Here is a 59,890-nt window from a genome sequence, read left to right as displayed (position 1 = left end):
GTCCTCGTTTGGATGACAAATTACATGGTAACACTAGAGATTCAGTTAATGTAAGAAGAAGTAATGGAAGATGGATGAAACGGGATGGGTAGGATCTTATAGGTCACTATAATGCCTTTAATTTTTACCCTGAGATGAGGAATCACGGAACAGTTGAGAAGAGAAGTGACATGACTTGCATTTTAACAGGATCTCTCAGGGCCGTTGGGTTGGGAGCAGACTGAAGGAGGGCAAGGGCCAATGCGGGGAGATAATCAGGAGACCGCTGCGATGAGCCAGGTGCCCGTCAACAGTGGTTTAGACCAGGGTGGTAGCTAAAGAGATGGTGAGAAGCGCCTAAAGTCTGGGTACTTTAAAAGGTAAAGCCAAGAGGATGTGCTGAGGGATGGACATGAGGCAGGGTATAGAAGAGATGGAGGGGTCAAGATGATGCCAAGAATTTAGACATAAAGGGAAGGATGGTGTTGGCGCGCACAAGCCTTGTCTTGAAGATGTCTTTGCAGAGAAAGCCCGGGTACACTGTACTTGGCCTGTGTGTTCATTTGGGATGCTCTAGACAGGCTACTATTTATGAAGATTATGGGAGCCACGTGCTGCCCATGTCAACTCAGTACTGCTGCAAAATCTGCTCCCCGAGTCGCCTCCTTCCTCTGAATGTCCAATGAGACCTCTCCTTCCTCTGATGCCCCAAAGGCTTTTTCTCAAGTTGGAAAGAGTTTCCCCTCCCTCGCTGCATTTAGTCACTGCCTTAATACTTTCTACTGAAATGTCTACTCCACATTAGGCATTGCAGGCTTAGCAACAAACACTTTCAGGGAATCTACACTTGAGTGGAAAGTAGGAAGATGATACTACACATGTAAGCTAGACAGTGAGAGATGGTAATAAGTCCCCCATCACCCAGGGAGGACAACTGTGAACATTTGGATGTGCTTCCTTATTTGCACACATCCCACCACCGACTTACCGTGTAATAAAAATAATTGTGTTACACATAACATGAAATTGATCATCTTAACCATTTTTTAAGTGTGCAGTTCAGTAATCTTAAATAATCCCCAATTTTGGGCAACCAATCTCCAGCCTCTTTTCTTCTTGCAAAACTGAACCTCTGTCCCAATTAAACTGCAGCCTGCTCCCCTCTCTAGCCCACCCCCACCATTCTATGTTTCTAGGAGTCTGACTACTCCAGGTACCTCATAAAACTGGAATAATGCATTATTTGTCTTTTTGTGACTGGCTTTTTTCACTGGACACATTTTTCCTCTTTTTCACTTTGACCATACCATTCGAGGTCCCTCTTGGGCCCTACAAAGTGAGGGATGTTGGTGCACAACTGTGTGAGTCTTGAACCCAACTATATGTTTAATCATCAGCAACTTATTTCCTATCTTTCAGCCTGTTTCCTTATCTGAAAATAGGGACAATGACAGTACATATCTCCTAGTGTGGTTGGAAGGATTAAGTGAGATAATCCCATGCAAAACACAGTAAGTGCTCGGTGAGGGAAGGAAGAAAGGATTTTCCAATTCTTGATTCAAGAGCAAGCTCCACAAGTGAAAGAATCAGATGGGATAAGGTGGGGGTGGAGGGCGTGTGTGTGTGTGTGTGTGTGTGTGTGTGTGTGTGTGTGTATAAACCAGTGCCAAACCAAAAAAAAATTTAATATCCTCACCACTCAAGCACAATTCTAACAACTGGTATTTCTTTAGTGTTGCTGATAATTACTGATGAGTCTCCCCAGCTTACTTTTCTTGGTCATATCTATATTACTAAATTTATTTTTTCTTTTCAAAATTGAACTTTAGCCAGATTAGTCTAAATGATAAGACTGATCTGAGCATCTTATGCAGTAGAGGCTTGTCCCTGGACAATGAGTGTGACCATTTTTTAATAACAGAGGACAATCTTAAACTGAGCAAGGCTGGTTGGGGTGATGGTGGAATAGGCTATGAATGCCCTGCCTCCCAGCAGGTACTCTGCAGTCTTTGGGATCTGGGTGTGGTCTGCTGGCCCTTCTCTCACCTGAGTGGGGCTGATATGCATGAAGTGCGTTTTTGAAGTCTAGCAGGTAGAAAGTAAAACACAAAAGGAGCAGACCAGGATTTAGGAATTAGGGCAGATACTCTCCCCCAACATCTTCCCTAGGCCATACAGGAAGGATCATGGTTGAAAATAAGGAGGAAAAGGGCTTTTTCAAATATTCTCTTAAAATGGAGGTAGAGACAAGCATGGGACATTCCCATAAATTACAGGAAGTATGATGAGAAACTCTCTCCCCTGGGAATATAGATCTGCCTATAATATCTACTCGGTTATTTGGGGACGTTTTCCTAATTCTAGTGATTTTAGGGAGGAAGGAGAAACACTACCTGGAAGGTTGAGATGGTGTTTCAGGTTGGCTGGCTCCAGCTACCAGCCAAGCTCAGACATGAGAAAAGGCCCAGGACTGTCAAGGAAGCAGCTCAGAGTGGAAGGAGGGCAAGATTCAGTGTCAGGAGACCCAAGTTCTACTCGACATCCAGGTCAATGGCACCACCTGTGGAAAGCCATACTTAGTACTCCAGAGCAGTTAGTGTCCCTCTGCCCTTATAAGGACCAATGATGCTATCAGTTTAGTAGATTACCTGTAATTCTTCCCCAGTGGATAGTGAACTAGCTTTTTGAGGGCAGGGATGCTTGTCTCATTGGTTTATCTCCTTTAGAGTGAGTATCAGTTAACTTTTGCTGCATAAAAACTCCCACACTTTTGGCTTAAAACCACATTTATTATTTCTCACAATTCTGTGGATCATCTGGGCAATTCATATGAGCTGGGTCAGCCTGGCTGGGGCTGGGTGTAGTCTAGGCGGCTTCCCTTGTGTGTCTTGAAGTGGGCAGGCTGGTTGATCTGAGGGATGGGTTCAACCGGGATGATTCACTTCTGCTCCACGTGGCCTCTCGTCCTCCAGGAGGCTAGCTCAGGCTTCTTCACCTGGTGGTCATGGCTCCTCAGCACAGCGAGAAACGAAAGTCCTGATGCACAAACTATCACCAAACCTCTGCTTGCATCACAGCTGGCCCAAATAAGTCACGAGGGCAAGACCAGATTCAAGGGGCAGAGACACAGGTTTCACCTCTTGCTGATAGGAGATGCAAAGTCATGCTGTCAAGAGGAATTTGTGGCCATTTTTGCAACCCACTCTAAGAACCTTGAACTATGCTTGACAAATGGTAGGCAGAATGCTTGTTGCAAGAATTAAGAGGTAAATAATGTCAGATACTGTAATGGTATTGCCCACTCCCCTCCCCTCTGCCACTGACACATCTACTTCCACATCTATTTACTGTTGGCATCTTTGAACTGGGTCAAAACTTTATCCAGTGGTTTAGAAAGTTTATTGCCCTTGACTTAAATATGATGGCTCCTTTCTGAGAGTTGCAGCTCACACTGGACCTCTTTGCCCTATCTATTTTGTCATAGGAGTTGTATATACCTTGTTGGATTATAGGTTATGTCCCCTAGTCTATGTTCTTTGAATAGATCTGGAAAAGAAGAAACCCTTTGTCTACCAGATCCGAGTCAGCATTAGCCAGCTGCACCTCCTTCTGCCAGTTGCTGTCACTTGGTTTCCCCCTGGTGGCCCCTTCTTGCATAGTACCACTCAAGGTACAAAGTCCACCTTCTGAATTGCCAAGAAGTTGGATGAATCAAAGCCTTCCATGGGAGACTCCCAACTTAAGGGAAAGCTAAAGATGGAAAGAAAAGTAATAAAAACAAATTTGTAAATTATCATCTAGACCCTGTAGCTGGTGAGTCCTTGCTTGCTTCACCGTGACTTGGCCCAGAAAAAAGATAAAGAGGCGAAATAAAGGTAAAGCATACAAAAGATATCCACATCAGTAAAAGTCAGGTGCTGGTCGGTTAGGAGCAGTGCCATTCTCACTGAATAAAAGCGGTGGAGTTGGAAAAGGTGAGGGGGTGTCCCGAGAGGATCAGCTCGTCCAGGGCCTGGTAGGTCCCCGTCACAAAGCCCACGAAGCCCAGGATGCTGATCAGGGCATCCTTGGCGATGGTGAGGGGGCTCATGCCCTCCGAGTAGTAGGTGGTGATCTCCAGGAGGGGCGGGATGATGAGGGCCAGGGCACTGCTGCTCACGGAGCCCACCAGGGAGAGGACCAGGTCCAGGCGGGGGATGAGGATGGCCAAGGCACCTGTGGAAGATGATACGGGACACATGGATCTTCGAGACTTAGTCAAGCTTTCCAAGCTTGGTTTTAGAATCCTTTTCTTAAAACATAAACGAGTTGTTTCTCATTTTTAGTTACATAAGGAAAAACTGTAAGTCCTATAATACTCCAATCACGTTCACTAGAGTATGCATTAAAAATTTGGTGTGTCTCCTAATAATTTCTCCAAAATATGCATTCATATTGTTGGGAAGAGAAATCTTCCCTCTCCCTACTTTTAGGTTCAATGATTGGAGGAGCTGGGACGGGGATTTATTGACAGTAGACAAAATTAACAGGACAAAAGACAGAGTTTACTTAGGGCTAGGGAGGCTTCAGAGGAGTTGGCTCCCAGAACAGCCAAAGATAGGGGTTCACATGCCCATTACATAGGGGGAAAGGTGGAGGCAGAAACAGCATATGTAAGAACAAGTGGAAGCTATGACTGGTTCCGATAGTTTATTTAGGGAATTACTCGGTCTGTGATGATGGTTAATCTCCTTTCTGGCCGAAAACCTTCCAGAGAGGGGGTTTATGGAGGCCGTACTTTGTCAGAAGGTCTTGCTTAATCCAGCAAAGGGAGTTCAGGTAAGGATTTGTTTTTCCCCTCCCTGTAGCTGCTGCTTGTTCAAATGTTTTTAGCTTAAAATAATTTTTATGCCACTGGGCACACTTCAAATCCCCACATTATTCAATAATGATTAAGGGGCACCTGGGGGGCTCAGTCGGTTGAGTGTCCAGCTCTTAGTTTCAGCTCAGGTTGTGGTCTCGGGGTGGTGATATCCAGCCCCATATCGGCCTCCCTGCTCAGCAGGAGTCTGCTTGTCCCTCTCCCTCTGATCTTCCCCCCACTCTCTCTCTCTCAAATAAATAAATAAAATATTTTTCAAAAGACAATGATTAAGCTCTTACTTAATAAATAACATTAAATAACAGTTCTGGGAACTGTCCCATCTGTTTGGGACATATCAACGTACAAAAGATGCAAAACTTTTTAAAAACGCCTTCATAAACACTTTAATGACTAACACAACTACATGCACCTCTTACAAATGATTAGACTGTGAAATTATTTATAGGAGAAAGGGGTCTTCAGTTGGAACAAGATTGCAGGGTCTCATTAAAAGAATGTCTTCTCCAGGTTTTAGTACATGTCAGAGAACAAACAAACACCAGAAGCTAAAGATTTTGAAATTATCTATTTTTTCATAGGTTGTTTTATAGGCCTGGGCTTCCATATTTTTTATTTGACTTGTTGGAAGATTTTCACCAAGAAAGCCTTGGAAGCCTCTCCGAGGCTTCCTGTGGAGGAGGAGTGTGGTATTTCAGAACCAAAACAGGTCTGGGAGGCAGGATTCTGGCTTCCCCTTGTGTGGCCTTGGGTTAGGTCCCTACATCTTCCTCAGCTTGTTTCCTCCTCTGCAAAATGGGCATAAATGCTATAGCTATCCTTTCAGGTGTTATGGTTCACACTGCAAATGGTGTTCAAGTTTTAAACGCACTATAACTCAGAAAAGTTATCTTTATTGTTATTTCAATTTATTTCATTTGTCTGGATTGGGGCAATGCATGCAGAAGCTGTAGGCTTCAGGAATTATTATCTTCATATTTAGGACAAATGCCTCGATCTCTCTGGAGTCTCTAAGGTTCCGAATGGCAGTGTCCCTGCTTCCTGGGGTAAACTGGGAACAAATCATTTCAAAGAAGGAAAACTGATGTCCACTGAGCTGCATGGGTTGATCTAGTCCAGCAAGAAGCAAGAATCTCCCTAAGAGGAGTCTTAGGATCACAATTAGAAGGAGCCTTAGGGAGAGCCGGGGAACACCACGCTCTGTACAGGAATCTCTATCCTCTTTCACCACTGCTATAACACTTGCAGAAGCGGGGCACCCTGGATCATGGGGCCTGGGGCATGAGGAGGACTGTGAGGGGGTGAGGGGGGCCAGCTGAAGCCCAGGGGGCAAGTCTGGCTCACTGCTGCCAGTGGGGAATGTGATCCTAGGCTTGCCAAACCATTTTAATTGCTCCCCCCCAACTGCAAAACATTAGAAATTTGGATTTGTATGTGAGATCTCGAACATTTTAAATGTTGGCGCAAGTTTATACAACACTCTTAGGCTCGGAAACACACCTCTGCTGTCAGATTAGACTCACTGGCCACTGACCTCTGTCTCGGAGGTGAAGGGTGCTGACTCTGGACTCAGATGATGTGGGTTCAAATCCAAGCTCTGGCACTTCCTGGCCAATTACTTATCGCTCCTTGCTTCAGTTTTCTCATTTGTAAAGGGAAGCTTATCATAGTCCTACCTCATAAGAGTTCCTGCAGGGCTGAAGGAAATACTATGAAATTCAGTCTAAAAAGAGCACAGTGGCTGGTACACAGTAGGTATTTGATAAATATCAGGTCTTATCGTTACAATTATTGTTCAACCAGCTGTGTCACTCCCTCAGGCTGGACACCTGTGAATCTGACTAATTAGGTACATGGAAGAATTAGGTTGTCCCCGAGGCTTACATGAATTACTACTTGTAAAGCTTTAGTAGAGTTCTTGGAATACAATTAGTGCTCAATCAGTGCTGGTTATCAGGACTATCCTTCACCATCTGGCGGATTCCTGACAGCCCTCAGCAAAAGAGCAACACTTGGCTCAGCCGTGTACTCACATGTCAGGCAGACCATGGCGAGGCGGATAGACAAGTCCAGAGGCAGTGCCCAGCGCTTTGACACCTGTGAGGTGGCAAAGGGGATGATGATTTCTGCAGGGACATAGAACTGCAGGGCGTAGGTACACAGGATCCCAACGACATACAGGAGCTTGACCGACTGGTACAGCCTGCAGGACAAACCAGAGCAATGCTCGCTAAGGCCATCATGCTCAGGCACCTGGCCTCCTTGGAACATTAACCTTTGACCTCAGGATCGTCCCTTGGTCTCCAGTTTCCTTGTCTGAAAACAATGGGCAGGGATTTCCCAGAGCCAAGAGGGAGTCACTGCAGAGCACGCGGTGAACACAGAGTGAGGTATCATGGATTCGAATGGCAACAGAGGGTCATCTCTAAAGAAAAACGATCTTGAGTGTGGCTACATGTGACACCTTCACAAACTACTTATCACTTGATGGTCAATTTTAGATTTGAGGAACTAGAGGCTCAGGCCAGCTACTTTGCCCAGGGAGACACAAGTGGTAAGTAGTGAAGACCAAAAAACCTGGCTCTAAAACATAGCAGTCCCTTGTGATCTAATGTCAGTCCTTAGCAATTCTCTGGCTTCCCCCAAGGCTCTTGGCACATAACAGGCCTTCAGCACATGCTTCTAGTAGGTTGAGAGAACTACAGAGTCCCGAATCCTTGGGGGAAGAAGCAGTCTACAAATAGGGTTGGGTGGGGGTTGGGAGGTCAAAGGAGAGGCCGGGTTACTTGCAGGCCTTGGACTAGGGGCAGAGACAGCGTGTGATGGGGGGTGTTGAGTTTTACCAATGCCTTTTTTGACTTATGGAGTTAGGACTTTTTCCTTTATTCCATTAATGTGGTAGCTGCATCTCACATGTTTAGTAAACCTGTGTGTATGTGTGTGTATGGGGGCTGGGGAGCCATTCCTTAGAAAGATTAACTTCCACATTTCTGAGTTCCTTGCTCACACTAGTCCTGCTGCCTGAAACACCACTTCACTCCATTTCCATCTTCCCATCTTTTGAGGTGGACTGCATGCTTGATGAATGACATTTACCACCTTGGGAAAGGAGCCCCATTTAGGCAAATTAAGCCTCCAAGTGACCGTTAAAAAGACAGGCATCCTGTAATTAATGACATGCCTCGGTGTGGGAGACAGTGCTGCACAATGCAATACGGGTTCATGTGTCCATTTAAATGTGGTACTGTTGAAGTCTGGGTCAGCTCACTGTTGTGCACTGGAACATAGAGTTTTTACAGTGGTCTTCCCACATTGGTTCTTGCTTTACTACTTTTTCATCCTAGCTACTCTAACTTGGAAGATGTGCACCCTTGGCTGTGGCAAGCAAGGCTTGTAGCACAGGCCTTGGGAAATGTAATCGGAGATGAGTGTTGCCACCCACCAACTCCTCTCTCTGTCTCTTGTTCTCCCTGAGGGCCCCTCCCTTCTCTCCTTAGGTGACCAAGAACTGTCACTTCTCTCTCTTCCTAAGTCACGTCCTTCTTCACACTGAGCTATCAAGGCCTCACTCGATATGGCAGGCTATTGTAGGAGAAGCTCCTTGGACAGAGAAACCAGAGCCCAGGGTTTTAAAGACAGCTCTGCTTCTCACTGTGAAGGCCCTCTAGACCTTAGTTTGCCATCTATGGAAGGGAGGAGGGAGTCACCCACACATCCCCACCCAGCCCTGAGTCCCCACCACATGGGAGCCTGTGAAGTTACCAGCAGTTGGGTAGGTTAAGGGTTATGCTGGCCTTGATGTCATCTCCAAACCGCAGGTAGCCCAGAGACCCAATGCCGATGTATAGGGCAGTGGTGATGGACATTCCCAGAGACAGGATGGCTGGGAAGCGGCGGGCATCCTTCATCTTGTTTTCTAGGGGCAGAACCTACAGAAGGATCATAGCATAAAAGGAGAGAAGGAGAAAGAGGAACATGAACAAAAGAAAGGCATGTCACTTCTGAGTATATCATAAAAGAATTGGAAGTAGGGACTTGAATAGGTATTTGTACAACTATGTTCATAGCAGCATCATTTACAATAGCCAAAAGGCAGAAGCAACCCAAGTGTCCACTGATGGGTAAATGGATACACAAAGATGGTATATACATAAAATAGATATTAATCAGTCTTTAAAAAGAAGGAAATTCTGACACATGCCATAACATGGATGAACACTGAGGTCATTACACTCAGTGAAATAAGCCAGTCACAAAATGACACATACTGCATGATCCCATTTACATGAGGTACCTGAAGTTGTCAAATTCAGAGAGTCAAAAAGTAGCATGGTGGTTTCCAGGGACTCAGGGAGGGGCAAATGAACAGTTATTGTTTAATGGGTACAGAGTTTTGCAGGACCAAAGATGGATGGTGGTGATGGTTGCACAATAATGGGAGTGTACTTAATGTCACCGAACTGTATGCTTAAAAATGGTTGAGATGGTAAATTTTATGTTAGGTATATTTTACCACAATAGATGAGAAAAAAGGGAAGAAAGGAAGGAAGGCCTGGAGTCACAAGATGAGCCCTGGACCATCAGAGCTGGAAGGGCCCTTCTTCAGGTTGTGCAGACCAAGGAGCTCAGCCCCTGGGGCAGCCTGATCTGGCCAGCAGATGCATTTTCTTTGGCCAGCATAGGCTTTTAGACAATTGAAGGTGAATGCCTTTGGGCACACTATTCTTAGCCCATTCACCGGGCCCACCTCTCCCCCTCATACGGACATATACCTGGTTTCTTCACTCACATTGCCTTCTAAAGGCATTTGAGTTTGAGACTTCCAATTCTAGTGCATTCGCTGCTCTCTGCTCAGATGGGAAGGCTGCGACTCAGGTTACACAGCGGACTGTGGCAGAGCTGGGACTGGAGGTTCCTGGTTCCCCAGTAGGACATTTCCCTATACACCATGTTCTCGTGTTCCTTCTTCCCCAGATGTGTACCTGGCTCTGAGAGAATCCAAGTTGAGACAGAGTACCAGGAGCCTGCTGGGCATCCCAAGGTCACTTCTGTTTTTGGAACCAATCTTTTGGCTTCTCATCCCATAAATTCCTCCTTAGGCTTCTATTGGCTGACAGCCCCCCTCCACCTTCTCCTTCTCCTTGATCAGGCCATGGGCTAAAGCACATTTTGCATGCATCATTAGGTTGATCTGTGCCTCAGTTTCTTTATCTGAAAACTTAGCTATTGGAATTCTTTGAGATTTATATGAGCACCATAATGGCATACAGTAAGGGCTTAGTAAATGTCAACCGTTCCTATTTTTTAATACTGTGAAGACTACATCTCTATGAAGATGGTGCTTGTATAATTCTTATTTTACAGACAAGGAAAACAAGACTCTGAAGATGGAATAACTTGCCCCAAGTTACACAGCTTGAAAGTTGCAGAATGAGGCTGCAGACTGGGGCTGTCCTCCGAAGTTCAAGTACTTGCTTATTCCCAATCTCCAGCATTGGATATATTTATTACTCAGTAGGACCTGACCGTCTACTCCCTTGTACTGTTAACTCCTTTTTTGTCCTGTATGCCTGTCAACCCCCATGCAAATGGAAAATACTTGAAGGGAACGCCATGTCAAGGTCATCATTGTGCCTTTCGACTTTCCTCCAGATTAAGGGCAATTTCCTAGTAGCAGTTGGTGCTCAGGAAAACGTCCAGGGGATTATGTGGAGAGTGAAAAATCCAACCTGAGGTTTCCTACCCTGCAATACATTTTCACTGCATAAATTCTCTAGGCTAAAAATTACCTTTTTTACCCAGTAGCTGGCTTTCTCCTTTTCTCCTCCCACAGTCAATCAAATTGATAAATGGCCATTTACAAAAAGTGCTAAGGTCCCTGGACTGGGAGTAAGGAGCACCTGGTTTTAGCCATAGCTGCTGCTGTTCCCAGCTGGTGACCTGGCTCAAGTCCCTTTCCTCCTCAGCGCTTAGGCTCTTCTTCTGTAAAGGTGGGAGACTGGGCTAGAAGATTTCTAGAGCTAATGTGAACTCTGATACTAATCATCATTAGTACATAGCAGGTATTCAATACTTACTGAACAATTACTACCATCATTTAGTTGGGGAATTAGAGTTCAGAGAGTAACTCATGGCCAAAATAAGATTGCAACATATCCTGCTTCCAAAGTCATTTGCTCAACCACTGCACTCTGCTTTTTGCCATGACTATCCAGAATTCTAAATATAAAGAGCTTGCACTTTCATTAAGATGGTGTAGGCACATTCCACCATAGCTCTCTTACTGATTAAAACTAAAAGCCCTGGGAAGAATACATAAAACAACTGGCTATGGACTCTGAAAAGTATATAATAGCATGTGGATTGATCAAAACCAGTAAAAATGACCATTATGGTACCGGGTTTCTTGATTTTTTTTCTTCCTGTATCTCCCAATTTAGACTCAAGAGGACCTCAAATCCTAGAATCCTATGCAGTGGATGGAGACAGAAAAAAGTCCAAGAGAAACCCTCTTTCTGTCCAGAGGACATAGAATAGAGGCCCCTGTGAGAGAGACAGTACGGAGGGGGCCCCTAATTTTTTTGTTTCCTTTCTTACTCTCAAGACCACACTCCCAAGGCAAGTCCCAGTCACAAAGCAGCATCCTGGTATATCAGTGACTGTGGTGGTCACACAGGCACCTAAAAATCTGACACAAATTTTTCTCTTTGAGCAAAAGAACTAGCAAAGGGGGCTTTGGTATTCCAAAGAATGTGGGGCTAAATCAGCTCTGGTACATAATTTTCAGGGTCCAATGCAAAATGAAAATGCAGGGCTTCTCGTTCAAAAATTAAGAATTTCAAGATGATGAAAGCAGAGTATTAAACCTTGTGGGACCCTTCCAAAGGCAGGTCCCTTTGTGACTGCATAGGTTGCATGTCTATGAAGCAGGCCCTGGAAGGAATCGCTGTTCATTCATTCATTCATTTATTTTTATTTTAGTTTTTCCCTCTCTCTTTCCTCTCAGTGCTTAACCCCAGTCAGACTCAGTCACAGGAAGTGCATAGCACTCTAGGGAGGCTATAACTCTGGCTTTCTAGCCAGAAAACCAGAAAACTAGAAGCCCCTGGAAACTGGTGAGTATACAGGAAAACATGGATAGGAGGATGCTGGAGAAAGTGGTCCCCTAAATCTGTGAGTGAAGTCCTGGGCTCTGCCTTAAGTTGTGAATGTGTGGGAGTGATGTGAAGCATCAAAGCATTGTTTAAAACCACATTGAGATACCACCTTACACCAGTTAGAATGGCAAAAATTGACAAGGCAAGAAACAACAAATGTTGGAGGAGGTTGTGGAGAAAGGGGAACCTTCTTGCACTGTTGGTGGGAATGCAAGCTGGTACAGCCACTTTGGAAAAAAGTGTGGAGGTTCCTCAAAAAGTTAAAAAATAGAGCTACCCTATGACCCAGCAATTGCACTACTGGGTATTTACCCCAAAGATACAGATATAGTGAAAACAAGGGCCATATGCACTCCAATGTTTACAGCAGCAATGTCCACAATAGCCAAATTGTGGAAGGAGCCAAGATGCCCTTCAACAGAGGAATGGATAAAGAAGATGTGGTCCATATATACAATGGAATATCACTCAGCCATCAGAAAGGATGATTACACAACATTTGCATCAATGTGGATGGAACTGGAGGAGATTACGCTAAGTGAAATAAGTCAAGCAGAGAGAGACAATTATCATATGGTTTCACTTATTTGTGGAACATAAGGAATAGCAGGGAGATCATTCGGAGAAGGAAGGGGAAAATGAAGGGGGGAATTCAGACGGGGAGATGAACCATGAGAGACTATGGACTTTGGGAAACAAATGAGGGTTTTAGAGGGGAGGGGAGTGGGGGGATGGGCTAGCCCAGTGAAGGGTATTAAGAAGCACATGTACTGTATGCAGCACTGGGTGTTATACACAAGCAATGAATCATGGAACACTACATCAAAAGCTAATGATGTACTGTATGGTGACTAACATATCATAATAATTAAAAAAAATAAAGAAATGAAAGAAGACCCAAATAAATGGAAAGATATCCCATGTTCATGGATTGAAAGGAATACTGTTAAGGTTTTTACAAAGATGCAAAGGCAATTCAACAGAAAATGGACAGTCTCTTCAACAGATGATGCTGGAACAACTGGGCAACCTATTAAAAAAAGAACTACAACATACAAACACCTTTATCAAAAATTAACTCAGAATGGATCATAGATCTAAATGTACAATGAAAACTACAAAATATTTAGAAGAAAACATAGGAGAAAATCTTTGTGAACTTGGGTCAGGCAAAGTGTTTTTAGATAAAACACTAAAAGCAGGAACCATAAAATGAAAATTTTGATATATTGGACTTCATCAAATTTAAAACTTTTGCTCCATGAAAGGCACTGTTAAGAGAACAAAAAGACAAGCTACAGACTACAGAAAATATTTGCAATTATATATCCAATAAAGGACTTGCATTTGTAATATATAAAGAATTCTTAAAACTCAACAGCTCAGTTTTTTAAAAGTGTGCAAAAGATTGGAACAGATACTTCACTAAAGAGGATATACAGATGACAAGCCCACAAAATGATGCTCAAAATCATTGGTCATTAATAAAATGCAAATTAAGATCACAATCAAATACTACTATGAACCTATTAGAATGGCAGAATAAAAAAAATGCTGACAGGACATCAAAGAACTAGCAATGATGCAGAACAACTGGAATGTTCATCCATTCCAGCGGGAAAGCAAAATGGTACAGCCATTACGAAACCCTGTGTGGCAGTTTGTTATAAAGTTGAACAACACACATTAATATGTGACTAGCAAACCCACTCCTAGAGAAATGAAAACATAGGTTCACATAAAATCCTGTACACAAATGCTTGCTTATAAGCATTATTCATAATTGTCAAGAACTAGAAACAACCTAACTGTTCTTCAGCAGGTGAGCTGATAAACAAATCATGGTGTTGCCGGTACAGCGGGCACTCAGCAACAGAAAGCAAGGAGCTACCAATGCATGCAACAACACAGCTGATCTTACACGTAGTCTCAAAAGGTTACATACTGCATGATCCCAGGTATATGACATTCTGGAAAAGACAGAATGATAGAGACAGAACAGAAGGTGGTTCCCAGGGGTTAGTGGGAGGTGAGGAACTGACTACAACGGGACAGCACGAGGGAATTTTTGGTGGTGAGGGAGCTGTTCTGTGTCCTGACTGTGGCACATCTATGACTTTACTCATTTCAAAAACTTACAGAAATGTACACACTCCCCCCCACCAAAGTGAATTGTACTGTATGCAAATTAAAAGTAAACAAAATTACATACACAGCACTATCCTTCCTCAAGTGTGAAACACAAACTATGTAATAATCCATTGTAAATATATCGTACTTCCCAGCTTAAAACTCCTTTTGTCTGTTTCATTAAACCCTGTAAATTGTATACCTCCACTTGTCTTGAGTTTAAAAGATTAGGAAACACATGTTGGTATGAAGATAAATGTTTAATAGATGTTTTGGGACAAGAGGTTACTTTCTCCTGTGTGCACACAGAAACCAAGAAACCCAGAGTTCCCGGCTCCTGTTCAGAAGGCCACCCACAGCACAGGGGAAAGATTACCCAATTCAAACCTTACCACACCAATGCTTTCAAATGAAAAAATGGCTGTTCCGAAGAAGAGAGGGTAGGTCTTCCAACTTGCTATCAGCGGCAACTGGCTGGGGTCTGGAATTTCCTGCAGGAAAGAGAAGTGAAATAAGACCTTAACTCTCAAAGGGTGCTTTGGTTCATTTAAGAGAAGAGTATTCCAAGAGTAGACCTAAATTAAAACAAAACAAAACAAAAGGAATGCCAAGAATTCAGAAAACTTCAAAAGGAAGTAGGCATCAAAGTTGATTTGAACACGTACAACACAGAAGAGCCAGAGGACAGAAACATTGAGGTATTGTCAAAGTACCGAAGGGTCAGTACCTCATGGGGGGTTACCAGAATCCTCCAGAAGAAAACCTTACACACCACAGGTTGGTACCAGCCTGAAGTGCCCACGGACACTTGGATGTACCAGTGGTTATGGGTGACAGAAACTGCTGTGACTGTAGTTAGTGATACTCTTGGGAGTCCAAAGTAATTGGATATGAAAGTCCCCTTTTCTTCAATGAGCTATAAATTGAAGGGAAAGAAAGTGTGTGGAATAAACATGTTATATACCCTGTGACCTGAATGGGATAATAATTACAGAGCCATTTCTTTAACTGGGCAACTTCAGGAATGGTCCAAAAATGAATCGAAGGTAGCTGTTTTATTAGGAAATTCAATTTTGTAGAATTTATCGATGTTGCCTTAAGGAAGGTAAGACCTATTTGTAGTTACCCTAAAATATTTGACTAATTTTTTATTTTTACTAAATTCCATGGACAAGATAACTTTTTTTCTTGTGACTTCTGAAAGATAAAAACATTTGAATGGTATGAGAGATATGCTAAAGGCCTTCCGGGTTTAATTTCTGTGTAGTCTTGTCCAGTAAATAAACATTAGAAAGGATGGAAAAGTGGGAAATTGAGAGAAAATCAAAACCCACAACTCAACCTTGAAGGCGTTGTAATTTGCATTATGATAGATTTGCTTTCCTCTGAGACAATGCCTCTGTGACTAAGTGTTATTATTGCTTTCTCTTGAGTTCCTATGGGTAATTTTGGACACCTGGAATTGTAGCCTAGAGGATGTGAGACTACAGGTAACTTGGTAAGTTTCAGCTTTAGTAGGAGATCCTGCTTTTCATTTGCCTTTTGCTGCTATCCAACCATTACAGGAATGGTCTGTGGTTCACCAATCGAGATGTTTTCCTTGCAAAGCAAAATTTCTTTCAAAGGCCAGAATTTGACAACGGTTGGAGGAGCAACATAAAAGAGGACCTATCCAGAAGAATGAGATTGCACAGAGACATCTTTGTGGAAATAATGGTACGACGGTAGGAGACTGAAGAGTGAGGTACACACCTACCCTCGGGACTGGCCCTAGGGAGGTATCAGGCTATTATTGATAAAAGGCTCTGGCCAGTGGGGGAGTCAGGTGTGTGGTGTGCACTAACCTGGACGATGTACTGGGTGATGATCATCAAGCTGACCAGCATGCTGATGTTGGCCAACATGGAGAAGATGGTCAAGACCCTGAGGTTCCGGATGAGGGCCAGCAGCACCAGGAAGGGCAGGAAGGAGAGCATGTAGAGTCGAGAGTCCATGGTGGGCGTCAGAATCACTGTCTCGTTATAATGGCAGTTGTTGGTGGTCCCATTAACTGCTTCCACTACCTGAGGAAGGAATGGGAAAAGCAAGGGGAACATTCAATACATCTACCGGAGACTTGATTAGCTTAGTGCCTGGTCCATAATCAAACTCCCTCACAAAAAGCTTGTCTCACATGCCATGGCCTCACAGTGAGTTAGTCAGACTTTCTTTTGGTTATAACCAAAAAACCCATCACTTACTGTTTCTTAATTGGACTGATGCTGGCATTTGAGTGGGAGAATTATTCCTTATGAGGACTGGACCATTCAATGAAGAGTATTTAGCATCCCTGGGTCCCCTAGTAAGAGCTATTTGCATCCCCCAATCTTTGTGACAAACAAGAAACACCCCTCTGCACACAGTACAAACACCCCCTGGCAATGTCAGGCGGGATGGGATAGGAGAGGGATGGTACTACCTTTATTTAGAATCAGCCTGACTTAATGGGTACAGTCTTACTGTGCAAGCAATACTGCAGAACACCGCAGAACAATTAGAAACTAGAATTAGGCAAGAAGATGATGTAAAAACAATGATGATCTCAGTACACATTGGTAGCCAGGGTAATGTCCCGAAATATATTCATCTATGCGTTTTCTGTACCACATCACAAATTACATGTATTATACTCATCCTTTTTTTTTTTACACAAGACTGCAACTACAGCATTTGCTCTTATTTTGAAATCTCCTTTTCACTTAAGAACACACCATGATTACTTAAATGAACCATTAAGTCTTATTTCTTTCTGATTCCTTACCTTCTGATTCCTTTCAATAGGAAAAGTACTTGAAACATTAGCCGGCATTCATGGCCCTCCATCATGGGCCCCATTCAACCTTGAAGGCTCTTCCTCTCCCAAAGTCCACACCTTCTTCTACAACCAATTTTATTGCCTCTCCTGAGCCAGGCCTGCACATTCCTACCTCCAGGTGTTCACTTCTCCCTTCCTGGCTGCCACCCCTTCTTCTCCAACCTGTCCTTCAACAACCAGCTTGGACAAACCTCTGCAAGGGAGCCTTCCCTTGCTGCAATGATCTTTCCCAGCGCCCGCACATTTCTGTCACTTAAGTTCACCGTGAAGCGGTCTTGCCTTCAGAGTGTTGTTAGTGGTGTCCTGACCCAGCACCAAAATATATTCAGAGCTAACTCATTTGCTTTAGAACACATCCTACTTAGCCTGCAAACTCATGGAGAGAATGCTTGCCTTGTCTCTAGACAGATGACAACGTTCTGCTGATAGCAGATTGATTTCCAAGCGGCAATCTGGCGACATGTTTTTAGAGCTTTTAAACAATCGCTCTTTGACCCAGTAATTTTACTTTAAGGAATATATGCCAAAGAAATAAAGGGGTGTACAAAGACTTCCACAGATTATAGTAGAAAAACAAAGGGAAACAAATAAAATATCCAACGTTGGAGACTACGTCCTGGCCAGTCTGTGTGATGAAATATTATGAAACTGGTAAAAATTACATTAAAAAATGTAAGGACAAAAAAAATGTAAGGACATTATAAAATGCTAACCAGCTAATTCTAACTTAAAACAATAACCATGAGTGGTTGAATTAATAATAATTTCCTTCCTTCCTTCCTTTTTTTTTTAAGTAGGCTCCGTGCCCAGCATGGAGCCCAACAGGGGCTTGAAGTCGCAACCCTGAGATTGAGACATGAGCTGAGATCAAGAGTCAGATGTTTATCTAACTGAGCCACCCAGGTGCCCCAATTTTGTTTCATTTTGAAAAGTAATATAGCATAGTGTTCAAGAACTTGAGCTCTGATGTCGAAAGGCCTGGATTTTTAACCTTGGCTCTGTGATCCTCTATACATTACAAAGTTTATAGCTTCAGTTTTCTCATCTGCAAAACAGGAATAGCCACAGTGCCTACAGTGATAAGGCCACGGAGAGAAATAAATGGGGGAAAGCATTATGTAATGCTCCCTGTTTCTGACACACAATAGCAGCTAACTCTGAATGCATGCTGTTTTTTCCCTTCTTTCTCATTTCTTTACATTTCTAAATTTCTGGTATTACTATAAGCAAAAAAAAAAAAAAAAAGCCCTAAAGAATAATTTCTTTTTTAAGCTCACTGATTGACTAAGGATGGCCTTTGTTATTACCCACAATATTTTGCTTAAATTGCTACAAGATAACTTCTGGGCTAGATCAAAACAACTTCCTGGAGACAATAACTGTTAAACCAGAGGTTAAACAGCTAAAGGTAGATAAAGATAGTCCAAAGATTAGGTATCATCCCAAAAGAGCCCATATCAGTCTTAGGAGAGTTAAGGATGATTAGGACGCAAGGCAAGACAACTGACAAAATCCAAGGTTTCTTTCAGCTCAGGTTTAGAGACGGGCTTTGAGAACAGGTCCAAGATACTGGGAAAAAGTAACCACTTGTAGAACAGATAAGTGAACTGGGGAAGTCTGGATTCTTTCATAACATCTAGTTTAACTTCCTTTGTTGTACTGATGAGGACTCTAGGAGCCCAAAAGAAGGAGCCAGATTTGCTGAACAACGAACAGAGGACCCTCCTTTTCCACATCCTTTCCCCTTCCACATTCTCTAGAAGACTCTACCTGTTTTAAATTATCAGCCAGAAACACAATGTACACACAGCAGAAGCCCAGCTGGGTGACTATAAGGAAGAAGCTCACGATACTCCTGGAAGAGAGGAGAGAGAAAGAGAACGTGTTATAAAAGAAGTGTTGGTTTGTCATTTCTATTTCTGTCCCCAGGGGTTGGTGGCCCTCTACCAGCATCCTGGCTTCTGCTAACGCAATCAACAATGGGGCAGTAAGAAGCGAGGTAATAATAGTTCTTTAAAAAAAAAAATGTTTCTCAACCACCCTCACACTCCCCTCCCAGCTCAGCAAGTGGTGAAATTCTATGGTTGGGAACTTCCCCCTACACCAGGCTCTGTGGCATTCCTCATAATTGGTACTAATTGATGGAGGGAAGTAGGCACGCCATTTTTATTAGCTATCATTAACATGAAAATTTTTTCTACCATGTGCCAGACACCATATTAGGCTCTGAGGAAACACAAATAACATATAGTCCCCTCCTTGAGTGGTTCATAGATTAGTGACCAAACAAGAATATGGCACTAAGGGCCACGGTGAAAAGGACATTTTATCCTAATTAAAGAACAGATAACCTTCATAGAAAAACCAGTACCTGAGCGGGAGTCCCTTGGGAAGGGGAAGAAACAGAGACATTTTTTTAAAAGACGAGGAGGAGGAGATGGAGAAGAAGGAGTGAGGAAGGCATTTCAGCAGAGGAGGATTCAGCAGATTTCTCTGGCTGTGGGGAATCCATTGAAGGGGCAAGACTCAGGATGGGTAGACCACATAGCAGATTCCTACAATAACAGTGGTGTCCAGCAGCCTGGACAAAGACATGGTCATTAGGAGGACAGAATTAAAGCACTTTAAGAGGTACTAGGAAGCTAGAACTTAACATAACTTGGTGACCACTAACATCTGGGGGAAAGGGAAAGAAATGATCGAAGGTTCCTGATAGGCTTTGGCTCGGACAATAAAATGAACTGGAAGGAAGGAACAGGTTTTAGGGGAAGGGGAAGAACTGACACATTTAGTATCTGAATTGTTGAGCCTGAGGCACCTACAGGAGACAACTATGTATGAGGGTCAGGAACTGTTGGTTTGTCAGTAATGGAGAAAGCCTTGAGAAGGCAGGTCAGTGTTAGGGAGTGTGCAGAGGGAGAAGAAGAGAGGGCCATGTTCCAAACCCTAGAGAACACCAATGTTTAAAGGGCAGACAGGAACAAAGGAGACTGCAATGAAAGCAAAGGGCTGGCCACAAAGGTAGGTGGGAAACCAGGGGTGGGGGAAGGGTTTAATAGGAGCCAAGGGAGGAGAAAACATCAGAAGAAGAGAATAGTCAATTGTACCCACACTGTTGAGAGGTTCTCCAGGGCAAAGAAGGTGCAATAAGGAGGTCTTTTAGGACACTGGTGGAAAGAACTTCAACAGAAGTCTAAGGACAGAAAAGCCAAGTGACCCACGGAAGAGGTATGAACCAGATGAACAGAAGTCAAGTCAGAGGGTGTGCCGTTCTTTCACAGAGTTCAGTGTGAGCTCCAGTCTTGATGGTGCCCATTCTGTTCATCATCATAGAGCCATTGTCACAACCTGTCCTGACACACTGCGGGTGTTCAGTGGCTAGCTGCTGAATAAGCAGCTGTTGAACAGGAGATAGGATGGTGGCTAGAGGACAGTGCAAGGTCCAGGAAATTTTATGAGTTTATTTTACTATTTTCAAGATAGAGATATATGAACACATTTAAATGTTAAGAGGAAGAGCCCATAGATCCCAAAAGAAGTTCAAGTTATAGGAGAGGAGATGATTAGTGGAGCTAGGTCCCTAAAAAGAGCAGGAAAAGCTGCTTTATATGTCGAATAATGGGTAGAAGGATTCGAAGGGTAAGTGACAGGCAAAGCCTCCTCTTGGGTCACACACTGGGAAAATTCTGGTTATTGTCCCAAAGGCTTCCTAGTCTGCTCAGAGGCTGTATTTATTGATTCAGTATGTGAATGGGCTTTGGGCCAAGGGAGGTGTCAGAGCCACAATGCTCTGAAGACTATATTTCGTGAGAGGGCACACAGCAGGGCTGTAATGGTTTAGAGTATCACAATTCAAGAGAGACTTTGACCTAGATGGTACTCAGAAAAAAGTATATAGATGGGGTGGGCCCAGGCCTGAAAACGAAGAGCAGATTTAGTCCCAGGTACCGAGGATGGAGGGGCTTGACTTGTTCTGTGTCAGCCCTGAAAGCAAAAGGCAGGAGTCGTGGGAGGAGGACGTCAGCTCAGCAAAGGGTCCTTAACATCTTGTGTTATTTTTACACTTTTCTTCTTACTATAAACTCTCTCCCTAAGGAACGTCTTCTGCCCCCTGGCTTCATGGCTGATGACTTCAGGTCTGTATGCCCTGCATGAAGACAGGTTCAAACCTATACATATCACTACCCACTTGACATCTCCACTTGAACCTCAAACCCAATTTGTCTAGACTAAAAGTCATCAGAAATCTGAGTCAACCTTGACTTTCCTTTTCCCCACCGTCCTGGGACCCAAAGCATAACCAAATTTGCTTGTCTCCATTCCCACTGCTACCAGTTAGGTCCATGCTGTCATTGCTACCTGCGCGGACGTTGCCAATAGCCCCCACGGGTCTGACTTAATGTACGACTGCTCGCTTACAATGTATTCTCCTAACAGAAGCCAGAGAGATCTTTAAACAATGCAAATATGATCACTTGCCTGATTAAAACCCTCCAGTGGTTTCTTCGTTGTTTTAAAGAAAGAAACAAAAACCTTTAGGAAGGTCTAAAATGTACAGGTTGCATGGACCCCTGGATCCTTCTTCAGCTTCATCTCCTTGACTCTGCCCTCAAGCTCCCTGTCACTCTGTATCTTGAAACTGTCATGCCTTCCGTCTTGCTTCAGACCTTCATTCTCTGCTCTTTCATTTTCCTGGAAGGCTGTCCAGGCTCCTGCCCACTTTCCCCTGGGTCATTCCTTACCCTTAAGAATTCCTTCTCTTAGGGCTCATCTCAACTGTTGTGTCCTAGGAAGCCCACATGAGCCCACACACATTGCCTTGCCTGCTCGATAGCAACTAGTATTTCCTTCCTTCATCACACTCATCCCAGTGGTTATTAAGTGACTGTCTCCTAAACCGTGTAATGCTTGTCTTTCCCACTGGATTATGTGTGCTGTGAGAAAGCCTGTTTGCCTCGCTCCCCACAGTATTTCCAGGGCCTGGTCCATAGTACAACAGGATAAATATAGTTTAATAAGTGAATACTATTAAAGCTGCGTAACAAAGGAATGAGCACGCTGTCACTGGAAGCATACAAGGAGGGGGACTGGATCAGGAAGTTTGCCAGTGAACCCCTTCCATGTGGAAAGCCCAACATTCTGTGCCACCTGAGCCAGCTTTCCAGGGAAGAAGGCATCCCTGCCAGCCGCATTTCCTCCTCCTGTCGCTCACTCCTCTTCGGGCAGAGCAAGAACAAGGTACCTTCCCCAGTGGGCATGGGTCCGCAGCCAGGTGCTGGGGCTGGCTTCCAGTCCGTACATCACCGTGTCGCCATAGTCCATGAAGGGCTTGTTAAGCCTGTAGGAGAAAGTGCATACATATTTACCAAGAGGGGGTTCAACCTCAGGTCCTTTACTAAAAAGTCAGGAGACACACAGCAAGGCAGGACCCAGCTGGAGTAGAAAAAACACTGGGCAGAGACCCAAGTTCTGGGTCAGACTTAGACACCTGGCAGTATTTCCCGGATGGCTTGTTTTCCTTACCTGTCAAGTGGGGTGGTTACTACATAACCAGGGTAATAAAGCACACCTCGCATGCCTACAGTAGTTTTCACATCCATGATCCCGAATGGATTCTCATCACAATTATCTGAGACAAGGTGAGGCATGGATTGTTCGTGGCCGATTTACAGATGAGCCAAGCAGATAATCACAGTGGCCTGATTGAGATCATCTAATGAGTCACGTGGCAGAGCCTCACCTTAGGTCTCTGTCCCAAATGATTTTCTCTTTTTCTTAGCCTTGTTGGAAGAAAGAATTACACTCTTGTTTTATGTAGGATGTTTCTGGGACATCCCTGAGAACCGAGTACCAAAACAATCTACATGAAGATGCTGTTTTCCTCACCTGTGGCAGAAGCGCTGGGCACACCGGACCAGGATGTGCATACAGTGGCAGGAGATGAACCCCATGGCCAACAAACTGAGTGGGCCCATCTGAAGGCAGGGGGAGCCAAGGGAAATGGGAAGAGAGAAGAGAATGGGTTTATGAAGAACACTTCAAGGAGAGATTTGGTAGCACAGATACCATTTAGCACTCAAGGAACTTTCTAGCAAACTGGTTTGCAAGTCCTTTTTGGCAGCAGCAAGTATTCTTTCAAATATAATGTCAAGTAGTACGCCAGTAAAGTACATAAAGCAGTTACAATGGGTATTGTGGTGGGAGTGGAGGACTAGGGACTCTGACCCCTGGTGGCCTCTGAGGTGCCCCTGAGAACTAGTGCTTCATTGGGCACAACTGGAAAACTCGTCATCATCCAATCCCTGCATTCTACAAGGGAGAAAACTGAGCTCCAGGGAAGGGACAAATGACTCACCAGGACCACTCAAAGTCTGTGGCCGAGCCAGAACTCAAACCCTGGCTAGATGTCTAGACTTCAAGTCTGGACCAAGCTGCCTCCCAGAACGACTGCTTCTTGCTAGTCATTATAAACTCTGAGAGCTTCTCCTCCCACTTCCCTGCTACAACCCAGTCATGCTGGCCCCACCTGCAGCAGCCCCTCTTACCAGGATGCCCGCATTCTTCACAGCCAGGGGTAGTCCCAGGATCCCTGTACCCATGTTGCCTTTCACCAGGTGAACCAAGGTCTGGAATGCTCTAAAGGAGAGGAGAGAGAGACATGAGGGTGTAGGTGCGTGAAGGTGAGGAGGTCCAATAGGCAATCCCTCATGGCATGCCAATGATGGGGTTTTGTACCTGGGTTCAGCTGGATAACTGGGCTCCTGGCCATCTCTCAGTCCCCGTAGCCTTAACTGGCACCCAGCACCTCTGGGTCTCCTATAGGGTGACCAACCATCTCAGTCTGCCAAAACTGTCCCAGTTTTAGCAGCTAACACTCGACGTATGCCATGCTCGTATTTACTATATAATAGATACTATGCTAAGTACTTTACTCATATTACCTCATTTAATCCTCTTGTCAAGACTAGGAAGTAGCTTATTGCCTTTATTTTGCTGATGAGAAAACTGAGGCATAGAGATTTTTTTTAATGACTTGTCCAAAGATATACTGGGGAGTCATGATTTGAACTCAGAAATGCCTCACAGTCCCTGTTCTTCACCCCACTTCTATGGGACCACCTCCCAGAAATAGGCCCAGAGAGATACATAAAGAAAAAAAATCCCATTTTGTAACTAAGGAAATGGAAACTCAGAAAGGGGATGGCCCAAGGTCATAAACTAGTAGCTGAGACAGGATTGAACTCAAAGAAAAGGGAAAAGGGCCAGCAGCAAAGAGACTTCATGGTGATTCTGAATTAAAAAGTTCAGATGACTTGGGTCCCCTAATGGGGTCTGTTGAGACAGGGTCATTTGGGGACCCGGCTCCAGAGGAATTTTTTAGCCCTCAGGCCAGGACCTCAAGCTGGGGAAAGGCATGTCTCCTCCCAACAAAAACAAAAATAAAAACTTAGACCCCCTCTTTAAGACAGATGGGAAGGTGGTCAGAAGGACACCTTCAGGGACAAGTTCCAGGGAGGTACCCTCTGTGTTGATGAATCCCAGAACAATCTATTACTATACCTCTTTGTACCTGGACTGAGTTGGAGCAAGGTGAGTGTTGGGTTTACATCCACAACTTTAGACACATCGGAAATTCCCTGGGAGAGCCTTTCAGTGAGGACACTGACTATGAGGGGTACCAGAGGTATTCTGAAAGGAGCCTGGTCTCTGAGGTTGGATGAACCAGGAATTAAATCCCAAGGCCACTACTTAACTAGCTGTGTCATCTTGGGCAACAGGTCTTCTTTTCTGAGCCTCTGTAAATGTTGGGAGGAATGATATTTTGAGGATTGCCCCAACCACCCTTATCTTTATGTTAATACCTAGATCCTCTAGCTTTCTGAGGATCTGCCCATCGATTTGTTATGGGTTAAAGGGAACAATTGAGGGAGAAAGTGGGCGGAGACTCGCAGGCCCTTCTCTCTTCCTGTGGGTGTCAACATCGCTGACTGAGCACTTGTGCCCTACGGCCCTCCAATAATGGGCTTGTTTTGCAACAAGGACAGGGTCAACAGGTCACTTTAGAAATTTCTAACCAAAGGACTTAGGAAATCAGAATTTAACTTTGGGCCATACAGTCAACTTAAAAACTTAGTGTGGTGAGCTGAGCAGAGCACTGGGCTGGGAGGCAGGAGACCCATATTTTAGCCCCAACTCCTTTGGTGACCTTGGGCCTTCAAGGTATTCACAGTGGCCAGCTTTTTTTTTTTTTTTTTTTTTTTTAAGATTTTATTTATTTATTTGACAGAGATAGAGACAGTCAGCGAGAGAGGGAACACAAGCAGGGGGAGTGGGAGAGGAAGAAGCAGGCTCATAGCAGAAGAGCCTGATGTGGGGCTCGATCCCATAATGCCGGGATCACGCCCTGAGCCGAAGGCAGACGCTTAACCGCTGTGCCACCCAGGCGCCCCACAGTGGCCAGCTTTTAAGGGTGCTGTGTTTGGGGGCTTTATGCGCAAATCACCTTTGCGGCCATCCTGGGAGGAGTGAAATATCATTTCACAGAGGAGTAACTGGGGCAGAGAGTTCTGCCACTTGCTTGAGCCGGTTAGCTGCTAAGTGGGCTTCTGAACCCGGGTGAGCTGACCTGAGTTCCATGTTTGCCCAACTTGTTTCTCTTCAGCTCCAAACTGGGAGGGCCCCTCTAGTTCTCTCATGCTTTATGTCTTTGATTCTTCAGTAGTTGAAATTGCCACCAAATCACGTGTCAGTTTAGGACACAAGAGCTAGTTGGTTCCCCCAAGGCCCTTGATTGAGAAATATCCCTGCTCCTTAGTGGATGGCCCCAAGGCCTGGAGAGTTCATTCCCAGTGTCAGGAATTCACAGCCCCCAGGACTAGCCCCCGAGGGCAACTGAACCCTGCTAGGTGTGCTGACAATAGAAAGGGACTTCGCCTGCCCTTGTGGTAACTTCTCCCTCCTTGCTGCACACCCCTCCTGACAGATGTAATTCCCACAGGCGACCTCTTTAAATTTGCACTGCCACCTGTTTCCCCCTGTTTTGCATATGGGGGACACCGATGCTGGGGGAAGGGAAGGTGCAGAATCACTAGTTGAGCGCAGGTGTTCTCTCTACCAGTGCTGTCAACATTTTCTTCTTAAAGCAGCAGCACTCTCCAGCAGGCCACTCACCCACATTTCCTAAGTGAATCGGCCACTCTGCTTAAGCGGTCGAGGTGGAGGTTGCTGAGCCCTGTAGCGTGACTTCTCCACCTAAACTCCTTCTGCAGACCCTTCCTGCTCATGGTTTGCAAGCCTTCCCCACCCCCACACACACCCCAGGGAGGTGGAAGAAAGTCTTCCACATGCTATGCTTTTGATGTCCTCACAACTGAAGTACAGGCCAAAGTAGAGGCCAGAGTAACTGGAGGAAGGAGGCAGAGAGGAGTCAATGCCTGGTTGTCAGTCAGTGAGGTCCAGTTTTAAGCTCAGATCTCACCTGCTTGGAGAAGGCAGGGATTCTGCCAATGATCAGGATTGCCCAGGAACAAAACTGACTTAGGGCCAGCACTGGATTCCAGCGCCCATCCTGCCAATGACCCAGTGCGTGGCCTGGGGTAACTGGGCCTTAGTGTCCCCATCCGCACCTGTTGAGTGCGGGACCATGGGAGCCTAGGGCTTTCTGAGTCACCGCTCCTGCCTCTGTAAGCTCTCACCTTCACTCAGTCTCTGCCTGCACTTTTCTTGACCTTGGTTTTCCCCTCTGCATAATGGGTTGGGGGTCAGAGACAACCACGCCAGGGTTTTTGTCAGTGCAAGCTTGCAGGCTCGGAGGCAGAAATCGGGGTGGCAGAAAAAAGCACTCACGTTATGCCCTTGGTCTTCTCTAAGCCTGGTGACTCGGAAGGGCGTCCATCCCAGAAACTGGAGTCCTTGCTCTGCAGCTTCTTGGCACTTTTGGGAGGGGACCTGAGGTCCAGCTTGAGGTCAACAGTGCCCTGGGGCCCGCTGGCACTCTTTGTCACAGGCATGACTGCTTCCGAGAAAGGGCCCTGGGTGTTGAGGAGGTCTGCTCTGGAAGGAGGCAAGCAGGAAGGTGTCCGTCAGGTGCAAAACCCAGATGAGCAGCCGATGCTGCAGCACGCTCTGGCCCAGCTGGAATGAGGCCCCGCCTACCTCCCCCAGAGTATGCTCCTCCTGCCCAAAGAAGCAGATCAGTGCAAGAGAAGGGGGAGCAGAAGAGGCAGGAAGGGATTTGAGAGGGGAGTCACCCACCTCACCTCATAGCAGTGACTGCCATACCCCTCATTTTCATAACTAACACGTATGAAGCACTTCACTAAGGAACGGACATTCTCCTGAGTGCTTTACCTGTATTTTCTCATTTAATCCTATAAATTAAATAATGAAGGAATCAGATTCTGTACTAAAGGGACCTGCCCAAGGTCACACAACTAGAAAGTGACAGAGTAGGGATTGGTGCCCAACTCGGCAGGCTTTTTAACTAACACCCTATTTCTGTCTCCAAGAGAATACCTCCACACCCCATCTCCTTATTCATCCCAAGTTAGGGGCTCCACTTCCCACTGGCTGACATCTGTTGTAAGGCATCCTTCTGGGAGATCCCCTTCCCTGGGAAAAGTTGGGGGAAAACGGAGCAAGCACTCACTCACCTCCAGCTGCTTCTTAGCTTTTGTGAGGCTCCAGGGAGAAAGCAGTGGGAGTTCTTTGGCAAAAGGGCAGAGATCGTACAACCCCCAGCCACATTTCACTGGGTAGGACACTGACACCAGGAGAGCACGTGATTTGCCTAAGGTCGCACATGACATTCAGGATAGAACTCTGCAGCTAAAGAAGGCCTTGCGGGGGTTTCTCTAGTGTTTCATTCTCTGTCATTATCTCCGCTTCAGTGACGGATGAACGGGCCAAGATTTCCTCCTTCCTCAAAATTATAGCATTTTACTCAAGCCAGACCTCTCTCCGTACCATCATCTCGAGTGCCAAGAGCTTTATTCCAATGATCTCTCAGCTAACTAGCATCCAAGACAGATTTGTCCGGCCCCTCCCTTACATGGGACCTCTTCCAAGGTCCTGTGTGCAATTTTGAATTTGTAATTTTGTATTCCTTTTCTTAGAGGCCCTCTCCACCCCTTACCGGTAACCCCCACCCCCACCCAAGTGGTATAAGCTTCAGGCTCCAAAAAGCCTGTCTACTTCTCTGGGTAGCGTTGTCATTCTGTTTTTACAGATGTGGAAACTGAGGCTTAGGGAGGTATAGAATAGCTTGCCCGAGGTCATCACTCATCTTTGGCAGAGACCCAAATCTACCCTAGTCAGATCTTTCTGTCTCTGAAGTCTGTGGCTGTGACCACCATACTGACCTCTTGGTTTGAATCCTGGCCCCACCCTTCAAGTTTCTTGCCCTGAATTGACTGAGACATTTGTGTGGTTTGAGGAATGTCCTCTCTTCACTCATCTGGCAGCATTACGTGGCAGCATTCCTGGTCTGTGGGGCGGCAGACTTCATCTCGGTCTGCTCATTTGCAGCACTGAGATTCTGTAATTCAATTCTAATCTCAGCTCTCATCCCACCAACAGATCTTTGTTCCCGCTTAGGCAACAAGATGGATGAATAAGATTGTTAAGGAGCTTGAGATGTTTAGATATGGGGCTATCTCCTGTTTTCCTCCCCAGGTTGTGAGAAGCCTGAGTTAATCTTCAGACCTTTGAGAAAGGAGCTGCTGGAATATGGGAATTTGCTGGGGCTGTTCCCAGACGTCCTCAGCTACAAGGAAACTTGCAAAGCACTGCCTGCAGACATCCCACATGGGCTCCTTCCAGGTGGGGGACTCCCAAGGAAGCCCTTTAACACTGGCCCAGGCATCGGTAGCTTTCGGTTCCACTGTGGCTCTTACATGAAGATGGGAAAGGTATGGTTTCTCTTTCCCCCAACTTTGTGAAATGGGTGCTAGGTTGTAGGGGACTTCGGAAGCGCTAAGGACCCTAGGGCCCGTGCTTTTCATCTCCCCTGGCCGCTGAGCTGCAGGCCCAGCCTCCCTTGTGCTGGAGCACACAGCTCTTGTGTGAGCACAGCCTACTCACTTGGCATTGCCCTGGTGGGTGGAACAAATGGGATTTAAATAATGATAATAATCTTTTATGACCCTTTAGAGTAAGCAGAGGGCCTTATTTCTTTCACTCTCTGACGGCCCTTTTGAAAGCTAGCGTGTATCAGAATCATCTGGGGAGGTAAGAAGGCACAGAAAGACTCTGACTCATTGAAAGTAGGGGGGAATCTGGGCCTTTGCATTTTGACCAAGTTCCCCAGGTGGTTCGGACACTGGCCAGAGTTCGAGTTCCACTGTGCTATGGGGTAAACTCTTTGCCCGCTTTAGATTAGAGGCTGGGAAGTGCTTTGCCTGACATTGTAGGACTTGGCGGGAACGAGCACAAAGCTTTCCTTCAGGTAGGAAGTTGGAGACTGTAGAAGCAACACTAAAACCCCTACCCAGATGGGAATTCATTGCCCATCCTTGCTCCCCCAGGGTAGGTCTTCACAGCCTGTGGCTGATTACTATGACTCTCTCTGCACAATCATAACTCACTACAGTGAGTCTCTTCTTCTTCTTTTTTTTTTTTAAAGATTTTATTTATTTATTTATTCAACAGAGATAGAGACAGCCAGTGAGAGAGGGAACACAGCAGGGGAGTGGGAGAGGAAGAAGCAGGCTCACAGCGGAAGAGCCTGATGTGGGGTTCGATCCCATAATGCCGGGATCACGCCCTGAGCCGAAGGCAGACGCTTAACCGCTGTGCCACCCAGGCGCCCCTACAGTGAGTCTCTTCTGTGTGCTAACTCGAGACTAAGTGCATTACACGAGGAAGGCCCCATTATCACCCCCACTTTACAGATGAGGAAATGAGGCTCAAGGAGGTTACTTGACTTGCCTAAGGCACTAAAGGCTGAGCTCTGATGTGAATCCAGGCCTCTTGGAATGTGCCTCTGGAGCTGTAATTTATCCCCGTGTGCCTTGATGATGCTTATGTGTACCAGAAACTCCAAAATAAAAACAATAACAATAATAAATCATTCCATGCACATAATTTATGTGGTTGAAGACTTTGGGATTTCATGCAGCTATCAAATTTCCAAATGAATTTTAGGGACTGGCATAGATAGCCAAATTCTCATTTTTCTCTGTAAGTTTCTCAAAAGAGTCATTTCTTGGGGCACCTGGGTGGCTCAGTTAGTTAAGCATTTGCCTTTGGCTCAGGTCATGATCCTGGAGTTCCAGGATCGAGTCCCACATCGGACTTCCTGCTCAGTGGGGAGTCTGCTTCTCCCTCTCCCTCTGCCTGATGCTCTTGTTCTCTCTCTCTCTCACTCTCTATGTCTCTTTCTCAAATAAATAAATAAATAAATAAATAAATAAATAAATAAAATCTTTAAAAAAAAAAGATCATTTCTTAAAAGAAAGAATATTTCCATCCCCAAAAGCTGGAAGGATACAATCCCAGGATAAAGGGCAATGTTTTTAATGCTAAAAGCACTCCTCCCCCTTTCTGGCGGGTCACTGTTCTGGACATTGGTGTTCCTCACCTGTGAAATGCTGACAAGGGTCTCTACCTCTCTAGGCAGGAGTGAGAAAAGGGACAAGTACAGTGCCTAGATCACCATCAGTGCCCCAGAGAGGAGAGCTAGCTTTTTTTTTTTTGAGAGAGAGAGAGAGAGAGAGAAAACACACTCACATGTGTGTGCGTGCACACACACACACACACACACACGCACATGCACGAGCTGGGGGAGGGGCAGAGAGAGAGGGAAAGAATCTTAAGCAGACTCTGAGTGCAGAACCCAAAGCAGGACTCGATCCCACGACCCTGAGATCATGACTTGAGCTGAAATCAAGAGTCGCTGACTGAGCCACCCAGGTGCCCCTAGGGGAGCTACTTTTCTTATACCATTTTATCACTAGAGGGAACTGGAAAGGTCATCTGGCTGAGTTGTACTATCTTGCCCTTCAGGGAACTGAGGCGCAGAGAGGGAAGGGACACGGTGAATTAATGGTGGGTCCATGGCGGGGCCAAGACTATGACCCAGTTCAGGTCTCCTGATTTCCCAGTGCTGCAGCTTTCACCACTTCCCAGACTCCTTGAAACACAGCACAGATGAGAAGTTTCATTCATTCATTTAACCAGTATTTACCAAGTCCCTGCCATGTGCCAAGTGCTACGGCCCTAATGGGAAGAAGGTAATGAACAAACACAAGCGCCTATGTCTCAGCGAGAGCTGCACCACAAAATACGACAGGCCGGGTGGCTTCAACACAGACATTTACCTCCTTGCAGTTCTGGATGCTGAAGTCCCAGATCAAGCCCTGGCAGGCTCAGGTCCTGGGGAAAGCTCTCCTGCTGGCTTGCAGAAAGCTGCTTTCCCTGTGTTCTCACATGGTCTTCCTTTGTGTGCGTGCATGGAGAGAGTGCGTTCCCTCTCCAGTGTCTCTTAATAAGAACATTAATCCTATTGGATCAGGGACTTACCCTTGTGACTCCATTTCACCTAAACTACTGCCTTGGAGGCCCCATCTCCAAATACAGCCATGCTGGGAGGGAGGGGGTTAGGGCTTCACAATCTGAATTTTGGGGGATCCAAACATTCAGTCCATGACAACCTGCCAGATGACTCATGGTCTAGTGTGGGAGCCAGAGGACAGAGTGCAGGGAACGGAGGCCAGAAGAGGGCAGAGGCGGGGGGGGCCATGCAGGTCATGTAAAGAGTCTGGATGTTATTTGAAGTGTGCTCTGCAAGATCTGTGTGGAGAATGGGTCACCCAAGAGCAAGTGATGAGGCAGGGGGACCTCTGAGGAAGTGACTACAGACTGAGAGATTGGATCTGGGCTTGGGCTGCTGGGGTGCTGGTGGAGATGTAGAGAAGTGTGCATGTGTGTGCAAACGTGCGCACGCATGTGTGTGTATGTGTGTGTGTGGAGAGAGAGATACAGACAGACAGACAGACAAAGGCCTGGGCAATGATACCATGAGTTTTCATGAAAATACTGTATCAGTTCTAATCTCCGAAGGTCCACCAGCCTTACCATGCCATTTTGAACATTAAAAACTATCCCTCAGAACTCCTAGATGGCCTAAGAATGTATTTGTGTCAGCAGGCATGGATTCTGACACATTTCTAGGTTTCTGAACTTGAGGGGGCGTGCGAATCAGGGAGGGGGAGAAGGTCAGAGGCTTCAGCAAGTGGCTTTTGGTGGGCAGAAATGAGGACACAATGGGGCCTCTTTCCCCTGCTGCAGGTGTCAGCTCTGCTCACACTACCCTACCCAGTGTGAGGTGTGTTCAGCCCAATTTGTTTTCAGTAGCTCATCATGATAATGATGGTGATGGTGGTGGTAATAATAATGCCACAATGAGGGCTTCCGCTTATTGGCCATTTCCTATGTGCCAGGTACTTAACACTCATGTTACTTAATGCTCATAGCAGTCCTTCACCCCCGTGGCCCTCTCCCTCATCCAGGCCAGCAGCGCCTCTCACTGGGAAGACAGCAAGAGCATCCTAAGGAGTTTCCTTGCCTCCCTCTTCCCCACCTAAAAATCTACGTCCTCATAATAACTAGTGATGACACCACTTCCCTGCCTAAACTTCCCACTGCTCTGAATTGCCCTGAGAATATAATCTAGACTCCACACCATGGCTCGCAAGGCCCCTGCTGCCCTCCCAAAGTCCCCTTGTTCGTCCCTCTCCCTAGAACAGGACACCCCCCCACACACACCAACTGCCTTTCTGTTCTCCAGAACTCCGTCCTTTCCTCCACTTGCTCCTCCCTGTGCCTGCACTGATCCTCTGCATTTTGCTTGCTGGTCTTAGCTGGAGTTTCTTCTCCTCCAAGGGAGGATCAGTGACCTCCTTCTGCCACCTAGTTATTGAATCCCACACCCACTGTTTACCCTCATGTTGTTTTGCACAATCTGCAACTGTCTTGCTTATGTACTCACATCCTCTCACTAGAATTTCAGGTCCGTAAAGAGGGAAGGCCTTGGTCCCCTGCAGTCCCCACTGCTTAGGGCTGGCCCATGGTAGTCTCCCAAAAAACATCTGATGAATGAATGTATTATTGTTCCTATTCAACAGATAGGAATAGGGCTTGCAGAGGTAAAGTTCCTTGCCCCTGCCTATATTAGTTTCCTTTGGCTGCTTTAAGATATTGCCAACACACTTAGTGGCTTAAAACATCACAAACTTACGCTCTTAGAGTTCTGGATGCCAGCCTAAAATTAGTTTCAGTGAGCTAAAGTCAAGGTGTCAGCAGGGTCACGTACCCTCCAGAGGGTCTAGGAGAATCCATTTCCTTGTCTTTCCCAGCTTCTAGAGCTGCATTCCTTGCCTTCCTGGACTCCTGGCCCTTCCTGCATCTTCATGTGGTGGCTTCTCTTTCTGACTCAGCCTCTGTCACATGCTTTTCTTCTCTTCTGCCCGCCATCAAATCTCCCCCTACCTCCCTCTTAGAAAGATACTTGTGATTCATTTAGGGCCACCTAGATAATCAGGATAATCTCATCTTGAGTATCTTAATTTAACCATGTCTGCAAAGTGCCATATAAAGGAGCATTGACAGATTCTGGGATTTGGAGGTGGATATCTTTGGGGCCATTATTCACCTGATTACCTTACACAGCCAATCAAATTCAGATCTGTCTGACTTCAGAAGCAAACTGTTGACCTTAAGCTGTAGTGTTTACATAGAGGCATTTCTTTTCCCTGGCTGGGTTAGTGTACCTAGCACAGGGTTGTACATACAATTACCTCTCACTTACTGCTCATCAAATAAATGTAACAGTCTCCCTTGGGGCATTAGAGCTTTTCTCATTCAGGTAAGACTAAAGACTCAGATGTGGCTTCTGGGCCAAGCCATTTTCCTTGTCTATCTATCTACCCAAAGCAGATACTACTGATGAATCTGGCTCAATTTGCCTTCTTCCTTAGTTCCTTATCTACCACTTGATGACTTTGTGGTTGTTTTGTCCCATTTTCCTTCCCCTTTCCCTCCTCTTGCTACCTCCCCTTTCATCTTCTGCCTGTTTCTTACTCCCTCTCTTTCCTTCGGTCCTTCCTCCCTTTTTATTCTTAGGTGTTACAGACTTGCAGAACCTGAAGCACAGTTTCTTCATTCTATAGATCATGAAACTGAGGCTCAGAGAGAGGAAACGATCATACACAAAGGCACACTGTGTTTGGGATGGAGCCAAGAGAAGAACCTAAAATATGGGTCTCAGTTCAGGAGCTGTCTACCCAAACCTGATACTGTCTTGAAAAAAAATTTTTTTTATCATTAATACAGTTTATTTTTAAAAGTAGTTTTAGGTTCACAGTAAAACTGAGTAGAAAGCAGAGTTTTCATTATAACCCCTGACCCCAAACACTCAAAGCTTCCAGCCTTCCCCACTATCAACATTCCCCACCAGGGGGGTATATTTGTTACAATCAATGAACTTACAGTGACACATCATTATCACCCCAAATCCATAGTTCACATTAGAGCTTAATCTTGGTGTTGTACATTCTGTGGGTTTGGACAAATGTATAATGACAAGTAGCCACCATTATATTATCATACAGGAGAGTTTTTCTGTCCTAAAGATCCTCTGACTATTCCTCCCTCTCTCCCCCTAACCCCTGGCAACCACTGATCTTTTTGCTGTCTCCATAGTTTTGCCTTTCCCAGAATGCATGTAATTGAAATTATTCAGTATATAGAGTTTACAGACTGTCTTCTTTCCCCCAAGTAATACTTAAGGTTCTTCCATGTCTTTTCATGGCTTGATAGACCATTTCTTTTTAGTACTGAATAATATTGCACTATCTGGATATATTACAGTTTATCTATCCATTTACCTACTGAAGGGCATTTTGATTGCTTCCAAGCTCTTGCAATTATGAATACACCTGTGTGGATGTTATAAACATCTGTGTGGATGTTTTTGTGTGGACCTAAGTTTTCAACTGATTTGGGTAAATACTCTCATCATGAAATGATGTCCTTGTTTTATTAGGTCTGGTTTGAGGAACAGCTATTCTGGAGGAAATGATTTCTTACCTAGATAAATACCTGCACTTCAGACAAGTCCCTGTGCTTCTCTGTGCATAATCACGTGAGCTAAAATGACCTTGGAGAACACAGAGTCCAACCTCCTTATTTATGTACGGGGAAACAGGCCCAGGCAGATGGATTCTGCCCTGGATCTGGGGCCCGACCTTTCAGCTGGGGTTGGAGGTCGCTGGACTGAGCTCTACTTTGGTAGGAGGACAGGAAGGAGGGATGATTCTAGGGTTACTCCCCTTTTTTCTCAGTCACTCTATCAATAGTCCTGGCACTAGCTGCTATTGACCAGATTGGGACACATGCACAGGCCTGAACCAGCTACTGTAATTCTGATGGCCCAGGATTGGGTTATCTGTTCACCCCTGGAGTGGGGGACAGTGTCAGCCTTGGAACTATGTACATGGGGGGGGGTGGCAGAAGTGGTTTTCCAAAGGAAAATCAGGGAACAACTACCAGAAGAAGGGAGGATGGTTGCTGGGCAGCAGAAAGAAATGCTCATCACATAGGAGAACTAAAACTTGAACATTAGGACCTGTAATGCAAGGGACAGCGTTGTAAGACCTCTCTATTGATCAAAGATAGGCTCACTAAAATAACAGTGACATAGCACTGGGAGTTAACTTGGTGATATTTATTGAAACTTTGAAAAGCACATTCCCTTTAACTTAGCGATTCAATTTCTAAGAATCTATCCTGCAGAGATGCACTCACAGCTGTACACCACAGTGTTTACTGTAACATTATCTGTCCCAGCAAAAGATCGGAGACATCCTGCATGTACATCAAAGGGATCGTGATTAAATAAACTATTGTAATTCTATCGAGTAAAATGTTGCCGAAGCTGTTAAAAAGATTCAAGTACATCTGTACATACTAATGTGGAGGGATGTTCAGGGTATATTATTGTGAAATAGGAAATGTTCACCTAAGTATAACATAATCCCTTTTTTCTAAAAATAAGAAGTCACATACACATACAAACACAAATACCCACCCACACATAGAAAAACACACATGCATACACACACACTGCTATGGTCTGTGTGTGTCCCCCTGAAATTCGTATGTTGAAATCCTAATGGCCAGTGTGATGGTGTTAAGAGGTGAGGCCATTTGGAGGTGATTAGGTCATAAGGGTGGAGCCCTCCTGAGTGAGATTAGTGCCCTTATAATAGACACCCCAGAGAGCTCCCTTGTCCCTTCTACCACATGAGGATACAATGAAAAGTCTGTAGCCTGCAAGAAGGCCCTCAGCTGATCATGCCACTACCCTGGACTTGGACTTCCAGCCTCCAGAAGTGTGAAAAACGAAGTTCTGTCATTTATAAGTCACCTAGGCTGTGATATTTTTGTTACAGCAGCATGCATGGACTAAGACCCACACATCCCACACCATGTTTGTATGTGCTGGTGAAGGTCTGGAAGAATTGATAATAGTAGCCGTGTAAGTGGAGACACAAGGCTAGAAGCAGGGGTGGGGACTTCACGTTTTAATTTCAATGCTTTAATTTTTAAAGACATATATGTTATTTTTGCAACAAAAACCAAACTTGAAAAGGATATGTTAAAGTACAGGGCGGCTCTGATAAAGTGCTGGAAGAAAAAGAGGCGTGAGAAGTCTACTGAGTACTCACATCCCATCAGAGCAGGAGACGATCAGCTCTAGGGGGAGCGGGGCTGTGTGTTGGTGGTGAGCTCTGCATTCCTTTCCATTCTGAGTGTCGTGTCCCACATGTAGTAGATACCTCTGCTGTACTGTCTCTTCCCTGCAGTTCCCCTTTCAGGACGGGCTCTCGTCCTGCACTTCTGCAAGGAGAAATGCACATACTGAAGTCTAACTTCAAGCCACTCTCCCATCCATTCAGACAAAGAAGGAAGTAGGTCAACAAAATCCTCCCATAGTGAGGTTAACTGCTGGATTTTAGGTTGTGGTTAACCCGTCTTCTTGGACATAGTTCTCTGCTATAAATTCAGTAAAAAATGTGTTGCAGAACCGGGGACAAGTTTCTTTCTCAAATTTAACTTCAGAGGTATCTTTTCCCCTCTACCCGCTTGTGATTCCTTGTTCAAAGGTGAAGATCATTAAGGAAAAAAAAAAAGAGGAAGGTAATTACCTTCAAGGTAATCTCTCAAGGAGAGAGATCCAGCAGCTAGTATTTACCCAGGCAGGGTACTCCTGTGGGGACAGGACTATGCAGTTCCCCAGGAAATAACCCATCCAGAATCCTGTTGATGTTAACACATGTTCCCTGAGAAATATCGCCATTCGCACCTAATTAATAGCCATTAGTGACTGTGGTCCTCAAGCCTCAATGGGCAGGCAACCACCTCAGAAGCTGGTTAACATACTGATTCGTGGGGCCCACCCCTTAATGCTGGTTTAGGAAGCTACAGTTTTACAAGTGCCTCAATGATTCGAATGCAGTCATGTGAGAGACGGTATATGTGACATTACTCAGAGCTATAAAACACATGTCAAACTGATGATTTCCTTTCTCCAGAGCAATGGCAGCTGTTTAAACCACGATGCCTTCAGCTTCAAACATTTCCACACCTTCCTGAGTTGGTTAACTTGGACACAACATCCTTGAATGTTCTAGATCTCTCCTGGCCATCCCCCTCAACCTACATCTCTAATGCATTGTTTCTGATGCAAAAAAAGAGTTGCAAGAAAAATGTAAACTTAAAAGGACATTTTTGAACTTTATTTTTTTAAGATTTCTTTATTCATTTGAGAGACACAGAGAGAGTGCGAGCGAGAGCACCGCATGATGGAGGGTCAGAAGGAGAGGGAGAAGCAGGGAGTCTGGCTCAATTCCAGGACCCCAGGATCATGACCTGAGCCGAAGGCAAGCACTTAACTGACTGAGCCACCCATGCGTCCATAAAAGGAAATTTTTAAGAGGCAATTTCTGGAGGAGGCATCTTTCTCTCCTATTCTAATGTTCCTGTGAGAGACTAACCAAGGAATCCCATTTTCAAATAGCTTCATTGTTATAATTTACATTATTTACATATAAAATTCATCCATTGCAAGTGTACAAATAATTGATTTTAGTAAATCTATAGTTGTACAATCATCACCACAAGCCAGTCTGGAACATTTCCATCATCCCAAAATGTCTCCTCCTGTCCATTTGCAGCTAATCCTCAGTTCTACCTCCCTGAGCCCTAGCTAACTATTTACCTGCTCTTTGTCTCTGTAAATTTGCCTTTTCTAGACATTTCACATAAATGGATTCACACAATATGTAGTCTTTTGCATTTGGCTTCTTTCACTTAGCATAATATTTTTGAGGTTTATCCATGGTGTAGCGTGTATCAATAGTCTGCTCTTTTTCATTGTTGAGTGATATCCTGTTTCATGGACATGCCACATGGTTTATCCATTTACCAATTGATGGACATTTAGACTGTATCCAGTTTGAGTCTATTATGAGTAATGCTGCTATGAACATTTGCATATACATCATTGTGTGGACACATGTGTTTTCATTTTTCTTGTATTAATACTTTTTAAAAATTTATTTAACAGAGAAAAAGAACAAATAAGGGGAGCAGCAGAGGGAGAGGGAGAAGCAGGAGGGAGTCTGATGCTGGCTCAATCCCAGGACCCTGAGATCATGACCTGAGCCAAAGCAGACACTTAACCAACTGAGGCACCCAAGTGCCCCTTGGATTAATACTTAGAGCTGTAGAATTTCTAGGTTGTATGGTGAGTATAGGTTTCACTTTATCAAAACCACCAAACTGTTTTTCAAAGCAATTGCAACTATTTTACATTCCCATTAGCAGTTCACAAGAGTTCCAGTTTCTCCATGTCCTCATCAACACATGGTACTGTCCATCTTTTCAATTATAGTCATTCTGATGGATGGATAGTGAGATTCCATTTTAATTATAATATAGAATTATAGACTGTTGATGCTATTATGGATCTTAGAGTTTCAATTCTCTCATTTTAGGTAAGACAACCCAGAAAGAAGTGAAAGAACTTGCTCAAGGTCACTGAGAGACCCAGTCAGGGTTCTTTAGTTGTGAATGTCAGAAAACTAGTCTAATGTGACTTAAACAAAAAGAAAACTGGCCCAGGGAACTGGGAAGTACAAGGTGCACCTGCATCAGGCACCCATGGAAGAAGGCACTCCAGTGGAATCAACAGGCTTCTCCATCTCTTGACTTCATTTTCTTCTGCTTGAGATGTGCTTCTGCTGAGCATCTGGGTTTAATACTGCCAGCACAAAGATCCCCCTTTCCTGGTATCACTGATCAAAGCCCGTGGATCACATGACCACCTTGGAACAAAAAACTATGGGCAGGGGAGTGACAACACTGACTACCAAGCTTGGGTCATGTGCCCACTCCTGGAGTCAAGGTGGAGATTGTCCTTCTGAACTCACCATGGACTGGGAGAGAAAGGGTGGTTCCTTAAGGCAAAATAAGGGCATTGTTTCTAGTATGAGGGAAAGGATGCTGGGTAGGCAGACCTTCCACATGTTCACTCCCCTACAGAGCTAAAGGTAGTCCTGGAACTAAAAACCCAGTTCTATTTGAATCTCTGCTCAGTGAAGTTCCCCTGAGTCAAGCTGCTGCTCATGTTATTTAGATGTTAAACTAGTGCTCAGCTCCATCTTCGTCTGGCTGAAGTGACCAATGATTGCAAACCCATTATCATTCCTGTCTCTACTTGATAGGCTCAGGGAAAGCAACTAGTTCAGGGGGCTACAGAAGGCTGAAGACAAGGTCCCAACTGGCCCCAACAACTGGGGGCAGGAGAGGTGGAGGCCAGCCTCTTGTTAAGAAGACTGAAGTGTGCAGAGCAAAGAGGGCTTAGAATGGGCACTCAGATATCTAGCCAACCCTCCCATTTTACAGATGGGGAAACTGAGTCCCAGAGAAAAATCTCTGAAGTCATGCAGCTAAGGTAGTTTCAGGGTGTAATGGTTTTGAGCATGGGCTTCAGTGCCTACTAGGCCAGTGTTTAAATTCTGGCTCTGCCACTTACTAACCATATGACTTAGACCATAACCTAAGCGTTCTCTCTTATAAAATGGAGGAGATACCATTTACTTTATGGGGTTCTGAGGATGACTTAATGAGATAATGTGTGGGATGCATTTTGTACATTGCCTGGCCCGCAGCAAGCCTGGATCAATGGTGCCTGCTCCTGGGGTTGCTACAACCAGGTCTCCTGGATTACGGTTCAGTGTCTTGTCAGCTATTAGGACAAGAGATAAGTTAGCCTGGCTTGAAGAAAAGTAGATTCCCATCCTGCCTTTCTGGCCCTTGGAGGAGGAAACAGCAAAACAGTAAGAATCACTGACATTGGTAGAGCACTTTATCTTTTCAAAGTATGCTTGCCCACATTCCTTCACTTGTTTTCCACAACATTCTGAGGTGGGTGATGCTGGATTCTTTAACCACATTTGTAAAATGGAGGCACCTGAGGGTATGTGGCCTGGCCCAGATCGGGTGGGAGTAAATGACAGAGCTGAGGATTAAAACACAGATCTTCTGACCCCATTTCTGCCCAGTGTCATGGAGGTCATGTTGAAAACTAGTCACTCTCCCACAGTGCCAGCAGAGCTGGGAAAGGTGAGAGTGTCTCCTGGCTGGATCAGCTTGTCTGAGGCTTGGCTGGTCCCTACCACAAAGCTCACAAAGCCCAGGATGCTGATCAGGGTGTCCCTGGTGATGATAAGGTGCTCACCCTCTCTGAGCAGTACGTGGTGATCTCTAGGAGGGGTAGAATGAGGAGGACCAGGGCACTGCTGTTCATGGACCTGACTGGGTCCAGCTTGGGGATCAGGGTGACCACAGAATCCGTAGGTGAAGAAGATACCTAATTTCCAACTTCCCCAGAGAGAACTCACCTATAGTAACAGAATCCTAGCGTGGCAGAGTGTTAGAAAACATTTCATTGGACCGCAGAGAGGATCTCTTCATCCTGCTTATAATACTTTATGGGGACAGGTTATTTTCATGGGACAACTTCAGTGTGGCTATATTGAGGCTGCAATTCGATAAAGCCTGAAATACAAATCAATAAACTTCTGGTCTTTTGTAAAATTACCAAGTTATGTAGAAAATACTTCCCACCCTGTTCTTTAGCTTTATTTCCTCTTCCCCATACTTTTCTCCTATTCTCCCTGGGGTAGACCTGGGAGTGAGACACACTCAGGAAGGAGGAAAGAAACAAGTCTCTTCGGACAGAAAATAATCCAAATGTAGGGAAAAAGCCACAATAAAGACAGTGGGACTTAACTTTTCAGTTCAAAATTACACAGTGTCAAACTTCATAAAAAAAATGTTTAGTCCTATGCTATTTAAAGGAGACATATATAAAAATCACGTCACTTATTTGTTGAAAGTAAAATGAAAGAAAGTACTTATTCAAACAAAAGCCAAAAGAATGCTAGATCGGGGTGCCTGGGTGGCTTAGTCTGTTAAGCATCTGCCTTGGGCTCAGGTCATGATCCCAGGGTGCTGAGATCCAGCCCTGAGTCCAGGCCTCCCTGCTCAGTGGGGAGCCTGCTTCTCTCTCTCCCTCTGCCAGAGAATAATATACATAAGACAAAAAAAGTAAGTGTGGTCACATGTAATGATACATGATTCGGTAAACCAACAAATAAAACAGGTGTTGTAGGGATACTTAACCAATGAACATTCATATAATGTTGGTAAGCCTATGCTTTGGAAAAAAATACTTTGGGAAACAATAAATCATTAACAAATAAGTCTGAGCATGTTCATAATATAAATAAAATCGTACTTCTCTTATATCTCCTAAAGAAATAGTAGGTGGTGTTCACAATAACATTTCTAATAGCAAAAATATATGACAAAGGAAATTTAAATATATGAATAAAGTACTTATTATTATAATGTATGGCCATGAAAAATAATAAAATAAAGCTATATTTATTAAAGAGAATGTATGTCAAAAATGATGAGTAAAGAATATTTTAGGGGCGCCGAGGTGGCTCAGTTGGTTAAGCATCTGCCTTCAGTTCAGTTCATGATCCCAGGGTCCTGGAATCCGGCCTGGCCTGGGGCTCCCCACTCAGCAGGGATCCTGCTTCTCCCTTTGCCTGCCGCTCCCCCTGCTTGTACTCTCTCTGTCAAATAAATAAATAAAATCTTTTAAAAAAAGAATATTTTAGAAAAAAATATATATACCAAGATTCTTTTATACAAACATTTCAAAGAACGGAACTAATGAATATGTGTTGTAAAATCTATTGTGTGAAGGGAGGAAAGTGTTAAGGCTCCAATTGCTTTAATCTATAAATGATACATGTGTATTTATTTTGTTTTTTCTCTTTTACCTAAATACTTTTAATATACTATATTTTATGTGTGTCATATTTTATAATTAAAACATTTAAAAATCAGGTTGATGCCATCATTAAACCAAAGTGTTAGTTTTAATATATCTATAAGCATATTAGGCTGAAGTAATGTAGCTATGGGCCATATTTTTCCAACATTGCGCTTATATTGAAATATTTTACCAGTTAAGATATATTTCTGTAGTAAAAAATACTATAAAAATTCATTTTTACAGAAAACAAATTAATTTCCATTGATTTTTGAGTCTGATATGATCACAAAAATGCCATAGTGATATAAACAACCCATTTATTTAATAGTTTTTGACTTATGAGGGGTGTCTGGGTGGCTCAGACCATTAGGGGTCCAACTCTTGATTTCGGCTCAGGTCATGATCTCAGCATCATGAGATTGAGCCCCACCTGGGGCTCCACACTGGGCATGGAACCTGCTTAAGATTCTTTCTCCTTCTCCTTCTGCCCCCCCGCCTCCACTTGTGTTCTCTCTCTCTCTCTAAAAACATAAAAAATAAATAGTTTTGACTTATGAAAAAAAGAAAATGAGAAAATAGTAAACTAGTCATATATTAAATTGCAGTGAGAACTTGGAGTGTATATATCAACTTCCAGCTTCTCAAAAGCCCAAAGACTTTTCACAAAATCATATTTCCTTCAGATTATACAGTGAGTTTCAATCTTAAATTATGTGGCCCATCAAAAATAGAGAACTGTGTATAATGATGATATTCAAAGAAAAAATAATCAAGTGAGAAAACATTAATATGAATATTCTTAATATTTAATTCCACTTTTAAAAATGAATTATAGCTCAAGATACTAACAGGTTATTTTGTTTATGTAATATTTAACTTTATATTTTAGATACATTACTTACAAAGAAAATAAGCTTTAACATAAAATAAATATTTATATACATTTATCTAATATTTTGCTTCATAATTTACAAAGTCATGTTAGTTTTAATCATGTTGACAGACATAAGCTATTCAGAATTTTGTGCATTTCTTTAAATCACATTATAATCACTGAACAATGATAATAAGTCAACTCAATAGACTTGTGATTTTTTCTTCTAAAATTAATTGAACACTATTTAGTGCATGCCTTCCATTAGCTGCACACTGTTCTATGTGCTGGGGATACCCCAATAAAAAATAAATAAATAACCCATTATTCCTGAAGTTTACCTTCTGGAAAATCAATTTCTCAAGGTAACAACCTGTGAAGGAAATTTTCACAGATAATATGAAATTGTTCTTGGATTTTTTGATACTTTACACTCTTTATGATGCCAATAACTGATAGAGAGCCAAGCTTCTTATGCATATGATGATCAGAGTGGCGGGAATAGTTAGTAATAATAGAAAATCATAGTTCTTTTATTTACAATACAGAATAGAAACGTCTGACACTTTAAACAATTGGAAAAATGTTTCTTAACGCTAATTTTGCATAATATATTTAGATTTAACATACTGGACATTTAATTACCCCTCATTGTAATGTTTTATCATTAAATATTATTTTGAATCAAATTTTATAATTCAATCTTTCTCTAAACTATTATCAAGTGTATGTTAGATATTGGGTCAATTTATACGTATTTTTAGAGATAAATAATTTAAACATTTAACAAAAAGTAATTTAAATATGAGTCACCACAATGATTATATTCTTTTAAAAAAATTGGAATACAAAGTACTTCAAATACATTTTTTTCAAACAAACAAACAAACAAAAAAGAAACAAGTCTCTTCAACCATCACATGGAAAGAAAAGCTGATGTTTGTAGGTTTTGATGTATTAATAACAAAATGTCCTCTGAGTCAAAATGACTACAGAATATTTGGGGTTTTTCTTGTTTTACGAAATATAATTGACATATAGCACTACATAAGTTTAAGGTAAAGAACATAATGATTTGATTTACATATCGTAAAATGATTATGACAATAAGATGAAAGTTTTGTATCTTATATAGATACGAAAAAAAAAGAAAAAGAAAAAGTATTTTTTTCCTTTATAATGAAAACTCTTAGGATTTATTCTCTTAACAGCTTTCACATATACCACACAGCAGTGTTACCTATGGTCACCATGCTGTATATCACATCCCCAGTACTCACCTACCTAAAATTGGAAATCTGTACCTTTTGACAACCTTCACTCAATTCCCCACCCCCTGCTTCTGGTAACCACAAATCTGATCTCTTTTTGATAAGTTTGTTTTTTGTTGCTGTTGTTGTTTGGATTCCACATATAGGTGGGATCACAGAGTATTTCCTTTTCTGTCTGACTTATTTCACTTAGCAAAATGTCCTCAAGGTCCATCTGCATTGTCATAAATGCCAGAACTTCCTCCATTTTTGTGGCTGAATATGTTCTATTCTATGTATGTACAACATATACCAAATATACATATATATATATACACACACACCCTACATATACACATATATGCTATTTTTGTTGCAAAAGGGAACAGGGATAACCTCTGGTTGAGAATCACCGGTATAAGTAAAAAGGGAAGATAAATAAATTCAGTTCAGGGAGGGGCTCTGCATGGACCAATGACAATCATTCCTTATATTTGTATAGAACTTTTGAGTTTTTATGTAATCTGGCTTTCTAAAAAATATATTCAATGTAGAAAAATTGGAAAATATACATAGAAAGTGTATACACAATTCTACCACTTAGAGATCAACTGTTATCCTCCTCTCTGGACACACACATACAAAACACACACACTCACCAATTCACACACACACACACACACACACATTCATTTTTTACAAATGGTACTGCATAATATACATCATCTTACTATATGTTTTTCTCAGTTAATATATCATTACCATTTTTAAAGGTTACATTATGGCATTTTAAAGGCTAAAAAGGAAACAGAACAGAAATGGATTCCACTTCAGAGATGGGATCACTGAGGTTTAGTGAGGTTAAAATAATCTCTAGTTAATAATAATAATAATAATCTGCCTTATTATTGGCTCCAACTATCAGCAAAGATTTGGAAAAGCAAATTTAAGAAAAATAGATGTTCAAGAAGGTTAGGGAATAGTCTTGTTTTTTATCCCTTCTTTTTGAGAAGGAACTAAGACTCCATACCCAGTAACATTATATGACACTTTAGAGAAGACAAGTGTTTACTGATCTTCCTTAGATTCTCTTCTTTCAATCAGTGGCTATGTCATTCCTGGTATATGTGGGGGTGAAGGTCAGGGAGAGGAGAGACCCTACTTTTCTGTGACTGACACTTTGATCAGGGACTGGCCTCCCTCGACTGGTGCATTAACATCATCATCCCGCCTGAGGGAGGACAGCATCTTCCCTTTGAACTCAGCGGCCTTGTGAGCTGGTGAATGCCCTTCCCTGGAGGTATTCAAGTTCTAAAGTTCAACTCTAAAATCCTATGAATTTTTTTGAACCCTAGTGTCCAAGATTCCAAGATGATAAGCTTCTAGAATTCTGAGATTCTGTGACTCTAGCAGAGAATCTCTAGGTTTTTATCCTGGTTGTCCTCTACGAAAGGCTGCTCTCACAAACTGATTCAGCTCCAAGACTGCTCTCCACCATCTCAGAAGGCCAAAAGAATTGAGAGCATGACTATTTCTGAGTACGTCATGGCATTTCTGAAATCGATTTGGACAAAATGTGTGAACAAATGGAGAATTCAGTGGAGAGATGGAAACTATAAAAATAGTAAAAAAAAATACTATGAAGAATTTTTGACAGGATATAAAGAATTTTTTTATAGGATTAGCAGTAGACTTAAAAGAGCCAAGGAAAGAGTCTGTGAACTTGAGGATAGGTCCATGAGAATTACCCAAATTGGAATACAAAAAGAAAAAAAGAGTGAAAAAAACCCTGGAACATCAAAGAGCTATGAGACAACATAAAACAGTCTAACATATCAGTAATTGGAATCCCAGAGGGAGAAGAAAGAATGTGGCAACAGAAATATTTGAAGAAATAGTGGCCAAGAATTTTCATAAAATAATTAAAGACATACAACTACAGATCAAGAAATTCAGAGAAAATCACCAAGACAGAATAAAATAAACACCAACAGCCCCCGCTCCTCCACACACACTCTCACTTACTTAGACACATCATATTCTAACTAATAAAAACCAAAAATAAAGAGAAAACCTGAAAGCATCCAGGGAAAAAAGACATGTACCTACCGAGGATGACATATAAATGTAGCATCCTCATCAGAAATCATACAAACCAGAAGACGATGAATGACATCTTGAAAGTGCTAACACATAAACAGCTCAACTCAGAGAAAATATTTTTCAAAAATGAAGGAGAAATAAAGACTTTTTTTTTGGACAAGCAAAAACTGAGATAATTCATTACCAGTGGATCTGTGCTATAAGAAGTGTTAAAAAGAAATTCTTCGGGAAGAAGGAATATGATGACAGGAAGTTATGGATCTACAAAAAAGAAATAAAGATCTCTGGAAATAGTTAAAGGAAAGGTAAATACAAAAGATATTTTTTCCTTATTTTTAAAGAGACTGGATTATCTAAAGCAGGGATCAGCAAACTATGGCCTGTGGGCTATTTTCATGCACAAACTTTTTTTGGAACACAGCCATGCCCATTAATTTATGTATTGTCTATGGCTGCTCTGAGCTACAATGGCTGAGTTAAACAGTTGAGGTATAGGCTATATGGGCTGAAAGCCTAAAATATCTACCATCAGGCCTTTAAAAAAAAAGTCTGGCTATCCCTGGTTTAAAGCAAAAATAGTAGCAATATATTATGGTTTTATAGCATATATAAAAACAAATATATAACAAAAGCAGCACAAAAATGGGAGGAAGGACTTGGTGGTACACTATTATCAGGTTCTTATACTACACATGGAATGGTATAATATTATTTTAAAATAACCTGTGATTAATTAAAGATGTATATTATAAAACCTAGGGCAACTCCTAAAGAAGTTGAAAGAGGTAAACATAATAAGGTGAAATCTTAAAAAATACTCAATCCAAAAGCAAGCAGGAAGAAGAAAAAGCAAACAAAGAGCAGATGGAATAGAAAACAGTTGGCAAGATGGCAGGATGGATTTTAATCCAACCATATCAATAATTAAATAAAAATGGTCTACACACACCAATTGTAAGAGATAGCCAAACTGACTCTACGAGCGAGATCCAACTAACTGCTGTCTACAAGAAACCCACTTAACTGTAAAGACAGAAATCTGTTAAAATTAAGGGGAAAAATGTATTCCATGCAAACACCAATTTAAAGAAACCTGGAGTGGCTGTATTAGTATTAGACAAAGTAGATTCTGAACAAAGGATATTGCCAGAGATAAAGAGAGACATTATATAGTGATGAGAGTGTCAGTTCATCAAGACAAATCTAAATGGCGGGGCGCCTCGGTGGCTACGTTAGTTAAGCATCTGCCTTCGGCTCAGGTCATGATCTCAGGGTCCTGGGATGGAGCCCTCCATCGGGCTCCCTGCTCATCGGGGAGCCTGCTTCTCCCTATCCCACTCTTGGTCTCTCTGTCAAATAAATAAATAAAATCTTTAAAAAAAAGACAAATCTAAATGATATAAATGAGCACATATCTAACAATGAAGCTTCCAAATATGTGAAGCCAAAACTGATGGATTTGAAAGCAAATCCACAAGAGTATTTGGAGACTTCAATACTCCTCTCCCAGTAATTAACAGAATAAAGGTGGAAAATCAGTAAGGATTTACAAGACCTGAACAACACCATCCATCACGTTGACCTACTTAATATTTATAGAATGTTCCATTTAACACTGGCAGAATACACATTCTTGTCAAGTGCGCATGGAGCACAGACCAAGATAAACTATATTCTCGGCTGTAAAACAAACCCACATATTGGAATCACACAGAAAGAATGTTCTCTGACAAAAATGGAATTAAATTAGAAATCAATAACAGAAAGCAGAAAAACCACCAAATATTTGGAAATTGAACAACACAGTTCTAAATAACCCATGCATTGAAGAGAAAGTTGTAAGGATAATCAGAACCCTATTTCTGCTTTGATGTGCCATCCCTCTCTCACTGCATGGGGGTCTTGGAGGCAATGTCAATCAGAATGCCCCAACCTCCCTCATCCAATGAATGGGCTTCTGTGATTGAATTCTATCTCCATAGAATTTGCATCTTAAGCAGAGAGCACAAGGATAGAAAAGGGTTGAAGGAAATTCATTCCAGAGGCATTCTCTTGATTCCTCTGACTTTAATCTCAGGCTCTCCCTGGTTTCTGTCTTCTTCAAGGTTTGCTTCTCCAAATCCCTTTGTTTTAGCTTAAGTCATCCAGAGTTGTATTCTGTTTCTTACCACCAAAGCTCCCCTTAGGTTTGGCTTAATTCCACAGACATGTTCTCTGCCTGAAATGTTATATTGTCCTGGGGAAGCTCTGGGAGCCTGACTTCTGGAAAATTTCAGGGCCTGCAAGGCTCCCTGCCTTTTACTCACGTGTCAGACAGATCACAGCAGTGAGGGTGCCTGGGTCTACTGTGAAGGCCCAGAGCTTCAGTGAAGGGCACATGATCTCCACAGTTGTGTGTCCTGCAGGCGTCTGAGGCAGATACTCCCCAAGGAGAGGAACTTGACAGACTGGTGCAACCTTTAAAGGCAAAGGGGATCAGGAAAGATCTATCTGTGGATACCAGCGGCCTCTGGAGAACCTGCTGCGGGACAGCAGGGAAACCAGTTTTGCCAGATTGAGGGGCAGAAATGGGGAATTGTCAAAACTGCTCTGAATAATCCCTTAAACACCCTAAAATACAGCAATGTGTTTAGAGGCCATATAATACAAATATATCTAGGCATTAAAGTCCTACTCAAGAAAGAGAAGCAAGAGCCTCAGGCTATGAAGGGACTGAGACCTACAGAGAAAGTGGAGGATTCATATTTCCCATCTCGCCTTCTTCAGGGACACCTATCCAATGAGTGGGGATGATGGGTGAAACAGCCAGCCTTGTAAAAATAGAACTCTCCCTCTTTCATAATCAAATTTGCATGAGGTCAGAGTATATGATGTGGATGTTCGAAAAACTAGGTAGAGTTGCAGGAGCTCTAAAACCTAATTCATCCTCTATCATTAACTATCTAGGTCACTTTACTTCTGAACTTCAATGGCCTCATCTGTAAAATGGGGATATACTCTGTACCTGCTAAAAGGCAGGGGCTGGATCTGATGGTCTCTGACCATAAAATGTTAAACACATTGGACTTCTTTTTATCAAGAATAGAAAAAAAAACACACTACTTTTTAGTGGACATAAGACAGAGAAAAGATGAGTGATTATGTTACTATAATGCTCAAAAAGACCTTAATGGTATCTTATTGCCAATAAGAAAGAGTGTCAAACTGAGCCTGGGATTAAAAGCCATCATATTTCAAGTGCGATTTCCCACTGCCTCATCTCAGACAGTCCCTGCCTTGGTCTCCACCCCCCATGCTCAACACTGCAACTGTACCAGACAATGAGAGCCAGCCCCAGAGCGAGTGTGAGACATACCCTCGGCAACAGTGCCTCTGCACGCACTCTTCCCTCCACCAAGAATGCCTTTTCCTCCTTTCCTAATCTGTCACATTCCTGCTCATTGTTCAAGTGTCAGAGGCCCCTGTGAAGCCTCTCTGCTCCCTGGTCAAGATTAACTGTCCTTTTGAGTTCTCATAACACTTGGTCCTCATCCAGGTCCCAGAGCCTGTCACATGGAATATGAATTGGTTGTGTGAGTGTGTCAGCCTTTCCACGAGGTTAGGGAATGTGGCCAAATGGTGTCAGGACTCCTTGACCTGGTACTGTTATCTCCCTTGGCACATGGGGCTATGTTAAGGACAAATGAGATCATGCCTGTAAACCACTTGGGAAACACTCAGTAAATTCCTGTATTCTTTCTTTTCCATTGTATTAATGATGAGTGTGAATTACTCATTCAAAATGAAATCCAAGTTATTGCATCACATGTTTCTAAATTTTTATTATTTATATGTTAGATTAAGCACGTGAATTTCTGTTCTTTTTTTTTTTTTTTTTTTTTTTTTTTTTAGAGAGAGAGAGTGCGAGTGGGGGTGGGGGCAGAGGGAGAGGAAGAGAATTTTAAGCAGGCTCCACATCCAGCACAGAGCCCAACAGGCAGGGGTGGGGGAGAGGCTCAGTCTTGTGACTCTGAGGTAATGACCTGAGCCAAAATCAATAGTCGGACGCTTAACTGACTGAGCCACGCAGGCATCCCTTAATTTCTGTTCTTTAGGGCCATAACTTACAGTAGCCAAAAATCAATTAGAGGTCACGCACACAGAAAAAAATGTATCTTGGTTAGCTTTTTTTTTTTTTTTAAGGGAATCACATGCATGGGATTGTATTTACAGGGGAAGATAATAATAATGAAATTTATTGAGTCGCTTCTCTGTGATCATCACTGTGCCAAGTTCTTTATTAAATTTATATAGAATATTCCTGAGGATGTTAAGGCAAGGGTAAAGCAGGGAGCAGAATCCAAGACGGGGTGTAAGTACATGAGAACATGAGCACTTCTGGGAAGTCAAGATGGCAAGCAAAAGAGAAAAGAAGCTGGTAACCACCGGCTAGTGATATCCCATTTACCACCTTTGTAATGATCACCTTCTCTGGCTTACTAAGAAGCTTTAAGAATGTCTCTCAAATGATCTGTGGCCCTCAGATCTGACCGCAATTCTGATCTGTGTTAATGCGCCTTAGATGGATTAACTGATACAGCAGGCAGCACCCCATCAGTTAGCAGTGGTCACCCCATCCCCACTCTCAGTCCGCTAGGTTCAGGGTGCTCCTGACCCACTCCGGCAAGGCACAGGATCCAGGCCAGCCAGTCAGTATATTTCATCTACTGACCATGGGATTGGTTCAGAACGGACATATGACTCCAGCTGCAGGGATCAGAATTCATTCCAAGGACTTTATGGACCTTTTGGAAAAGAAGAAATTCTCTTTACATGGGTCTGATGGGAGAATGGCCTGTAACCGAGAGGCTGTCAGCAGTTATCTGCCACTGTATACGGTAATGTGAACAGTCTACTTGATAAAGTCCATGCAGAGGAAAACAAACTGAGAGATGAAAGACAGGCAGAGTTCTGCTGATACCACTTAAACAGCTGGATCCAGCTGTGCCTGAAATTAGCTATAAGCATGGACTTCTCTTTTCTTTTTTTTAAAACTTGGGCCAGACTGGATTGGTTTTCAGTCACTTGCAAATGAAAGAGATCGGGTTAATACAACAGTCGAAGTTGGGAGGGCACTTAGAAAGCGTTTAGTCTAATCCCTGTGTTGGGTAGATGGGGAAACTGAAGTACATAGGAAGAGGAAAGTACCCTGTCCAGAACATAAGAGAATTAATGGCTGTGCTGGACAAGAATCCAGATCTCTTGATTTACCCAGTCCACCTCTCTCCAGGGTGCAGGTTCCTGGCATCTCTTCTCCACGCTGAAGACCGGATCCACATTCACGCTCTTGCTACTCCCCTCTGGTAAGGGGAAGCTAGGCCAGGCCCACCCTGCACATCATCCTTTTGGCTCTGAAGCCTGACCTCATTCACCGGCAGTTGGAGAGGTTGAGGGTGATGCTTGCCTGGGTGGTGGCCCCAAACTTGAGGTAGCCCAGGGCTATGTCCAGGGTGGTGATGTCGAACATCCTTCCACGGAGGATGAGTGGGAACTGAGTGTGGCTCTGCATCTTGTTCTCCAGAGGCAAAACCTGTGAACAGAGGGGCCATAATTACACAGTGGCCCCCATTTATGTAGAGAACCCATTTACCCACTGTTTATTATTCTAAATTCCTTCATCGTAGCCAAAATAAAGCTTGAGAGAGAAAAACAAACTCAAAGACATGGCATGACTAGGTACAAGGAACTACTGAATTCCAACAGTATCAGTTACTGAAAAGACCTTAAAGGTCTTCTAGTCCAGCCATCCATACTTGAGTGTCCTCTTCCATGCTCAGGAAAGGCTCTACCTCTGAGCAGCTTTGTGGCCCATGGATGATGATGATGATGATGATGATTGCCATTACAGAAAAATCTCAGAATGTACAAGCTGGTGTCTTTGCAGGAGTTGTGCTTCTGCATACAGCCCACTAGGGGGAAGCACCATCCCTAATTTCAGGTCTGGAAGGTGACCTTCCAGCAAGAACAGGTGTATGGCCTGCGGGATAATTTTGGATTCCTTTTGTTTGGAGTGTAGAGGGGAGACTACCTCACACACCATAATATGCAACTCCTGACTGAAGGATGGAAAAAGAATATAGATTTTACTGAAGAAATGTTTCCTAATTTTGGTGTTCGTGTCTAGAAAAATCTGTACACAGTCTTGCTTTATTCCAGCTCCAGCTGTCTGTGATCTGTGATTCTGTGTCTCAGAGTAGCAACATGGGGGCATAAGCTCTGGACAAGAGTTCAGGAAGTGTGTTTGTGTGTGTGTGTGTGTGTGTGTGTGTGTAGGGAGGGAGGGAACAGTGGAGGAGTTGGTAGCAGGGAGACCCAGTGACATTCCTGTCAAAGGAGAATTAACGGAGATACTGTTTGAAAGAAAAGAGGAAGATGAGAAGTGGCATCTGAGAGGAGAAATGCATTGATCGGTAGGCTGGAAGGTGAGGGCTTAAGCCTTGGCTTTGGAACTTCAGCGCCTTATGTGCTTAGACAAGCCTTGTCGTGTCTAGTCCCTGGTTTCATTATCTTTGAATGGATGTGAGCACCACTTCAAGTGGGGGATAAAATTCTGATCTGTCTCTTTATTTATTTGGAAGTATTTCAGGCTTATGAAAAAGTTGCAAGAATATAGCCTTATACCCTATGCACATATCCTTCACCAGATTCCCCAAAGGTTAGCACTTTACTTTATCACCATCTTCTCTCTATATGTGGGTGTGGGATATATATATTCCCACACATAGATATATGTATGTATGTGTGTGTGTATAATTTTTTCTGAGGTATATGATGTAGCTGGTTTGTATTAAGTACTGTGTTCCTCTTGTGATTTCAATCACAGGGTTCTCAGGATAAAAAATATATTTGAAAACCATTGCTAAATTCCCTTGTAGTGCTGGCTTTTTAAGTAATTTTTCTCAGGCTGCATTAAAATATTCTAGCACCCAAAAGTGCGGATGAAGGACATAGCAAAGTAAAGAGTAAATGTTTAATACGGAGACCATGTGTTTAAGTAGGTTGACTTGTTGGCTGGGATTGTCATAAAGAGATTTTCAGTTCTCCTATTTTACAGATGGGTAAAAAAAAGGCTCATTGAAAAGAGAAGATTTGCGCAACATCCCACAGCTTTCTGTCAGATATTTTTCTCTAGCATGTTAGTATTCTCTCCCTCACATTTGGTGAAGGACTGGTGAAACAAAGTAATAATGATGGTGACTTACTTTGTGCCAACAACATGGTATTTTACCTACATTATCTCATTGAACCCTTATAACATCCTTGCTTTGCAGGTATTATAAGCTCATTTTACAGATGAGGAAACTGAGGCTCACAGAGGTGTTAAATAGCTTGCCCAGGATCACACAGCTTAAAAAGATGAAGCCAGCCTCAAACCCATGTGTGTTGACTCCACAACCAGTGCCCCTCACCTAGACTATCCTGCTTCCTCACTCTCATTGGGGTGGGGATCCTCACTCCATCTCCAACCTTACCACCCCAAAAATTTGGAAAGCAAAGATGGCTGTCCTGAAGAACAAAGGGTAGGTCTTTCAGTTTGCCACTAGGGGTCTGGGATTTCCTGGCAGAGAAACCCGGGAGGGGTGGGGGGGATGATAACGGTTATGATTAAACTGTCCTTGAGAAAACACAATGGAAATCTAGCACACAGAGAGCCAGCCAGCCTGCAGAGTTCTACACTGTGTTCAACCTTCTGCTGGCCCACACCCTTGGTGGATGGACTTTGTTTAAGAGGATGGAGGCAGTAGGAAACTCAGGACAGAATTGAGAGCAAGGGGGGCTGAGTTCTAGAGCAGAAATCACTAGGCAAGTGTCTGGGACTCAGTTTCTCCATGTGTAAAGTGTGCCAGGGAACTGGGTGGAGAGGGGGTAGAAGTTGGCCTCTGCCCTCAGTCACTGTAACCAATAACCTGGGGTCAGTGAGAGAATGAGGGAGTTGGAAGGGCACAGATGCCAAGCCCTCTGATCTGATGTCCTAACGATCCAGATGGTGAGCCTGAGGCTTGGAGAAGTGATCCTATGACGAAGGTTCCTCTCTAACACAGATGTGAGCCGCTAATATTTCTTAGTTCTTTATAAGGTGCTAGGCAGATGCTAAATTCTTTAAATGTACTGTGTAATTCTCACCATGACCCTACAGAGTAGGGATTATTATCTTCATTTTAAGGATAAGAAAATCCAGGCTTGGGACCTCTCTAGCTTTGGTTTCTCCTTCCATTAAGCAAGGAAGTTGAACTAAAACAGCATGTCTGAAACATCAGTCATTCATCATACGTGTGTTCCACCTATTTAATTTTTCTCCATAAGTCAATGTTTTAAAACAAAATTGATGTTAAAAAGTATTATAGTGCATTTCAAAATTGCTACAAGTAGAAGAGGATGTATTAATACAAATACATAAGAAAATGAACAAGTATCATCTAATCCTCTCCCCCCTAAACTCATGACACACGCCACCAGAAGTATGGAAACATATTTTAAAAAACCAGTGAATTAAATGATCTCTATGTCCAGTCCTGTCTCTGACTCTGTAAGAACACAGAATCCTGGAGTCTGGTGAGGCCTGACAGCTTAAGAACAATGCTCTTCAAGAGACACCAGCCATGAAAAGGAACACCTTAAAAATGCAATTGTAAACAAGATGATCTCTAGGTTATTTACAGCAAACTGGTCTCCAGGAGCCTCTGAAGGTACTTTATTCTTTCTGGGAGCAGAGAGACCTTCCAGCCAGGGCGACCTGAAGAGGTGAGTAGGGGCTTTCACTGTTGCTCAGGCCTGGGGGCGGGGAGGGTGGTCCACAAGAGATAGAGACCATCTGGAGTTCACATGCAGTAACCTTTCCTTATCTTGCTTTTGGCTACTGAAAAAAAGAAACAGGGGTAGCTATTTGAGCTCAGTCCCGATTGGGATTTGACAGGCTTTGCATCTACTATAGGGCTCAGACCCCGTAACAAGCATGTATATAAGGTGCTTTGGAGCTTTGCGACTCAAGAGTGTGGTCAGAGGCCTAGCAGCATTGGCGTCACCTCCTCATGTTGGGAACATGTTAGGAGTACAGATTCTCAGGCCCCACTCAGATCTCCTGAATCAGAACCCGCACTGTCACAAGGTCCCTACTGGTTTGTACGCACACTGGAGTTTGCACGGCCCTGCTCTGAGAGGCTGCTAATGCTGCTGGTCCCAAGACCATGGGCATAGCAGTGCTTCAGAGCAGTCACCCGAATGCTTGGCCCATCATTGGTATCAGCTGGGTAATTAAAGACAAAACACAAAAAACAAAAAGTCCCAAAGATTCCTGGACTCTAATTCCAAAGATTCAGATCCACTACAACTAAAGGAGGGCCTGGGAATCTGTAATTAAACAAGATTGCAAGGTGATTCTGCTGCTTAGCCAGGTTTGGGGGAGGTAACAGCTTATATTTAGTGGTACTTACTAAGTTCCAGACAGGGGCCCAAGCTCTTCACATCTCTTAATCTGTTTGACCCTCAGAACAGCCTTAGGAGATGGGTACTAGTATCACTCCCATTTCCCAGATGGGAAAACTGAGGCATAAAAAAGTGAGATAACTTTTCAAAATTGAAATGGGGGAGCTATAAATAGAATTCAGGTCACCTGTCCTGAGCACTCGCGGATGATTAACAGCACCCCTGGTTTCTATCTCCTAGCTACCAGTAGCCAGAACCGTCCTAGTTGTGACATCCAAAAATGTCTCCATGAACTGCCAAATGTCCCTGGGGGGCAAATTGCCCCCGGTTCAGAACCGCTGCTCTAGAGTCTATACCTGAACCCTCTTAACTTGCTCTGCTGCCTGTCTGAGAACCACTGGGTTTTCACAAAGTAGTTTTACATCATAACAGCCTAGTAAGGTAAGAACTGTTAGCTTGATTTTAAAAAGCATTTTATTCAGGGTCACATTGCTTGTGAGTTGCAAAGCTAGGGCTCAAATCCACACTTCAGGCCTTTTCTTGAGTGACTCTACACATGCTGGATGTCTGGGGGAAGGTTTTGTGCCTTGTGGATGAGCGAAATTGAAGGCTAGGGACAGACTACGCCCAATCTTTATTCTCCATTTCCTTTTTCTTTCTTCAAGGTTGTCGAGGATATCTATGGGATTATCTGCTCAACAACCCTCCTTCCACACTCTGAAGTGGCCTGACCCCTTTGTATCAGTTACAGTTTCCATGAGTGCTTCTCCCCACTACAGTTAATTGGTTTAGGGGTGACACCTGACCCAAGCTGAACCAGTGAATTCTTTCCCTGGATTTTTGGGATCAGCTAGAACTCAGATTTGTTTCCTTCCAGTGCCAGAAATGGTAAAATCTAAAACCTAAGACCCGTGGACAGAGCTGGTTCGTATCAAGAGAAAGAAAGCCAATACACAGAGCCAACCTGAGCAGAGGCCTCAGAAGCCCTGAGTGGCCTGACTCCTGGGTTTGTGCTACTCCCAAAGCCTGACTGCCTTGGGGTCCTTTCTGGGGCCTGGCTATTCCATGAAAGTTCCCTGTAGGATCTTTCACCTACACTCTCCTTTTCCCCCCCAGTTTTAGTTGAGTTGAATAAGAGTCCTTATTAGTTTGTCCCTGATAACAAAATACCTACTTGCTGGGGGGTTGGGAGGGAACCCTTCTTGGTATCAGTAATCAGCTCCTAAAATTTCATGATCTGTGCAAACATGCTGATAATCAAGTTCCTATTATTTTGAATGGGAAAAACTATGTCACATGACACAACAACAGCAAACACGCAACCAATTTTTGAAACGTAAGTAAAACTCATTAAAATGTCTATTTGTAAGCAATGAACTATGATGTTTGGCTATAAATGTTTACAATGTGATACTCAGCACAAATTAATGTGGCTGTTACAGAAAGTTGCTGTATTTACAGTTAACATCTTCCACATCCTCTTTGTGGACATTTGTTCCGCTTTCTAAGCTGTGTGGGATTCTAACAGTTGATTGTGTCTGCAATATGAAACACTGTAAGAGATGCCTCAAGACTTCTCACAGATTGTTTGGTAAATCGGCTATATTGAGTTTGGGGACATAAATGTAAATGTTACCTATATAAACAGAGTACAGAAAAGTTGGAGTGGCAGAAATATATTCATTCTATGCAGTTTGGGCTTAAAAAAAAATAAAGAGGTGTTCTCTTAAGAAAACAGTGGAAAAAATGTTCTGAGAGATGATCCTGTATATATGTCAAACAGTGCAGACACAAAAAACACATCCCAACCTGAAATTTCCTTCTGAGAGGAAATCATCTACAGTCTGGAGAGTGTGTTTCCAGAATTTTGTTCCACACACACCTGTGCGTGCGTGTGCACACGCCCCCCACCCCCCATCTACTAAGAGGATGGCCTGGGGTGGGGCACCTGCCTTGGAGAGCTGCTGGAAGATGAGGACGAGGATTCCGAGCAGGAGAGCGCTGGCCAGCATGGAGAAGGTCCGAAGGCCAGGGAAGTTCAGGATGAACACCAGGAGCACCAGGAAAAGGGAGTGTCCACACTGCGCAGATGCGGACGTCCAGCCACGGTGGGCATGGGAGGCAAGAGTGCTCTGCTCTGCAGTCCCTGTGGTCCCATTGGCTGTTGATAACCTACAGAGAAGAAAGGATGACGTGAACTTCAGCTAGACCAGCCAGTCCCCGCCCCCATGCCCTCCGGCCTTTCCCGCCAACCTTCAGCCCTCAGAAGGGCCAAGCCACTGGAGGTTTCTTTTGTAGAACATTCCCCTTCTCTCTCAACCTTCTCTTAGTGACTGCTCAGCCTTCAGACACAATGCCCCGCAAACCGGATCAGACCTCGCCACTAGATGAGAGCACCTAGTCCATTTCCTCAATAGGGTTTATCACAGGCTGTGATTTTACACTGGCTTAGTATGGCTAAATGTTGATCTTCCCCACTAGATGTAGGTGTCCGGTTTGCTTAGGGCTGTATTGTTGGCACAGTGACCAGCACGTGGTTGATAGTTAAGATCTATTTGTTGAATGAATGAATAAATTGAAAGAGAGCATTTAATGAAATTCTGAACAGAGATGGAGAGGTAGCCCAGATACTTCACTTTTTTAAAATAAAGATTTTGTTTTATGATGATAGAAAATATTTGTGGTTAAAAATTTAGAAAACAAAGAAACAAAGCAAAATTATCTCTAGAGATTCTCTGTCTTGTTTATAATAGCAATAACATAAACTAAAATAGACATAACCCAAATGTCAATAACGACTTGGTAAATAAATCATCTATGATGAATTTAAAATGGATCATTAAGCAAGAAAAAAAAAGTAAATGGTAGATCAATATCATAGTTTGAAAAAAATGATTACTACATAGGATACTTGAGTATTCATAAAAAAAACTTGAAAAACGATTCTCATAACTTTTAATGGTGTGTTTTTGCAGGGGAGAGATTTATAGGGATCTTTAATTCGATAATGTTTAGGTTACCATTTGATTTTGTTTAAGAAAGAGCTGTGCTGGTTTTGTGTTCTGAAGGGATAAAATCAACCAAAATGATTTAAAAATGAAGATAAGGGAAGCCTGGGTGGCTCAGTTGGTTAAGCGTCTGGCTTTAGCGTGGGTCATGATCCCGGGGTTCTGGGATTGAATCCCGCATCATTGGGCCCCTTGCTCAGCGGGGGTCCTGCTTCTCCCTCTGCCTGCCACTCCCCCTGCTTGCGCGCTCTCTCTCTCTGACAAATAGATGAATAAAATCTTTTAAAAAAATAAAAATGAAGATAAAATATACACCTGTAGGCTCATCTCAGAGAGGTAACTGCTGTTACTATTTTAGACACTATATATAGTTAGACACTTGTATGTATACGCAGGCAGACATAGATATTTACAAAAGTGGAACTAAATGTACGCAGTACCTTGTAGCCTGCCATTATGGCAGGCTGTATCACTTAAGTTTGTTTCAGCACCAGGGCCTGAAGAACTATGTGCTGAAAATACACACCTAACAAATATTTATAAGCAAATACTTTGCTTTAATAGTGCCAGAGGAAATATTCTAATCTCAGTGAGCTCACAAGCTAGTTATAAAAAAGGGATGTGGACACATAACTATATTAAGGGAAGCTATATATGTATATATACACACATATATGTATATATAGATATATACATATGTATATATAGATGTGTATATATTTATATATGCGTGTGTATATATACATATATATAGTTTTATATATATATATATATATATATATATATATAGGTTGA

The 59,890-nt window shown here is 43.3% G+C and overlaps 2 protein-coding genes across 4 annotated transcripts in view; both read right to left on the bottom strand.

Moving 5' to 3' along the window:
- Positions 1–2,748: 2,748 nt before the first annotated feature.
- SLC36A2 (solute carrier family 36 member 2) lies at positions 2,749–27,865 on the bottom strand. 2 transcript variants are annotated; one of them, XM_034656839.1, is made up of 11 exons: positions 27,634–27,865; positions 26,828–27,034; positions 23,527–23,617; positions 22,868–22,956; positions 22,224–22,319; positions 18,752–18,836; positions 15,972–16,190; positions 14,520–14,618; positions 8,603–8,769; positions 6,874–7,043; positions 2,749–4,194 (listed from the first exon to the last, which is right to left on the bottom strand). In XM_034656839.1, exons 2-11 carry the CDS (start codon positions 26,989–26,991, stop codon positions 3,923–3,925), a joined length of 1,452 nt encoding a protein of 483 aa, XP_034512730.1. In that variant the 5' UTR covers positions 26,992–27,034; positions 27,634–27,865; the 3' UTR covers positions 2,749–3,922. The 2 variants fall into 2 exon arrangements, with proteins under 2 accessions (XP_034512730.1, XP_019656843.1); XM_019801284.2 differs by lacking the exon at positions 27,634–27,865 and having other exon boundaries at positions 26,828–27,084.
- Positions 27,866–36,655: 8,790 nt separating this feature from the next.
- The window catches only part of LOC109489868 (proton-coupled amino acid transporter 2), a 43,782-nt gene continuing 20,547 nt past the window's right edge, over positions 36,656–59,890 (bottom strand). For both annotated transcript variants that reach the window (XM_034656837.1, XM_034656836.1), the window contains 4 exons: positions 58,040–58,259; positions 52,069–52,194; positions 48,932–49,082; positions 36,656–36,880 (listed from right to left, as the gene is read on the bottom strand). In XM_034656837.1, the coding sequence (XP_034512728.1) occupies positions 36,855–36,880; positions 48,932–49,082; positions 52,069–52,194; positions 58,040–58,099 (363 nt within the window). In that variant the 5' untranslated portion in view covers positions 58,100–58,259 and the 3' untranslated portion in view covers positions 36,656–36,854. The remainder of the gene's footprint in view (positions 36,881–48,931; positions 49,083–52,068; positions 52,195–58,039; positions 58,260–59,890) is intronic.

The sequence above is a fragment of the Ailuropoda melanoleuca genome, chromosome 3 (assembly GCF_002007445.2).
Source record: "Ailuropoda melanoleuca isolate Jingjing chromosome 3, ASM200744v2, whole genome shotgun sequence".
NCBI lineage: Eukaryota > Metazoa > Chordata > Mammalia > Carnivora > Ursidae > Ailuropoda > Ailuropoda melanoleuca.
Note: the sequence above shows the minus strand (reverse complement) of the source record. Positions and strands in the feature narration are given on the sequence as shown.

What these genes read in the sequence shown, in the direction of transcription:
- SLC36A2 (XM_034656839.1), bottom strand. Translation starts at nt 26,991, where the DNA reads ATGCCTGTGACAAAGAGTGCCAGCGGGCCCCAGGGCACTGTTGACCTC. An exon ending in TGAAGAATGCGGGCATCCTG is followed by an intron (nt 22,957 to 23,526) that starts GTAAGAGGGGCT and finishes CCCTGCCTTCAG; the next exon opens with ATGGGCCCACTCAGTTTGTT. An exon ending in TGGCTGATAATTTAAAACAG is followed by an intron (nt 16,191 to 18,751) that starts GTAGAGTCTTCT and finishes TTCCTTCCTCAG; the next exon opens with GTAGTGGAAGCAGTTAATGG.